Below are 60,948 nucleotides of genomic sequence, written 5' to 3' on the forward strand. Positions count from 1 at the left end.
AAAATCTTTTTTTGACTTTGGCAAAAATATAAATCTCATTTCAATCTTCCATGTTCAGTCTCTAATACAAAAAAGGCAGTATCTTTTAATTCATCAGCATTGTGCTTCATGATAGAAACAGTACACTGAAATATCATCTGGCTTTGCCTGTAAATGTTCGTCATCAAATAATTCTATCTCCATTACATAGATGTTGATTAACACAATACAGGTGTAAAAAGAAGTGCATGACATGCCTCACAAAGGTACGTTCACCAGTGTGGTGTCAACACGGAGATTTGGTGCATATTCCCCAGGATTGTCTTCCGCACACATCAGACGTACTATTATCCTTGGATGGTTCCAGTTTTCCTCTCAGAGGGAATGCCTGGTGATGACGACAAACATTTCACCTCATACAATGCTCTTATTTCTTCCGCTTTCCCGTTTTCCTCCGTGGCTTTTTGCCGCCATCGTCGTCGCCGTCACTGTCCTGACTACCGAACTCCGTCCTGCTCCTGCGGCTTGCCCGTTTCCACTCAGCCTGCAGTTGTTCCAACATCTCTTCAGAGATCAGACCTTGCTTGACCAGCTCCTTACTAAGACGACCGGACAACCCACCCAGCTTCCTTGAGAGGTCCTCTGTGCTTGACCTTCGACCTCCCAATGAGCCTGATGGCGCCCTCTTTGGTCGGCCCGTGCCATCCTCGGAAGAATCCTGAGAGCCTAACTCACCATCACTGCCACTGCCTCCTGTCATTCCACTGGACTGTTGGTCGTCAGGCCTAGAAATAGTCACATCTGTTGGGGTGAAAAAGTTACAAAAGTTACAAAATCACATCACTGCCTTGCGAAAATGTGGCATTCACTTTCATAAAGCTGTGATTTGAACAGATAAAAACCTTATCATCATTGTCAACACTTTTTCCCCTTCATTCAATCTCATGACCATGACAGTTATGTCTCTCTCAGACACAAAGGCCCGAATTCACGAAGGTGGTACAATTGAAAACCACAGTTTAAACCATGGACAATTTGTATGGAGCACTAAGTGTCGCATGGCCTATTTCGTTACGAAATGATCATTTCGTCAACAAAATGACTGATTTCGTAACGAAATAGGCCATGCGACACTTGGCACTCCATACAAATTGTCCATGGTTTAAACCGTGGTTTTCAATTGTACCACCTTCATGAATTCGGGCCTTTGTGTGCAGTCTCGGCAAGCGGTGACTCTCCGTGGGTGAACGAACTCAAAAGGGCACAAGTAGAAACACTTCAGGAGCATTCCTGTGCCCAACTTTGTGTATAAATGGAGTATTTGTCCAGACTTGAGACACAAAGACAGCACCATAGGCTGACAACGCTCTTCAAAATGTTTAGTGGAGCATTAGATGTCCCATCCCACCCATGGCATCTGCTGAATATAAACCACAGAGAAGCAGATGCAGTCATGACAAGCAGTTCTGTGTCTTCCAGCGTTCATCAACACCTTTCAGTCAGTCATTTTTCTGAGAAACAGTCAACTTTTGGAACTACCTGCCACACGCAGCTGTTTACCTATCAACCAGTGCATCTTTTAATTCTGCCCTTACTAATAAATGTGCAAATCAAACATGTCTACTCCCGCTTGCACTATAAATTGTGGTCATAGTCCTTTGCAGATCTTTCGGAAGGGATCAACGCAGGGTACTGTAAAAGCTATTATCTAAGCGTACTGATATTTTCACAAATGAGGAGGCAACAGACATTTTTCCGAGATGTGATTTTTGTGATTTTAACTTCCAGGTTATCGTAAGTGCACTAATGCCCGTCTGCTTGCTATACAGTATGTCCCCCAAAAAAATTACAATTCACTTTTCGCATTGATAATACCCAATATGATTAAACCATCTAAATGTAAATGCTCTTGGAAATGCAAATTAATGTGTGAACACAACAGACAGAACAGATAGACAGATAGAGGGAAGAGATTTCTGACATGCTCTACAAAATTCCTCATTTCTCTTTGATCACTGAAGCAAATCGAATGGGGTTTTCTGTAAGATGTGGGCAATGAGTTATAGTTTCATACCCTGAAATTGTATTTGGATTGATTCACTATTTTTAAAGCTATTGCAGAGGGTACCGTTGTAATTTTTTTTGGGACATACGGTACTTTCGCATGTTGCTAGATTATGTGGTCCATCAGTGATCAGCGAAGTTCGTTAAAATTAAACCCTGCGAAAATAACATCTTATGCTGTACTCAAGGTTCCCGTCTCACCTCCTCTCTTGCCATGCCTCTTCCTCTCCTGAATGTCTGGGTCAGGGAGGGAGGTCATCCCGTTGGATCTCGTCTCGCTGGCCCGGATCAGCCTTGTGATGTTGATCACACCCATCTGGATGATGTCGTCCAGCTCGCCTTGGATGTCTTGGATGAGGGCAGTGTCTGGAAACATGTCCATGAAGCGGTAGCTGTGGTGAAGATGGCAACGAAAGATTTGTGGTCACTCCATATATTGGTCATGGTATACACCTTTAAACTTTCCCAAAGTCTCTCTGTTCATCAAGCATTCCATTTTTTAATTTCATAGTCCAAATTCCATTATACACAAGGAACTTGATTATCCGGCCACGTCGGGATCGGCGGGCGTCCAGATTACCGATTTGGCCGGATAAGAGAGATATGCTCAAATACAGCATTTCTAGCATATCATGCTCAGGGTATACACATGTTATTACCAATTCATTATAGTATGATCATCTGCATGGCAATGTCATTTTTCATAGTACATGATACGGAAATAAAATGAAATATATGTAAAATATCTCTTTATCTATTATCTGTGTGATCGATATCGACCGACAATGAGATCAATATTGTGACGCGTTGAATACTGCTACTACATTGTACTGTAACCACTGCTGTTCACTGAGTGCCTGTGACAAGCGCAGCACCAGTCATCATTATCATCTCATGAACTGTTCCGCTGTAATGATTGGAATATGTCCCGTTGTGTATTTGCACGATACTGGTTGAACGTGTGTTTGTTTTGAATGAGATTTGGCACTGAATATACATGAAAACATTAAAAACGATGTCAGCCAGGCGACGTCTTGATATAAGAGATCCAGATAATCGAGGTCCTACTGTATATCCTTTCTCCCTTATCTTCCCTTGCTTATCATGCATTACTCTACTAGAAAATGTTTGTGTTCAAATATTTGTTCTTGTTGTCACTTTCTCAATGTCATTATGGTCATAATCATTGTTATCCATTACCTTTTTCATCACCTTTACTACATAAGTCTTCTCATATCCTTAATCAAAATAATCTTCATCATTACCATCATCACGATCATTGTTATCTTCTCTATTGTAATCAACGTCGCATTTGTTACCTTTATCGTAACGATCACCGTCATCATCATTGTCATGACTACCTTAATCACCAAAATGGTCACCATCATAACCATCATCAATATCATTGTTATAATCATAATTATCATTATCATCATCACCACCACCATTACCACCAACAGCCACTACCACCACTACCATCACCATTACCAATATCACTACCACCACCACTATCGCCACCATTGCGCACCATAATCAACATCAAAGCTACCACCACCACCATCAACACCACCACTACGATGATCACCTCAACCACAGGTAGAGATCCATCACGTCATGCACCGCCTCTAGGTGCATCAAGTCCCGGATGTTCTTTGGCACCCTGAGTGGCCAGCCGATGGAGCGACAGAACCAGTCAAAGGTGATGGGTATGTTGCGGCTGTACTGCCTGGCAAACTGTGGGAAGTGAAAGTTGAGTCACATGATTCACAAGTAAACATCTTCCTGAGTCTATTGCGGAATTACCCTGGGGCAGTACCTTTTTGTTGTTGTCGTTGTGTGTGGGGATGCAATATATCATAACAAGAGTACATACAAATGCAACTCCCTTGGATGGACTGCTGCAAGCTGTTTCCTAGGCATTCAGCAAGATCCAAGCACAGCTACATGCACTGGTGCACTGTAAAACAAAGCATCATCCATAATTGCATCATACACTCTTCTAATGGTTTCAAACTCAGTTGCATAATTTCAATTGCGTAACAGTAAACACACAAAACATACCGGTACTTCACAAAGAATCTGCTCAGTACACACTATCACATCAAAATGACGCCACCTCAGATTATAGGCCATTTGAAGAATTATTTTTGCTACTTTAGAAGGTTGCAACTTGATGAAAATTGCATCTCTTGCATATATCTTAGTACTATCATACATTGCAGGAGACTAAACACATCAACTCCTGCATCTCACCTCTGCTTGTGGGAATGAAAGCATGCTATTAAGGGACATATTCAATTGCCTCATATGAAATAAGTGGTACACAGGCCTTTTCTTTTTAAATTTTAGGGTGTCTTTCCATCTGGATAAGCGTTTCAGCGACTGAGGCCAGAGGTAAGTCATAGATTGCATGATTTTATCATATAATTGATTTTATGTAGAATTCTTATCTGAAAGTCTACAGAAATGGGACACACCACTGAATGGCCCTACATGAATTCATTCACTATTCATTGCCACAACCTTTCAGATAGAATACCTATCTCTAATCCTGGAATTTCAATTACGATTTTTTTTTCCTTGAAAAAAAAAAAATTCCTGAATGAACAAACGAACAAACACAAAATAAGATCTTTCCTGAAAATAAAATATACGTATATGAAAAATACAATATTTTACAATAAGATTCAAATGAGTACATTTTCAGCTACACAAGATGCTTCTTGGGACAGATTTTACATGTTAAGACAATAATTCAGCCGTTGAGGATGAGTTCAAAGAATACTTGGGCAAGTGTCTTTGGGTAATGCGTGTTGCAGCAAAATTAGCCGGTCCTAAACGGTTAAAAGAGAATGAAGTGGGATGTGAGTAGTAGGCCTACTAGTGCTATCTCTCCAGAGGAAATCCACACCTAGTAACCTACTATTGACCTTACCTTGAGGAACATGGTGCAGATGAAGGGTAGTTTGCGGTTGATGGGAGCGCAGCAGAAGACATAGCGAGCACGGAGATGGAGGGGAACATGCTGGATCATGTCAGCTAGGAACTTGAAGTCATCCACATTGCACACAAAATAATTCTTCTCCACTTGGGACAAGGTGATGAAAATATCCTGGATTGTGCAGAACAAGCAAGAAGTCATCATCAAACCTTCTATCATGAATGGAAATGGGTCAGTAGCTTGTATACCATCTGGGATTTTTAGATTCTTCCTAAATCATAAATAAACGCAAACAGAGGGAAACTGATCAGAAAATGAATATAATTAATTAGTGGAAAAATGTGCAAAGAACCCGAAGGAATCCCATTTTCTTTGCTCATTTTTCCACTCATAAATCATGAAAAGTTAAAACTATTCTTATTCTCATGATGAACATAAACCGTATTTATCATGATAATAACAATCGTAAACTGAAATTTACCAGTGTCTGAGAGGCAGATATCAAACCCAATTCCATACTCGAAAAGCACTCGGAGAGCGCAGACCTCTGCCAAGCAGCTGATTTCCACCCATACACACGTGCTGAAAATCACCCAATTTCCCAATATAGAAGCATTTTGAACACAACAAGCGTTTGCTGAGTGCGCAAATGCTTGCTACTAGTGCGCATCATTTTGTTACAGTTCACAAGCGTGCAAACATTTTGCTAGTTGCTTGCTTTACACGCAGTTTTAGGGGCTTCCCCTTTTCAGCGCTGGGATGTGACTGCCAAGTCAACTTCAAAGACGAGTAGAAGCTCGGTATTATTGTGCAGTTTATGCTTGCTCTACTTGATTGTAGATGATAGTAATTATATTGGATGGCATTAATTCATGGAATACCAGGGAATATTGCACTCGTTAGTGTCAATATTGCACTCGTTAGTGTCAATATTGCACTCGTTAGTGTCAATATTGCACTCATCTTTGATTCGTGCAATATTGACCCTAACTCGTGCAATATTGCCTGGAATCCCATTCATAGCCATCCAATATAATATAATTAACTCACAATCAAATTGGAGAGTGTGGCATCAGGCAAGTGGTAGGCAAAGAGTTCGATCTGCTCTGCCGTGGGATGGAGCCCGGCAGCTTCTATTGTCTCTACGGGGTGTGCCAAGATCTCCTTCAGGAGGGGCAGGTCTGTGGCGTGAAAAGTTGTCGCTTCTCCCTCCTCAAACTGAGTGCCATATCTTCCTGCCCTTCCAGCAATCTGCAAGGCCTGTGGATTTGACATCAGGATTGAGAGATAAATTACAGAACAGAAAAGAAAAGAAAAGATGCTCCTGCTGATGCAGAAATGCAACATCAAGAGGGAATTTATAGACCAAAGAAACCCCTCTACCATGAGTTATTTTCATATAACATGACATGTAACATGCTCTCAATGAGTTATGGTTTTGAAGATAATGATACTGTTCATCTTCCATGCAGATCTGTGTGTGTACGTGAGCCTGTGCATATTTTCGCACTGCAAACCCCAAGTTAGGCATATCTTAGGAATTTCAGTTAACAGTTCTTGTTTTTAATTGTTAGAATACAAACACAATCTCTGTTATGAATGTATATTGTAGAAAATTCCATTGTAATATTTGGTTTAATGATTGTTTTGTCACTGAACTATTTGAAAGATATCAATCAAAGAGTTCAGAAAAGTGAGAAAAAAATTTTAATTTGCTGTATTGTGATTTAACATGGCTGCCATGAAAAACTATGAATGCCTGTAATACCCCCATCTCACTAGACGGCGATTCCGCTACGATCATAAAAAATCGACAAAGCGTGGCGGATCGTGGCTTGATCGCTTTAAATCTTTTCCATCGTATCTTGAGTGGTTCAGAAGCGCGGAGGATCGCCACCATCGCCATGGTTGGCGACCTCGCTACGGAAGTTTTGAACATGTCCAAAACCTTAGTAGCGAGGTCGCGACCGATCGCCATGGTTTTAGAGCGTATCACCATCGCATCACGAGCGCATTAAAAGCTCCATATTCGTAGCTTTGACGGGGTACCATCGCGCAAAGCATAACTCAAGCGCATCAAAAGCGGCTCCCATCGCCCATGAAAATTACCACTTTTTACAGTATTACGTAACAGGAACCAATCATGAACGATAGAAAGTGATGCACAGACCAGGAAGGTGGACATGAAGAAAAACGTATAAAATTAATTTTTCAACGTACACTCAGTACGTATCTACTTTGTTTATTAAATTGTTTGTTTGTCATATATCATCACAAGTCAATGAAAGTAAAAATTAAGTTGTAATATTTTCAAATATATCTTCATAAAATTGTCTCATTGTAGGATACGATTTGTAGTTTGCTCATAAGCCGGTTCTTTAATATTATATACTCATTTTATCCTTTCAATTGAATGATTGACTTAACTAATAGTGCAATTTCACATCAGGTTCTAACTGGTGTGTTCTAGAATGCTAAGATATAAGGGTAAAACCATATTCTGCATATCCATGTTGGTTTGACACTGACATCTGCCTGAAGAAATTCAATCATGAAACCCATTTTATAACCCGATCGCTTGAAATCGTAGCATGAGTCCAGCGTAAACATATCATTGTCGCTCCGATCGTATCACTGTTGTAACGAGGTCTTGATAAGCGTACGAATATTGCAGCACAGTCGGATCGATCGTAGAAGCAGCGCGTCTCGTCGGCCTGGAAATGCGGCAATAACGTGGCAGAGTCGTATTATCATCGTGGCGCTATCGCCTACAGCGCAGGTTGAGCATGGAGAAACCGTAGTGTAATCGCCTCGGAGGCCAAAAAATGGAGACGGACGGCGATCGCGACACAATTTGTTAAATCTTCACAGATCGCCATGGTCGCCATGGTCACCTTCCTAGTGAGATGGGGGCCTAAGCAAACAACCAACCAATGGCTATAAGTCCCCCCCCCCAAAAAAAAAAAAAAAAAAAAAAAAAAAAGAAGAAGAAAAAAAAAAAGGGCCAGGCAATGAGAATAAAGTGCCTGGCCTAGGGTCACAAACACTGCAGCCAAGGGACTTGAATGCCAGACCTCAGATTAACAGTTCATTATCATATCCACTAAGCCACAACAGTGTAGATGGAGGAGATTTAATTGAAGATGTGTCATTTGTGGCAATAAATTGTGCTACATGGAAATGGGCTCAGCACATTGATAAAATTGAAATAAATAACTTTCCACCTAATTTTCCCATGGGCACTGGGAATTATTTTACTGGTATTGCATAGCCATTCGCTTTGAATTTGGGTATGACTACTATACCAAATTCCATTTGTATAGCAATTTATTACACAGCATTATACACTATTTTGCTTAAAATGTAAGTCCATCGACTAAAACTGCTATTCAATTTCGCAAAGGGAAACTATTCCCTCTACTAGACTCATACAACCATCATCTTCAAATTATTGAGTGAATTGGATACTGATAATAAGAACAACTTGGATGAACCAAAATCAAGATGCATCAAGAATTATGCTCATAAGTTCAGCATTAAACTCAGTCCTTCCTCTAGGCTTTGAAGTTCTACAAAGCTAGCTGTTTATCTCTTTAGTTGGATCAAAGCTAATTTGCATAGATGAAACTTACCTGAGAAGTTGTAAGTCTGTCCATTTCCTTTTCTCCTTTCTCATTGATTGTCGGACGGATGAGGGTGTTGAAAATCACCCTTTTGATGCTCCTATGTCACAGAACAATAAAATCAAGGAAATAAATGACTGTCAATCTGCACAAAGTTTCGGGCTGTATGACTACTTTTCCATTAAACCTCTGCTTCATAAGGATATAGATTTTGATAGTACCATTGCAGAGTTCTCACACATGTAACACCTTTAATGTATACAGATAAAGCATGGACTTTTTTGAGGTACAATATCTCCAATAAAATGCAATTCCTTGAGGATATGATAAGGACAAATAGCCGCAGGAGGAAGGTCTAACATTTGCAAAAATAAATCAAGATCATGAACCTTGCAAAATCTAATTCTTTTCTTTTTTAAATTCAAAAGACAGCCATAAGATTGCGCAAGGATGGAATTATTGCTTTCCCCTTTGCATCTAGCTGGTAAATCAATGACTGCGAATGACATAGCCTAGAAAAGCTTCAGAAGATCTCTGATGTGAAGATCTGAAGAGGTTTTCTTTTCTTTTTCTAGAAACTGATAAGAAAGAAATAGGAAGAGACAGAGACAAAGAAAACTACCCAGTACTTCACAGTACACAAATGTTTGTAGACAAACATTTATTGTGATTTCAATATTAAGTTGCTCCACTTAACCCTAAAGGGGCCGGGCTTTTTTGGCTATGCTCAGGCCGGGGGGGGATGGATTCCGCCCCCCCCTGAGATCTCGGCCATCGGTGGCGCGATCGCGATGAAATTTTGCATGCGTGAGACCCGCGTCATAATCTACAAGATTGTGTCATAAGATTTTTTGAAACAATCAATTTCTAATTTTAATTAATTAATTATGCAAATTAAGCTCAAGATCATATTTTTGCCTAATTAAAAGCATTGAGAGTCTAATTTTTGGTCTGTAAATCTGTTTCAGCATATTCAACGATTGTACATCACAAAAACTTCCAAAATTAATTTCAATTCTTATGTATTTTATTATTTTCAGAATTTCTTATGTATTTCCTCGTTTTTCAACTTTTGTTTTTTCTTTGTTTTTTCATTGGAAATTGTCACTGACCACTTTTCTACCATAATTACCACAAAACTAATCAATGAAAGTGATTAATTGTAAAAATAATCAGGTTTTTATGATTTTCACGACAGAGCACTGTTTTCCATAGGAAATGTACACAAAATTACAAAATTGTGCCCGTTTTGGGGCGACATTCCGTTACAAAAATGGGCGTGGCTTCGCAAAAGTACGCGCGGACGTCGCAAACTTGGTCTCAAAAGTTGCGCGAGACTTGAACAAACAAAGTCAAGAAGCCTCGCGACGAGGCCTTCTCGCGTAACAGAATTATAGCGCAAAACGTCGAGGGGGGGGCGGATTCCGCCCCCACCCCCCACCCCCCCCCCCCCCTTTTAGGGTTAAAGGTGCATGGTGCCGGTGTTTTAGTCAAATCAGTACGCGGGCGCACGGCGCAAGTTTCCTATAGAGACCTACGCTATTGACTCCTCTTCAGCGCATACGCTTTGGCCCACTTCCCCAAATCCGAAGAAGTCCGATCCACTGTAGTCAGTGGTCCGATCACAGTTCGGCTCTTGATTCGGCCAAGGGGATGACAGCTTTAGCAAACTTCTTTTGTGATGTCATAATAACAAGCACATATGCACGCACCCTGGCATTACTACAGACTGCGCGATGCGCAGAGAAGACAACGAAGGCAACGTTACTTAGCAACACCTACGCACTTTACTCTTGATGACAGCTCAACTTCAGTAATTTTCGTATCAATGCTAACGGTGATCGGCAGTATCATCAACAGCGCCCTCTACACTCCCGGGACTATGCCCCTTTAAAGGTAAAACATAGTTCTCAGAAGAGCTCAAACTTCATCTCTCACAACTTCAAAATTGCTTGTAAAACATCAAAAGGATCTACCAAGAAACTTGTCTGGCTGATGCAATTTGCCAGGATAATGAGTGGGTTTTTGAGTATTTTGACATCACAAGTGTAAAATAATTTTGATTCTTCCTGTTCAGTTGTGGGTAGGTTAAACACTACATGATGACCGATCATGCCCCAGCAGTAGCATTTCACAGCAAGTTGCATGCAATGCCCTCTTGAGCAGAACATTGATGTATATTGCTATGGCTTGATTAGTAATCGATTACCAAACATTACATAGCAGCTACAATTGCACATGCTCTGAGATTGCAATACTGTTGTTTTACCCTTTTGGCTAATCTTTCAAAATTTTCCCTTTACCCGACTAGAATTGTATTATCAGTGTCATATTTTAGAACAAAAATTGACAGTTTCTGTAGGCATGTGAGAGTTATGTATTCCCTTTAAGAAGCAGTTAGCAAATCCCTCGCGTAACACTCACAGATTCAGTCCCATGCCGATGGCATCTGTAGCAATCAAAATCTTACAGGGATCCTCAGGGTCATTGAACTTTGCTGCCTGGCTGAGTTTGGCTCCTACATAAAGAGAAAGAATACATGACATGGTATCCCATCATGCTTCAGAACAATCAGAATACACAGAGTTAAAGAATGTCATCTGTCTTCTGGTACACATGTTTACACTATTGGGCAAATAATGCTACTCATTCAGAGTTATATACGAAATTAGGTCAACACAAGTGGAAATACTAACTAACCTATCAATTCTAGAATGAATTTGAAATCCATCACAATCTATGTACACTGTTTCCATTCAGTGGCAATACCTAGAGCTATTATTTACATAAATTTTGCAAATTCTATCAAGACTAACTTAATGAGAGCTAATAAGTCTCCTGAGTGCTATTGAGTGAAAAAAGATTTTTTGCTGATGGATAGTATTATATCAGAAAGTGAGCTTGTAAGTGCAGATATTCCCCATTTTCACAATGGGTCACACACTCCTATCAACTGTCCACGAGCTGCGCGGAGAACTGTCATTCAAGTAGTGCCATGCCACAGAACACCAGAATTCACACATTTGATGAATACAGCCAAGCGCTATCAATATAGAGCCAACTGTCACTCTCCCAAATGTTGTTCCCGGACCCCCACAAGCTTCAGGGGAACACTGGGAGAAGTCCTGGTGAGCAGCCACACTGGTTTTCGAGGGGAAAGTCCTGCATGGGACCCAGTATGAATGAGTGGCAAGTAATATATTCTACTCCCAAGCATGCACTACACTGAAATACTGTGACCATCCAAACATGTACTCTACTGAAATACTATGACCATCCAAGAATGCACTTTACTGAAATACTATGAACATCCAAGCATGCACTTTACTGAAATACAGTGACCACCCACCTGGGGGCAGGGAGCCGTAGATGACAGCGCACTCTTTTCCCATTGCCTCCAGCTGTCTGCTGATGGAGTAAAGGTCATTCTTACTGAAGGCCACGATACAGTCTCCTGGTCTTACATTCTCCAGACTCCCTGGTGACGTCAGGAACAAAGAAACCAATTATTGAAATATCATCCGTGAAATCTCTGGCATAATTAGCATCATAGGCCCGAATTCACAACGGTGGTTTAAACGTAGACAATGGTACCAAGGTACCAAATTTGTACCATGGTCTAAAATTAGCGTTAATTAGGCGTACCTTTGACATTTGTGTATCAATGCACGCTTGCTACTATACGTCTGTTGGCGTACATAATCCGTCAATCGTATATACGCAGAAGAAATTTGCATAAAATTGAACAATTGTTCAATTGTACCACCTTCATGAATTTGGGTCACATAGTTCATATACTCCAGGCAACATGGTCTACTGGTTAGTACACTGTGCTTCCAAAAGGGAGGTCTTGGGTTCAAGCCCTGCCTTCTACAAATCTGTGTCCTTCAGTGTTAATACACTGTAACTAAAATGCTCCTCTACACCAGGGTGCATGAATGGGAACCCATTAAGGAAGTTGAATGCTACTGTGGCTGGATTTTAATAGCATGTGCGCATTTGAAAGTGGCAGCCTAGCTGTCCAACTCCACATGGTATGGAGTGAATACAGTGTAAACTGAAGTTTGATTCCAGTGACTAGGGTACTTTATCATGCTGTGAATCTATTACAGGGCACTTCAAACACTTTGACCACACCACAGTGGAAATGCCCTGAGCAAAAATCCCAATATTTGCAGAATTTTTATTTTCGTGGATTTTGGAATAATTTTTGGCTAGCGCGAATTGTAAAGGATAAATCCATGAAAATATCTTCACACTTTTCTATGCACATTTTGAGCATATGTGCATATGTTAGTGGCTGCCAGTACAGGCATGGTTCATTCAAATGGATTGTTTGTGTAAATGTGAAATTGTCTAGAGTCAGGCCTGATACGCACATATCTGTATGCATGTTGCGCAGTAAAGTAGTTCATTAATTATTTATGCCTGGGAATGTCAAATCAAATTCTGTATTTTTTGTGAATTGGTAGAATAGGTACGAGAAAGCAATGCAAATTTGATAATCCACGAATATGTTTTTGAGCTGCTCAGCGTAAACATTTAATCTCCTGAAAATGAAAATGTTTACAGTATCATTATCAAGTAAGAGCTGAAAACTCACTGATGTCCTGGACAGTGTTTATAATATAGACTACCTGGTATATATATGGATCTTTGTAAAGGTTCGTAACTCACATGACAGTGATAACTGGATAAGATCAGAACTTTAGAAGACAAGATCCTGACTTTTAAATCCTGCCTGGCTTTAGCACCCTTGAACAAATTTAATCCACACTTTCCCTCTTGATTTGCTTGGCAGAACTGGTGCAAGGCAAAGCTGGAGTGATAACATTCCAGAGCTCTCTGTAATAGTAGTGTTCACTTCAGAGAGGTTAGTGTAGTTAACTAAAGCTTTCTGTTATCACAAATTGAAGGGAGAGTATAGTAATTGGTTGAGGTGAGGATTTAGCCTTCAACTCTTTGCAAGGTACTTAGAGATCAGTTTATGAAATGTTAAAGAGCATACAATTCTAAGAGGAATTCAAAGTTCATTTGAGGAAAATCCTTTTTGAAATGGTAGAGATATCCACAAACAAAGTAAAACAAAGCGATCCGAATAGAAGGTGGGTCCAAACCTTTTATTAGGATTTCTTTGTTTTCAAAGCCAATTTACATCAATTAAACTTTGAATACCTCTTAGAATTATATACTCTTTCATATATGTTATAACAGGTTTCTAATTATCTCAAAAAATCATTATAAAAAAATGTCGGAAACCTCTAGCCCCATCTCAGCCAAAAGTGTAACATCCCTTTATGATCTCCCTACCCAGCGCTTCATCCAAAATCTTCAGTGGAGTGAGTCTCTTGTAGTGTCTCACTTCTAGCTCCTCCCCAGTCGAGACGGTCAGTTGCTGAATGAGGTCGATGGCCGCTGGCTCCCCGCACAGGTGAATCTCCTTTGCATTGACCCCTGGTGTTGGCATTCCATACACAGCAAACAGAATGACTCATTATACAATGTCATCATTCAAATTAGTGCAAATAGTCTTCTCTTACAAGATACTATAATCATACCAAGCATTTCACCCATGGATATGATCGACAGCAAAACATCTGTGATATCACAGAAAGAGTACTATAGGTTATAATGGCGGTGACAGCTGGACAGATTGACAGGTCATAGTATAATCTGAATTTCTTCACAACCATGCGCACAGAGAAAAAAGTAACGGCGGTTGTTTCAAACCTTTCATATACAAGAAGGCTTATGATGTACTGGACAAACATTTCATGTTTACTTACTCATTATTCAACCACACAACGATTTCACAGCTTTTCCAGTGATTCTATTATTGGGAGAATACAGGAGGCTCTCTAAATGGTGAGAATTGTGCCTCAAGTTTGGTGGGGGAAATTGTTACATATTTAATACAGATAAGAGAGGTTCATATCTTTAGTAAAAGCTCTCAAATATTGTATGGTTTCTTAAATGAGACGATAGGATTTACCAAGCAGTGCTCTAGTCCACGCCCAGCCACGAGTAGGGTCTCTCAACATTTGAATCTCATCCACCACAGCAACCTCGTCTGAGTAGGAGAAAAGTGATATACACTGTAACTCATTTCAGAATGGTTGCATGGCATCTGAGCAAGAGAAAAATTATATATCCCATTTAAGAATGGTTGCATGGCATCTGAATAGGCATGGGGAATCAAAATGATGATGGAAGCAACAGATCAATAAATGTGAAGCAGGACACTTACAAAATAACCACTACTAACATTCAACTGAGTTAAATAAATTTTTGTCTTTGGAGTCATGGGGTAAGCTGAACATGAGCAATAGAGCAAATATATAAACGAAGGAAAAAGGATCAGGTGATAGTTTCACATGTGCCTAAATCAAGTTTGGCAAGGCAGCCAATGCAAATGCAGGGAACTCTAATGTACTGTCATTAAAGTTCATTTTCAGTGAATGCCATTCCATGTGTTCACCACAATATATGAAACAGCAAACTTGCACATTTTTATTTTCATGTTAGTTTTGATTCTTGATCAATGCATTGAAAATTTCATGGCGACAAATATTAAACATTTCCATTTTGCAGAATCATATCAAATCATGAATAATAGACTAACAGTGTGATTGAAAGAATAGTGGCTGGATAATTCAATCAGGAGTAAGTGAACGATTATATGCACTATGGAATGAATAAATGAGTCAAACAATCAAGTACAGGGGAATTTTGCTGCTTAAATTATCATCTTGTCATTAGTAAATGGTTACCTCTGAATTTCACTGCATATCTTACATTGGAGAAAGATTACATGGAACTAGTTGATTTGATTAGATTTGCACAAAGATACATTTGTACAATTTGCCAATTTGACAGTGAAGCAGGAACTTAAATCTTTAAAATTGTATGCTAAATTTCAGAATAAGTTGTCAATGTAGCAAATAAGAGGTATTGCAAAATTCTGCAGCCAAAACAAACAATTAATGAATGAATAACAAAGGGAACATAATTATGAAAGGAAATATTTAACTCTACTTTGTGAAACACACACAATGAATAGTTAGAATAATTTTCAAAAATATACCACATCACACTAAAGAATGTCATCTTAAGGACTTCATTGGCTGAGGTATGATATAGAAAAGACATTGGTGTCATGGCTCACATGGTTGGGAGACACTCGTCATCTCCACAGTGCAGGCGACGTGAGAAGATGGGATGCAGTCAGGATGGGCAAACTTCCTCTCCTCCCCCGTCACTAGGTCACACATAATACCCTGAAAATAAGAACCACAAAGTCTCAACAGTACATAGGCTCTTATTTCAACAGCAACAAAACTGTACTGATATGCAGGCTAATATTCAATCTCTTGTGCTCTCGTTTTAATTATGGCTCTTTCCAAATGAAGAAATGTCACTGTGTGACAGACATATCGGATCAGAAGACTCCATTATCATTTTTATTATCATGGATAGATTACGATGATGAATATTTGTTCTTGTTTAATTCACAGGAAGTGACTATTGTTTGCAATTGTTGGGGCAGCCAAATGAAATATGGACAATGCAATTCAAAATCATAAGTAGCATGGCCTTTCTATGTCTTGAAACTAAATGTTGGCATGCAAAGATGAATTCAAAACCTATTGTAAAATGATAACAGGAACCAAAGGCAAAAATAAAACCCCCAGTGTTTGAAGTAACAATTTACACAAAAAATGAAACAAGTTTGGAACACTGTAATTGGATTGGTAGAAACCACAGTTATGCATGATTTTCACGCTTCTTTTTACACAGCATTTTTTTTCTACGCACCGGCACCTGGTTACCCAGTAAAGTTTAAAGAAAAAGAGACAACTGACGCATGGTTAAAACATATTCTGAGGCCAAATGTACTTTTTTGGTGTATGAAATGGGAAATTGCTTTTATCAAGCAGGCTGAATCAAATTTATGAAAACAAAACCTATGCCAATGAAAAACAATAACTACTTATTTTGGATGAAGAAAAATATGCTAAATATACAATGTACTGGTACGAGTGGTAGATACCTTGGCATACATCTAGATGCAGTTCTGGTCACTCTTTGTCTACCACTACCTAGCATCTCACCTGGGTCCCGTTTCATAAAACTTGTTATCAATAACAACTACCACATTTCTATGACAAATTTGCTCTCAGCCAATCAGATGCAAGGATTCCTGTAGCTTTATTTATAACAACCATCATATCTTGTCATTGATAACAAGCTTTATTGTCGATAACTCACCCTTTCATTAGTCTTTTTGTGCACCTCATTGGCTAGGAGTTTCAGGGGTCCACAGTAGACACCTGACTTGGCAGTACTGAACCTCTCCAGGGCGTGGTAGGTCTTCCCACTGTTGGTTGGCCCAGCATGGAAGACAATCTTCCTCTGAATGGCCCTGGCTTCGGGATACCTTGGGTGGAGGGTGGCACAGAAGATGGTATTACTTCTAATTTGGAAATCTTTATTATGTTGTAGAATGTGAATTTCATAACAGATCATAGTTCATAGAGACAAAATACTAACAGTCATTATACTTCAGACATGAGTTCAGTCATTTAACATACAGGTATATTAACAAGTGACAACAGGTCTGCATTTTTCTCATCCTCAGCATATAATCAGAAACAGGTTGTAAAAATGAATTATAACCTTGATTCTATTCATGGACTCACCATAGGCTCCTTGTTTTCTTTTAAAAATTTACATTAGCATAATCATCACCACCTGTACCATCATCATCATATCACGATCAATATCATAACTTCTGCAAAATATACAAGAATATAAATGATGTCACCATTTGCAAACACACACAAAATGCGAGAAATATAGAGAAGTATAGGCTGATTGTTTATCAAATTGTTTATTTGCTTGTTTTTGAATGTAAGAATCCAGATCACGTCTGATCTGTATGCCTGAAGGGAACAATAATTGTGTCACTGTTAGTAAAACTTGTCCTCTTTACCAATGAGCTGGGTCAGAGAGGTCACTGATCTTCTTCAGGTCTTCCATGCAGTCCAGGGCAGGGAAGATCTGGCGAGCATGGCGCATGAAGTAGGGAAAGATGTCGTCGATGTGCCCCGCCCCCACAAGGATGTCGCTAAGGATGATATGCAAATCAGGCTCCAGGGCCTCAGCATCCATCACATACTTTTGAAAGCTCACAAAACTCTGGTGGAACAAATTATCTGAAAGAAAAAAAATTATGTATACTCTTACTCAGCACGATCTTCATATTTGATGTGATCTGGAAGTAGAGAAACTGAATTATTTTGTTCTTTCAAAGTAATTTGCCTGGGCAGTAAAATTAGGAGAGGAAGGTTTGTGATATGATTATTATCAATTTGATGAAATATGAAACATCTAAAGAATATATCTAAAGAAAAGGCTTATTGAAAATGATCCTTAAACAAATGTCATGATATAAATATGTGCAATCATTTATGATCATGTGATTAGGTTGAAACAAACATGAGTACAAACTACACAATAAAATTCACAATAACTTGAAATCAAGTCAAAGAAAGAATACAATGTACATTATAAAAGAAAAGAAGGAAAAAAAAAGAGAGAAAAGTCCATATTGCATCAAACAGGGCTCCAGATAACTCGCTATAGGCAGCAGAGTTCAGTAAGAATGGGATGATCTCACTGTGTGTGTAGTCTTACCATCTAGACCTTGTTCAGCAGCCAGCTTCTGGATTGGCAGCCTCTTTGAGAACTTGTTCAGAATCTTCAGTAGCTCATCTAGTGGATTTGATTTGAAAACACAAAATAATACACACCTTGATATCAGTTTAGGTATCAATGATTTAAAGTTTAACTGGAATATGCATACTTTGTACTTGTGCCAGAATAGGTGCACAAACTTGAGGAATCAAAAATGCAGTTCTACATATTTTATAAGTTTTTGTGCATCATCAGTCTATCTACAGGTGATAGGATTTTTTTTTTAAAGGACAGACATACCACAAACAGCAGCCAGCACAGTCTGCTCACCATATTATATAATTTCCTTTTTAGATGTGCTTATCCTTCGTAAGATATTATAATGAAAATCTTAAAACAGATGAGAACAATGTAGAACATTACATACCATGTAAACTTAGCATTATGATCAGATAAATATTTCGTGTGACACCTTGCTCTTACTCGCACCTATACAGGGATATTTATTTGTAAGCTTATTATAACTAATATAAATGGTACAAAGCATCAAGTAAAATTCCAGTTAGAACTCTGAAATAATCTCAATTTCATATAATCTCATTTTTACCCTTATTAGATTGATAATTATTAAGGTTATATATTATTAAGATTGTATGAAAATGAATAACATTAACCAGCAAAGCAACGTTATTTTTACCCATAATATTTTTATCATTTTTTAGTCATGATTTTACCTTCGACTTCACTCATTTATCATAATACAATGCAAATTGCTCAGGATGCCAGAGGACAGTTTGTTCTAAAAAAATCATATATAATCTGCTGAATTCTTTTTAGAAGTAGAGCCATAATAGACCTAACGTTAGATCTAACGTAGTGCAAGAATAGAGAGACACCGCTGCGCCGCGCTGTTTAGCTCACCTTTCTTATTCTTCAAATCGCCACCCAACTCTTCGCCAATGTTGATGTCATCTGGATTGTTGGCGGCTTTGACAGGAACAGGAATGAACAACGCGGTCACATTTTTGTCCCCGTTTTTATCGGAGAGATTCCTGCGAATTTGCCAACATAAACGTGCCTCTTTTGACGATTTCTGACGAGGATGAAGTTGCTTTGCGGAAAGTACGGCAGCTGAGAGAGTTCGAGCGGGTTGCTCGCGTCCCGCTGGCCCGCCAGTTGCGGGCCAATTGAGTCGTGATATCGCGCTAAAAGTTGGAGACACGCGAATAGTTTCCCGGCTTGGTAGGGAAAGACAGGAAAACCTCCTTGCCAGCATATGCGATTTTCCACACGTTGTTGACATGGTAGTTGTTTAACTTCGTAAACTGTTTCAGGTAATGAGGTTCTTCATTCTATAATTTCCCTTTTCCGACCCATGCTCAGGCACAACGTAACATGCATGCAATGCGAACGCATGTAGATGTGTGCATATATGTATTACGTAATTCATAGAGGGCGACAAACTACTGAGTAACTCGTGATAGAGGGCGTTTAGGAGAAACGGTGGGGTTGTGGAATGAGCACAGTCTCAGCAGAGGACTTGTGGAAGAAATTTATTTTCCATCACTTGGACTCTTTGACCAAAAATATATTCATTTTTAGTAGTGTTATCCAGTATACTCTAAAAAGGGATTGTATAGTTTTGGTTGTGACCTGATTACATGTTTCTGACATTTTCTTTTGTGTGTGTGTGTGAGATATTGAGAAATCTCTTATGAAATCTGAAAGAACATGTCCTTCTAAGAGGAATTCAACGTTTACTTGATGAAAATTGATTTTGAAATAGCCGAGATATCCAAAAAAGAGAGATCCTAATCAAATTCGGAACCCACCTTTTATTACATTTGCTTTGTTTTACTTTGTTTTTGGATGTCTCAGCCATTTAAAATCCCATTTTCATCAAATGAATTTTGAATTCCTCTTAGAATAGTATTCTCTGTACTATTTTCATAAGTGGTTTCTTGGTACTATCTCACAAAAAAGTTAAAAGCCCAATCCTCATTTTAAAGCTATCGTACAGCTTTGGTTGAGACCCAACTTCAGGTTTCTAACATTTTTTCGGTGAGAAATGAGAAAACTCTTATGAAATATGAAAGAGCATGTAATTCTATAGGGAATTCAACGTTTATTTGATGAAAATTGGTTTTGAAGTTGCTGAGATATCCAAAAAGAGTGATTCTAATAAAGTGTGGGACCCACACTTTATTATGATCGCTTTGTTTTACGTTGTTTTTGGATGTTTCAGTAATTCCAAACCCGATTTTCATCAAATAAACTTTGAATTCCTCTTAAAATCATGTTCTGTACTATATTATCATAAGTGTTTTCTTGGTATCTCACAAATAGTTAAAAGCCCAAACCACCAATAGTGAACCATCCCTTTAACCGATATTGTCCCTTTAAAGTTTTGACATTCTTGTTTGAAATCAGGCAGTGGAAAATGAGTTTTGCTCCAAAAGGGTTCCAAATCCAGCAGTATCCAATCAGAAGCCTGTGAGCATGATTGACCGCACTTTGATCCCAGAATAAGGCCAGGCTGGCGAGCTTTCCTGCCTGTGTGGCTTTCCAAAATAACTCAGAAATTCTCTTGGAGAGATGGAGGAAACAGGAAGAGAATGTGAAGATTTTTAATTCAAAATGAGCTAAGCACTATTTTTAAATATTCCAAACTAAGTCAATCATCAGAAAAAGCAAAATTAAACCTTTCCAGTAATACCTCACTTGTGACATAACAAGGAATATTCTGAAGTTACGATTAAAGATATATTTGATATTTTGTTTTTGTTTTTAGCAGCTTCAATCACCAATATCTAAATTTAAGAAGAATGGAGTTGGCTCGTTTGGCAATGAAACTCTTCATGTGCAGAATCTACACTTAGTTGACTTAATTAAGATAGGAAGTGATATCCATTAACCCTCTGGATGCCACATTAATTTCCTGTGCATAGGGATGTGTATGAAATTTGTGCATATTTAAGTCATTGGCACAGAAAGGGTTAATAGAGATATTTTGGAATGTCATGTTTATGTCTGCTTGGTTATACATGTACCAATTTCTTGCTCAACCATCTATAGGCATGTGTTAAAATCTTACCTCAATTCAGTCATTGTTTCATCATGGAACAACTCTTATGATAAAAAAATTAACAATGAATGGACACAGACCTACTAAGTCTCTCGCCTTCTGTGAGTCTCACTCACCAGCAACCCATCTCACGCTCACCCGCCCAGCAATCATTTTCTCACCCCTCCCAGGAAACACAACCATAGCAAAACAATATGTTACATCAATATTGAACATCAGATGGAAAGCTGCTGATGCTGAGCTGAGTAAGGTTAACTTTTTTCTTCTCTTTTTATTTGCTAATATACATGTACCTACATGGCTGTATCTTACAAATGACAGCTACTAGTATAAGATTCACCATTCCAAATAAATAACCTAAACAGGTCTCTAAAAATTGTGACATTGTACAACATCATGTCAGTCGTACATTCTAGACACATTCACTCTTGTCAAAAATTTGATATTAGATAGATGAGAGTTACTGGTACAGTGGACTCCCGCTATAACAAAGTGCTCGGGACCGGCAGCTTTCTTTCGTTGTATCAAAATTTCGTTATGACCGAACAAATTAACAATAAAGAACATAGAGCTGATAACGTTGGAGCCAAATTTTTTCGTTGTCGTAACCGGAATTTCGTTATAACCATGATCGTTATAACGGGAGTGCACTGTACTCACTTCCAGCCACTTGAGAATCTTGTGACACAGTATCTTCTTTTCTTTCGCTCCTTGAAGACAATTGCTTCATGTAGCATGAATACAAGTTCACAAATGTTCAGTGAAAACAATGACAGCATCAACCTTTTCTGTAATTTCAATTTCTGGTAAATTGATCATGAAAGCTTAGCCCAATATACAACATATGCATCAAGTTTATGGAAATTCACTCGTATATTCCATATGGATAATACTTTCTCTTACTTTGCAGACACAGATTCACATACACACACAAAAACACACACACACACGCACACACACACATACACACACACACACACCAACATTCGCACAAACAAGTCCTGCAAAGTATTTGTGTAATATGTGTAATATAACACTATACATTTCACGATCAAACACCTGTGCATGATACCACTGTTTCAGAATATAAATGAAAATCAAATACATGTATACTTCATTTATCACATAATTACACTGTAACTTGTATTTATTGTTTGAACCTAGTTTTTATCCAAAAGGGAAGGGCCCACAATTGCTAAGTATCTGAAGAGGTGATTGCATATCTGAAATCAAATGACAGTGATTCTGAGAATATAATCATCAATGCCATGACCCTCAACAACATTGACTAGTCATTGCATCCTGTAATAAGACTAACATGACATCAGAACTACTAATAGGAATAACTTACAAGTACAGTGTATGTGATATCAAATGGTTGGAGACAGACCTTGGTTTTATTCTGACGAACCCTTCAATGGCGTCCAATTACAGGAAAGAATGCTCATCTCATCACATGCGTTTATAGTGAGAAAACAACAACACTGACAAGAATTGACATACAATCTGTTTGTAGACGTAATGATGTGGTTTTATGCCAAATGCTTATTTCATCCTCACTTCCTCCTACACACTAGATTGATACCACATCCTCTATGAGATAATCATTCTTGAGAAAAGAAACATCAACTGAGTGTGCCAAATTCTCACACTTCACCCAGAGGAAGGTTAGGGCAGGTAAATAAGCTTGCAGGCATGTTGCTTGCATGACATCCAATTCTGGGTCCATGATAGATTATGCACACGTGAATATGTCTTCACATCGCAAGGTCTGGAATTGTTGGATCGAAATATGTAGCAAATGTTTTTAGCGGTACTAAATTTTTCATTTACCTGCATCCACTAAGCTCCACTCCTAAAGAGACGTACACACTAAAAAAAAAAAACAATCATTCTTGCCTTTTGTGACATCATCAACAGTACAGTCAGGTGAAATAAGTTTAACAATACCTTTTGGTATGAAACTTGTCATTACCAAGTGCACCAGCTCATAACATCAAGACAGGTCTCATAAGATATATTTCCATTTCTTTTCTTGCTGTACTCTCACTCCTCAAACATTTTCCACAGAGCAGTGACCATTACAATTGCAAGGGTCGGAGGTGTTATTCTGTGAGACCTGTCTTACTATGGTGAGTTTGTGCATTTGTACAGCTGTATTTGACTTGTACAACATTAGGCACTGCGATGCTTATTTCACCTGACTTTACTGTTGATGACACCACAAAAGATAAGATTATCACTGTTTGAGGGGCAGAGCTTAGTGGGTGTAAAGGAAATGATAAAATAGAGTGATAGAACATTTGTGATACACATATTGATTTTAAAAAAATCAAGAAATTGCAGTTTGTAGCATAATCATACAAGTAGCAGTCAACATGTAATGGCTGTCAGAGGACCATAAAATAGTCCTGTTCGAGATGGGGGAGTAAGAATCAGATGTTAACTTTTTGCGAGATAATGGGAAACCTCTTATGAAACATGAAATACAATGTAGCGTACAATTCAAAGAGGAACACAAAGTTTATTTTGATGAAAATCAGTTTTGAAATGGCTGACATATCCAAAAACAAAGGAAAACAAAGTGGTCCTAATAAAAGGTGGGTCCCACCTTTCATTAAGACCTCTTTGTTTTTTGGATATCTCAACCATTTCAAAACCAATTATCATCAAATAAACTTTGAATTCCTCTTTGAATTGTATGCTATTTCATATTTCATAAGAGGTTTCCCATTATCTCACCAACAAGTTGTTTATACCAGAAGCCCCATCTAAACCAAAACTATGCCATCCCTTTAAAGGAAAGGTAAGGCCTCTTCATCACACTCATATGACCACTCACCTACTCCATTCATCTTGTTTAGAGAGAAGACATACATGTAATTAATGAAGACATGGAAAATTGATATGCACTTATAATCTTACATTCTATCTTCATTTACAATGTGCTTAAATACAAAATATGAAACTCTGTATCAAGGTGAAGCATGCTCAAGTGGTAAATTTACAAAAATTTACAAGGTGAATTATATTCTATGGAGAACAAAGAATATTGAAGTAGACTTTTCTTTACACAATTTACATATCATATGTATCATGTCCTACTGACCAATACAATGAATATGCACTGCAGTCAACCTCCAGCAAATAAGTCAACTACATGTACAATACCTTTACATGCCAGGTGAATGGTATCAACTTATATTTGGTTTGTACATGCAAGTTCAATATCATGTTAACAGTCGTCCCAATACAAACTGTATCTTCATCCCCCCCCCCCCCCCCCCCCACCGTTTGCTGGGTATGTCCTCTTGAATTTCTAAATTGTTCAACCCTACACTACACATACAGACTGTATAATATCAATGATTTTCCACATGTATCAGAGATACCTAATGCTCACCATAAATGCAGTGTAGGCTGTAAATGATCATAATACATTCCTTCCTTGGGATAAAACTTATTTCCAGGTAATGACTCTCTTAAACAGTCTTGGTAACATCACTTCCACCTTTATTATTTCCCCACAGGTTTACAACCGGTGTATCCAAAACAATTCAAATTCAACTTACTTGTTACGGACACTGAAGGTGTATCACTTTACGAATTAAAGGGATACAAACAATAAAGATGTGGATTGAGTGCATGCAACAATGTTAGTACAATATTCACACAGGTTGATTACAAGTGAATTTTGAGGAAAAGCAGACAATCCATTCAAAAAGTAGGAGTCTCAGTGTTTCTATTGCTGGATGAGAAGACTGCCACAGTTTAAGATGTCATGATAGGACAGAAATATCAGGAAATTATACTATAGAGAATTCAACATATTATAATTTTTCTAGCGCAATGAAAGAGCACTTGACTTACCTCTTTCAGGAAGCAGGGGGATGGTATTATCCTCAACATACAAGTATGCCATTAACAAGTCGAGGGAATGTGTACTTTTCATTAAAAATGAAAATTTACTATAACAATTTTAAAAGCAAAAACAGTCGACTGTTACCATGAAAAAGAAAACAAAAATATCTGAAATTTGATTTTCATCATTTGATTTTCAATCATCTCCATTAGCATTCAATGTTTCCAATAAGATTACAGGTACTGTAAATGAAAGGAAGATATTATTCAGAGGGGTGAAGGCTCAGGTTTGAGTTTCTTCAGTTAGTCTCCCTCTACAAATGAAAATTTGTTAAGATCGCAGTTGCGATCTTAACAAATTTTCATTTGCAGAGGGAGATAAACTGAAGAAACTCAAACCTGAAGATTACAGGTCATTTGAACTTAATAGCATCAGTGCTCGCATAATGTGAAACTATTTTTGAAAAAAGAATCGCATTCGTGTCTCACAAGAGTGTAATCTTGCACATATAGACAGGTTCCACCAAGAAAAATTATGATTACCATGACTTGAAAGTGAACATTGTCAAATCAAATTATTGAAATTACAGCTGTTCTGAACCTGACTACAACCTCACTTTTCTACTGGAGCATTAAACATCATTCAGAGCTCAGTGTGCTAGTGAAGAGTCAATACATAATACATTGTTCGTCAAAGAGCACAAGTGTCCTTTCCATCAGAGTGACAAGAACCGGAATAATGAATTTTGTTGTGAGGATTGCAGTACAAATCAAGCCTGCATAGATTTTTCTGCCCATAGTAATTTGAACTCTGTGTGGATTTGGGGAAAAGCTACCATGTTATGTAAAGCAGTGACAGAACATATTCACATATTATAAAAAAATTAAAACAGAAAGAGCAATTTAACATACAAAGTGTACAATCAACTCCATTTACTATTCTCATTTACCGATATGGTTCTGTCTAAAAACCCGTGTCTATGCAGTGATTGATTTGAGGTTGTAGACTGTAAATGCAGACCACTGAACACATCATATGATTCCACTAAACTGCAGAACTAATCAAGCCCAGGACTGAAATACAGTGCACTCCTGTTACAATGAACACGGTTATAACGAAATTTCGTTATAACGAAGTAAAACTTCTGGTCCCAAAATTATCACCATTAAAGTCTATGGTACAAAATTCCCTTATAACGAACACGGTTATAGTGAAATGTTCGTTATAACGAAGTCTTTTTCGAGCGCAACTGACAAAGAAAAACAAAAGAAATGTGCTCCATTATAATGAAATGCGAATTGCTTTCGAAAATACATAGCGGAACAAGTATTTATAGCGTCCGTGCATCACGCACAGTTTCTGAGGGGAACTTGCGTTTAATATTGTAATACAATAATCCCATCCCATTTCATATATCTTTCCAGTGTATGAGGAGTATTCAGCAAACAGAATATATTATATACGTGGTTTCCTTGTTTTTGTTATAATATATTGTATTTGTTCGGTTATAATGAAATTTCGTTATAACGAAAGAAAACTGCCGGTCCCGGGCATTTCGTTATAACGGGAGTGCACTGTATTGAAATCATCATTGATGCCTTTTGTGTTATTTGTATGCTTTCAAGCATACCAATATCACTGAATGTTGGATGTTCACACAATTTATCATCCACTAAAGAACGAAACACATAGAGCGGCTCTCAGAATCCTATTCCTTGGGACTCTTCCATCATTCTTTCAGCCATCTCCTGCTCTCGGACCTTGTCCTGTGCGTCCTTCTGCATCTTCTCCATCTTCTCCAGGGTCACCGACTTCAACGGCAGTAGTTTGGGCTTGCACAGGACCATTGCCGGCTGCTCCTCCTGATATACAAGGCCCTGCTTCGGAAGGACCTCCTTGAACACACCTTTGTTGTCAGGCATGGTTCTATCTCTTGCGCATGCACTTCCTACGAAGACACTACCACTACCACGAGTCTACCTGCAGGTGATGTGATATCTAGCGAGCTAGGTGCTTCAAGTCTTGTGCTTGTCTTTAATCCAGTGAAGTGCTGTGGTAGCCTGTTTTGCTGCAGCTCACGAGTACTTCAGGATTAATCCTTCTGTTCTCAGGCTCATTACATCTGAGACATACTTCACCAGGTGTGTAGGTAATCCATTAGAGCTTCGATGATTCTTCGTGTACTGTTGAGCCTAAGGGGAAAATACAGAAAAGAAAAGAAATAGAAAAAACTTGAAATCATACCTACACAGTGTACAATCAACCGTCCCCACTTAATTTGGACCTTGACAAATGGAGATACTGTACTAATGGGACAATATCACAGAAAAATTTACTGTGGCACTCCATTTCTTACCACTTGAAGAGACATTGGGTGAAATTTATAGATCTATTCTTGATGGAAGTTACTGTATAAAATAGATTTATGACTCAAATATTTCCATGGTTTAATAGCAAATAACCATTAGCAATTATGCAAGCTACAAATGTACAGGTGTATGTGTATGAAGAACTACAGTTGTATTCAACAAATGGTCTCGATTTATTGCTGAACAAAACAATTAATGATGTAGTAGTCTGCGGGGTGTGCAAGCTATGTCAATCCAGTCCAGCCTCTTGATGAAAGTTGTTGTCACACTTACAGTGTATGCACATCAATCCTTTTTGCAAGATTCTTCTTTAAGAAAAAGAAATGTTATTTATTAGTGAAATTTAGGGTTTCTGGGACGAGCACTGAACTAGGGCTTTCTATAGCTCAGTTGGTAGAGCACCGGGCTAGCGAGCATCTGGAGCTCTCGGGTTCAAATCCTGATGGAATCCTATTTTCTTTGCTCAATTTTCCACCTATAAATGATATTAATTTCTGGTCAGTTTTTCTATTTGCGTTTGTCAAAAAGAAATGTTGTCAGAAGTACATTTTATCTTAACATTTTATTCTTTTTTAAAGGGACTGTACAGTACTGGTTGAGGTGGGGATTCATGTTTTGAATATTCTTAAGTGAGATAATGAGAAATCTCCTATGAAATATGAAAGAGCATGTAATTTTAAGAAGGATTCAACATTTATTTGATGAAAATTGGTTTTCAAATGGCTGAGATATCCAAAAAAGTGATAATAATAAAAGGCGACAGGCCACAACTTTATTAGGATCTCTTTGTTTCACCTTGTTTTAGGATATCTCAGCCATTTCAAAACCGATTTTCATCAAATAAACTTTTGATATCCCTTAGAATTGCATGCTCTTTGACATCTCAGAGTCATAGAGAGGTTTCTGAATATCTTGCAAAATGTTAAAAGCTAAATCCTCACCTCGACCAGAACTGTACACACCCTTTAACTTAAGGAATGCATAGGTTTACGCATGTAGACGCATACTGGGATGGGGAGTCGGGATATGTTATTACATTCACAGTCAACACTCCATTTTAAACTTCTTACTGTTAATATTATCGGCACCCGAACCAAGGTTCGACCTTGTGCAAAAACCTGCTTTAGGAGAATTATTCAGGTTCTACATCACTACATGTAAATGTACCTACAAATGTAGCAGGTGGTCAAATTTTGCGCAGCATTGTAGTCAATAGGTCAGCTTGCGTTACCATCATTTAGTGCATGTTTAGACTTGGCAGATGGAATCTAGACTAGACTAGAGATAGAGACTGTCTATAGACATAGTCTACTGTCTGTTAGTTGTTAATGTTAGATTATAATCTTAATTAAATTTTATATTATAAGATGATCAAATGCACTTTTTTCACTGACATAAAAAGCAACTTTATTTTGACTCTGAGCTGATTAGATTTCTAACAATCTGTGTTATACAGAGTGAAATAGTCTGCTAATGTTAGTGCTATCTATAAGCATCTCACAATTCGATATGCGAGGTAATTCCACAAATTTCCATTCAGTAAGAATTATATGATAGGCTCCCCCCTTTTTTTTAGCATGTTTAGCCTTACTACTTTAGTCTTTACTTTAAGAGCTTGTTGGGCGTCTAGATTCTAAATTAATGTTTTTGTTTTTATTTAAATCATTTCCTAATCGATTAGATCTAAATCTATATGAGTTATGTTATGTACATTTGATTCACAGCCCCATTGAAAAACAGCTTTTGCTGATTAGGTTCTTTTATCCGTGGTAAACCATAAAATGAATGAAATGAAATGAAATATGATGAAATGAAATGAAATATGATGAAATGTTAGTTGTCATGAACGTTTTACCAGTACAGTAGTATATAATAGTAATACAGTAGGGGCCTACAGCCATTCAATAGCACATCTTTGAACACACAAATACATACTAATGGGACTACACAAAACATCTCCAATCCTGTTGATTGACAAAAACGCAGCCTACGTGCAAAGAATGTATTCTCAGACATCAAAATTTGAATAGGCCTACCTTGACAATTTCACCTCCTGTACTTGTAACTGCCTGTGGAAGTATGATCGTACATTAGAACTGTTACGAATTCACGTTTTACAGCTGGGGATTCGACGTCGCTATCGTCTCGTTCGCACCGCATCAGTCTCCAGGAAGAACAAACAACAAGAAGAACGATTACTACTAGTAACTATAGCTAGCTACAAAGGAATCGGCGGCCCGCTGATCGTGTACTGTATGTTACGACAGAGATGAGTGATTTCACTCGCAAAACGAGAATGCATGCATGTTTTTGCAACTGATTGACGTATTGTTTTTCATCAACGTTGTAGACAAAGTTTCCATGCTCAGTTTTGGTTGAGACGGGCCTTCAAGCGTCCAATTACTTTTTATTATGGTTTTAAGAGATAATGACATCAACTCTTGTGAAATGTGAAAGAGCATAATTCTAAGAGGAATTCAAAGTTTATTTGATGAAAATTGATTTAAATGACTGAGATCTATATCCCCCAATTAAAAAAATAATAATAATCGTTTAAATCCTGATAAAAGGTGGAACCCACCCGTTATCAGGATCGCTTTGTTTTACTTTGTTGTTGTTCTTTGTTTCTCAACTATTTCAAACCAATTTTCATCAAATGAACCTTGAATTAGAATTATATATGTGCTCTTTAACATTTCATATATATGCCTAAAGCGGTTTCTTGAAAGTATCTCGCAAAAAAGTTAAAAGCTGAATCCTCACCTCAACCAATACTATAGCACCCAATGATTTTGGGGAAAAAATCTTGGGCATCACACTCGCATTGGATTCTTAGTCGCGATCTCCTGATTTAGACTAGACCTGGCTATTGCTGAACAAGCGTCATCTTTTGTTTGGTGATTGAAGGGCAACATGTCAAACAGTTTTATATTTCTACTTCCGTGAGTGTCCCATAGCCAATCATATCGTCCTGCAGTTCAAAATAAGCTACAAATGGCACTGGGATGCCATTTTGTAGTATAAAGGGTGCAAGCATCTTTAAAAGAAACTGCTGTTTAAGAGTCAAGATAATAATAATTTCTAAGTCGTACACATAGGCAACGGCGTAGCCAGGATTTCATCTTAGGGGGGGGGGCGGTTACTGCGAGGGAGCGAAGCGACCGAGCCCGAGCGAGCGGAGCGAGCGAGGGGGGGGAGGGTGTGGGAGGGGGGTGTCCCCCCTCCCACGGTAAGAACTTTTTGCATTTTGATGTTGTAAATGGTGCAATTTGATGCATGCTTTTGCGCGTTTTATCGACGTGAAACACTCCCACTTGTTTATGGTAGCAGTTTATTTTGATGTAGATTATTATTGACCAATTTGCCTATAAAATGGTATAATTTAGATACACTTCTTGTATTAATTCTTTTCACTGAATATCATGAACGCGACTGAACCCGAGCGAGCGGAACGAGCGAGGGGGTAGGGGAGGGTGTGGGAGGGGGGTGTCCCCCCTCCCACGGTAAGAACTTTTTGCATTTTGATGTTGCAAATGGTGCAATTTGATGCATGTTTTTGCGCGTTTTATCGACGTGAAACAGTCCCATTTGTTTAAGGTATATAGCAGTATATTTAGTGTAGATTATTATTGAAGAATTTGCCTATAAAATGGTGTAATTTAAACACACTTCTTGTATTAATTCTTTTCATTGAATATCATGAAGGCAACTGAACACTAGCGAGCGGAGCGAGCGAGGGGGAGGGGAGGGTGTGGGAGGGGGGTGTCCCCCTCCCACGGTAAGAACTTTTTGCATTTTGATGTTGTAAATGGTGCAATTTGATGCATGTTTTTGCGCGTTTTATCGACGTGAAACAGTCCCATTTGTTTAAGGTAGCAGTATATTTTAGTGTAGATTATTATGGAACAATTTGCCTTTAAAATGGTGTAATCTAAATGCACTTCTTGTATTAATTCTTTTCACTGAATATCATGAACGCGACTGAACCCGAGCGAGCGGAACGAGCGAGGGGGTAGGGGGGTGTGGGAGGGGGGATGTCCCCCCTCCCACGGGAAGAACTTTTTGCATTTTGATGTTGCAATGGTGCAATTTGATGCATGTTTTTACGCGTTTTATCGACGTGAAACAGTCCCACTTGTTTAAGGTACATAGCAGTATATTTTAGTGTAGATTATTATGGAAGAATTTGCCTATAAAATGGTGTAATTTAAACACACTTCTTGTATTAATTCTTTTCACTGAATATCATGAACGCGACTGAACCTGGGCGAGCGGAGCGAGCGAGGGGGGAGGGGGTGTCCCCCCTCCCACGGTAAGAACTTGCATTTTGATATTGCAAATGGTGCATTTTGATGCATGTTTTTGCGCGTTTTATCGACGTGAAACAGTCCCACTTGTTTAAGGTAGCAGTACATTTTAGTGTAGATTATTATGGAACAATTTGCCTTTAAAATGGTGTAATCTAAATGCACTTTTTGTATTAATTCTTTTCACTGAATATCATGAACGCGACTGAACCCGAGCAAGTGGAGCGAGCGAGGGGGAGGGGAGGGTGTGGGAGGGGGGTGTCCCCCCTCCCACGGTGAGAACTTTTTGCATTTTGACGTTGCAAATGGTGCAATTTGATGCATGTTTTTGCGTGTTTTAACGAGTTGAAACAGTCCCACTTGTTTATGGTTGCAGTATATTTTAGTGTAGATTATTATTGAACAATTTGCCTATAAAATGGTATAATTTAAATACACTAGTCTTCTTGTATTAATTCTTACACTGAATATCATGAACGCTGTCTGTTCAGCAATCAAGCAGAAAAAGCATGCACACGAGGGTATAGATAGGGGCATATCCCCTGCCACACGAAGGTGATTTTGCGTTTTCAGACCTGAAATTCAGCGATCTGGTGCAAAGTTTTGGTGCAATACTTTTTTATCGAAGTGTTAAAATCACGGAATTTAGCTCTTATTCCGAATGTGCACCATCTGTGTGTATGTATAAAGTCTAGTGAGGTAGAGCTTAGGGGAAGGGGGATTCCCCCTCCCGCACGCGGAGCTTTTGCGTTTTTAGAATTGAAATAAAGCGATCTGGGTATAGCCACAGTCTACTTCTATGCATGGCGGGGGGGGGGGGGGGGGCGGGGCGGGCGAGCAGGGAGAAGGCGTTGGCGAGTGTTATCTCCACCCTTCCCTTCCGATGGAGCTTTTGCCTTTTTAAGGTTGAAATTGAGATATCTATCGTATACGCATATTTGATGGAATCAACATTTGGGAAATCACCAAAAAAAAAAAAAAAGAATGGGGGGGGGGGGGCTGAGGGAGGAAAGGGTCGATTAAAAGGGGAAATTCCCCTTATACATGAGGGAACCTTGAGTTTTCGGAATATAAGTGATAAGTCTTGTGCACTCAGAATTATTCATAATATTTTGTAAATCTAAAAAGTGTACTTAGCTAGGGAAAGAGGTACAGAGGGGGAGGGTTTGGGAGGGGGACACCCCTCCCAAGCACGAGAGATTTTTCATATTTTGAATTGAAATTCAACGATCTGGTGCACACTTTGAGTGAAATATTTAAAAAATATATATCTTATTTGATGAAAGGTTGCAAAGGAGACCCGCTTCATGTGCATACAGTATACACGCATTTTTTTTTTCCGCCTCCCAAATCCCCGGTCCAAATCTTAGGGGGGGGGGGGGGGCGACCGCCCCCATCGCCCCCCCCCCCCCTGGCTACGCCAGTGCACATAGGCCTATACGCACTTTCTCGACTATATAAGGTGACGACCAAAGCACATTAATACCTTCAAACTGATGCCCCCTTCATTATTACATGTATATTTGTCAAAATTATCTACATGTAGAAATCGCAATGTGCTTTTATGGACCTTGCGATACTGTAATCGATACTTCTCTACCAATTAAGATGCTACAATCTAGGCCTAACGAATACAATGTTCTCCACTGATAAATAACTTAATCACTTGAAACGACACCAACTTGTCTCTATATCCACGAAAAGTATTTGAGTGAGAAGCGATTACGAACAAAAGAAAAAAAAACACTGAATATATCATAGTTAAATCTTCAGAGCAAGCAGGCCTACTGTATTTGAAAAGCTTAACATTGTATATAGGTCAATCTTTTTATACAATCCATTTCATGTAGGTTAAGTGCTGATAAAGGTGTATACCATAAACTTATCAAAATCTAATGCGTGTAGTAATAAATCATATTGGAAATGGGTAATAAGAAATTTCTCCATTATGTAGGTCACCTTGTATCATGGATATTTAAATTATGATGGTATACACACGGTTTTCATTTTCAGCTTAGCCGTATGACGATTTTTGACAATGTCTCTTCTCTCTATCATAATGATCGGTGATTAATGTTCCAGGCTTATCTTGTTTTCATTGTATCTCTGTACTGTTGTTTGTTTACTTTGTTAACCGTGAAATCACAGAATCATAATACAGTCCCATATTATTGTAAAATGATGGGTTATCCTGCTCAGCTCGACCTCCACGGTCCCGCTGATCGTCCGAGCGGTCTATCAAAATGGAATTAGTTTTACATTATAAGTTATGTGCCGCTTTGACGACTGTATATACGATCCTCTGCATTCACACTCCCAATACATGCGCCATTGTTCAGTGAGATCATTTGATTCGCTTTATCCCGAGTGGTTCCCAGTTGACGTGTTCTCTCAAGTATTCTTCTTTTTTTTTTAAATCTGTACACATGTTCGGATGTACACACTGTATGTTTTATTGGCTTGGAAATAAAAAGAAATGACTGTATTCCATTTGTAATAATATATTCAATGCAGAAAATTCTCAATAAATTCATTTGAATTAGATTTTGAATTTAATACAGGGAAATCAACAAAACAACTCTAAATCAAAACGTAATAGTATATGTAATACGTCTGTTGCAACAAGTAAAACAACATCACAAGAGGCCACTACGTGCATGAATACAGAACTCTGCCCCCAGTGGACTATAACCTTGTTAAACAATGCATGTCTGTTGCTATATATACAACCAAAACAAGGCAAACGCAAACAAGAAACAAAGCAACGCAAGTCTATTTGCATTAATCACATGGATGTTCGTATTCCAGGAATTCTGCTTAATCTGTGGACCTGAACCACTCGAAGATGTCATCGTACATCGACTGTATTTAGGTTTGAATTGGGGTCTGACGCACAACTTGTAATGAAAGACACTGCTGTTGCTTTAAAAGGACGAATCGTGAAATTTGCTTGAAAAAAAAAATTGAATAGATAGGCCCTACTCTTCCAATGTGATAATTTGTGATATAAGATACAATGTAGGTCACACTATGGTGTAGGGGGCCCATCAAGTTTGAATGCATATTGGATATCATTAAAAAACGGTCTCTTAATATCGTTATTTTATTTTCTGAGTACCTCAAATCCCCAGGTATGCATCATTAATTTTTTATGCATTGAATTCATGGGACCTATGAGTAAAACGTTCTTCTTTGGAAAAGTACTTGTTAACATTTTCCTGTGTTAAAGTCAATGGCAAAATCATGGTATTAACCAGAGTTTTCAGTCTTTACATATATAGTTCTTCTCGGAAAAAAAAAATAAATGCAACAGGCATCTGGTCATTATGCACACGTATACATGACTGTGTTTGCCGTGTTGCGTTCTTGTTCCAATCTTATGCGTGGTGGCTTTTAGTGTCGAACCATGAAAACGGATGCACGTCAAGTTCATTTTCATTCGTTTTTTTCCACAATATATAACACAAACATAAATCTCACTTTCTTAAGTGACAAAATCAATGCATACAAACAGAGAAAACAACAATAATAGCAAAAAAAAAAACTAACAGTAGCGATACATTGCAATAGTTGCTAAGATAACGAAAGTGAAATAGTTTTCAATATATGCACTGTGACGAGCTCGATACGAGCTCGATACGAGCTCGATACCCACGAGTCATACAGCCCACGAGTCATACAGTTCCAGAGCCACGAGCTTATAGACGCTAAGGCCCGATTTCACGAAGGTGGTACAATTAAAGGACAAGTTCACCTTCATAGACATGTGGGTTGAGTGAATGCAGCAATATTTGTAGGACACATCAGTATAAAAGTTTTGGGGAAATCGGACAATCAGTTCAAAAGTTATGAATTTTTTAAATTTCTGCTCAGTCACGGCTGGATGAAAGACTACTATAGCGTGCGATGTCACATGAGTACAACCATAATACAAATAAAGAAAGAATAAAGAAAATTCAACATATTTCCATTTTTCTCGCATAACAAAAGAACACTCGACTTCTCTCTTTCAGAAGGCAGGGGGAATAATATCACCCTTATACGTCAGTAGCAAGTCGAAGAATTGATGTGCACTTTATTCAAAAAGTAAAGTTTTGTGAAATTCTCTTTTTATTTTCCTTATATAGTTGTACGCATGTGACATCATACACTGTCATAGTAGTCTCCTCTTCCAGCAGTGGCGGCGCAGATACTTAAAATATTTGTAACTTTTGAACGGATTGTCCAATTTTCTGTTAATATTACTGCATTCTCTCAATCCTTATGTATATGAAAGTGGACTTGTCCTTTAATGAAACCATGGTTCAAAACATGGACAAAAACCATGGTACGCCAAGTGTCGCACGGAATATTTCGTTACGAAATCAGTCATTTCGTCGATAAAAATGATTATTTTGTAACGAAATGACAACATTTTGTAACTAAATGAACATTTCGTCCAGGAAATGACGATTTCGTTAACAAAACGGTCACTTTGTCGACGGAATGACCAATTTCGTAACGAAATATTCCGTGCGACACTTGGAGCTCCATGGTTTTTGTCCATGGCTTAAACCATGGTTTCATTAACAAGTACCACCTTCGTGAATTCGATCCTAAGTGAACAAGGCCCACGAGCTGCAAGCTATAGACACTAGAGGATTACAATAAAACTATACGTACACGGGGCTTAGTGTACATAGTGTCGATTCACAGTATTTTTCTTTGTTGCAACATTGTACTGATTTTGTGTATTGAGTACTATGTGTATGTAAATATTTTGTGTTGTTGAAAAGGAATGAATGATAAATGAATGAGCTCGTGGACCTTTTTTGCTTAGTGTCGAGCTCGTGGGCCTCATTTGCCTATAGTGTCCAGCTCATGGGCCTGTTTTACTTAGTGTCTAGCTGTATGCGGGTCTGTTTTAATTGGTGTTTTTATAAGTTCATGGGCCGTCATAATATGGCTCATTTGATGACCCCATGAAAACAAGTTTTAACTTGAGGTTGAAGACCGTCCAGTACTTTTTTCTTTCGATGCTCTTAAAATGAGGCATTATCCACGCAGAGTGAAAGTAAAAGGAGGAAAAGATTACCGATAATTTCGATTTTTAGTTAGCTCCTTTCCTATACATGTACTCACTATGTAATCATATTATGACAAGTTTCCAATTATGTAGAAAACGTATAATAAGTATACGTGTTTATTTTATCTCATATACATATGAATAGTGTTCTTGTGTGTGTGTGTGTGTGTGTGTGCGTGTGCGTGTGTGTGTGTGCGCGCGCGCGTGTGTGTGTATGTCATTTTGCTTCGATCTTGCGACAACTGTATTGACTACCCAGGGAACTTGCCAGGATAATTTGGATGGAACTCGGTTGAACATACTAAAAGTCAGGGTCGGTGCTACTTTTTTTTTTTAAAGTGAGGGGCCCACTTTATGGGCACAGGGACGTCGATTTACGTATGTGGAGGGGAGACATTTTGAGATGACATGTGTCAAGCAACAACAAAAAGGGGACTAACATTTTTGGCGCCATGCACTTTCGGGGTTAATCAGCTGACAAGCAACCCCCTTTCCCCTCCCCCCCCCCCCAAAAAAAAAAGAGAAAAAGAAAAAGAAAACAAAAAGGTCTTCACACTTATGGATGCCACTCCTCTAACAACATCGGCTGCTGACAAGCTATATTTTCTCAAAAACAAAACAGGAAAAAAGAGGGGATAAGTGATAAGATCCTATATGTACAACGCAAAAAAAAAATATATATAAAATAATATGTGTGTGGGGGGGGGGGGGAGGGTGTCGGGTGGCCCTGAAAACCGTTAACTACGAAAATGCAGAATAATGTGCAAAGAACTGAATAAAGTGAATCAAGAAACCTCTTCTTTTCTTCTGAACAGGTTACAGTGATATTGTATAAGTTGGAGAATTAGAGTGATGTGGATGATCGCTGAGTAACAATATATCCGTGAGGGTCTAATTAGGGAGAAACGAGAGAATACTGTATGACAATGAAACTCCCCTAGGGCTATACACACATCACACATGACGAAGTATATATAGGCATTCCCCTCACTGCCATTGGAAAAGAAAAGCTGAAGGGTTTTAGAACCAATGCGAGAACGTTTCGCATCATTTTATTTCTTTATTTTTTGTTTTTGTTTTCTCATTCGGGTAGGATTGTTCTTTCCCATTATCTCAGCTGGTTATTGGTTTACTATACTCTTACTAAAGAAAGTAAAAAAATCGCGTATTTTCATCCTCATCGAAATAAAATTTGTGATAGGTGCAATACTCCTGTGGTGTGATACGGATGACCTTGAAAACAATTCAAACTCTTATTCAGTATTGAAAAATGGTTTGATAAAAAACTGTTTTTGTCCATCACGTGCAAAGGTGGAATGTGGACTGCCACACACATGAGAACTCTAGAAGGTGTCAATAGAATGGCTTGGGAATAGAAAGTGTTTTAATGAATGACCTTATTATCACGTATAAGGTGAAGGTTCCTGTGGCATTACTCTGTAACTGCATGGGAGAAGGTGATCTTTGCCCAGACCGAAACTGGCTGACTAAATAGCGTCGACTTCCTTGTTAACACAGCGTATATATAGCGGTTAGCAAACAAACAGACAGTGCATGCGAGGTGCTTGATGTTTGCACCGTGCATGACATGCTACTCGGGGTTGAACGGAAGGGTTTTCCCCTTTCGGGACGGGCGAAATCTTCGGTACTTTGAATACCACCGGCGATATTTCGCAAGGTGTACTTTAAAAAGATGTTGGCGCAAACTGGTCCAGTTGCCTACGGGATCGCGGCGGAAAACATGGCCCACTGCGACGTGAAAGTTTGTCTGCTTGGGGTAAGTCGATTGCTGCTCTACTCGCCAGCTGTTAGTTGCAAACGTGCCGCTTTCTCGTTTGAGTCATGGAGCTGCCAGTTTGTAGCTCCATGTTTGAGTAAAGCCTCTGTATTGATACCTATGTCATTGCAAAGTTTCAGTTCCGTTACGATCACGCGGCTATCTGTCTCTCCCACCTCTCTGATCAGCAACGTAAATGGCAAAAAGTCATGGCTTCAATTACAAGTAGTTGTAGTCTTGCTATCTATGCTGTATAATAATGTATAGGGCTCAAGTGAAAAATGCCTGTGTTAAAATGTGCAGCAGTCGTACAAGGTAGAAGACGCACAGTCAGGTTTTGATAATCAAATTTAAACTTCACACCTATATCAATATTCGATGTGTTTTCCGTACCTTATGTATAGATACGCTGCGTCAATATCATATCTCACGTGGTGACAGACACTTGCTGCTAGACTTATTTTCTCCAAGGAATTGGGGTAATAGCAAAGGTTAGGGTTGTAATATGAGGCTTAGTTTGATGTAAGGATTATGATTAGGGTTAGGGTTAAATCTTTTGGGGTAGAATTTATGTTTTGCAGATATTTCATGTGTGGAGCAACTGTCGCAGGAGCAAATGTCATACAACCACCTCAAGCATCCCTCGCTATAATATACTCCGTGATGTGGCAGGCCTTCATGGTCCCTCCATAAACCCTACCAGGGTCCATGGTCCTACTACCAGGTATATTGATACTAAGAGGTGGCAGCAACATTTGAAATTTATAGGGGAGGAACGCGGAGTTTTGGCTGCTTGACTATTAATTGGTTTCCATACCATGCTGTGCTTGGTGATAGGAGTTGTCTCAAACTCTTATCAATCTTAAAGGGACTGTACAGTACTGGTTGAGGTAGGGATTCATGTTTTGAACATTCCTAAGTGAGATAATGAAAAGCCTCTTTTGAAATATGAAAGAGCATGTAATTTTAAGAAGGATTCATTCAACGTTTATTTGATGAAAATTGGTTTTCAAATGGCTGAGATATACAAAAAAAAGTGCTAATAATAAAAGGCGACATGCCACAACTTTATTAGGATCTCTTTGTTTCACCTTGTTTTTGGATATCTCAGCCATTTCAAAACCGATTTTCGTCGAAAAAACTTTTGATGCCCCTTAGAACTGCATGCTCTTTGACATCTCATAGAGTAGTTTCTGAATATCTCGCAAAATGTTAAAAGCTAAATCTACACCTCGACCAGAACTGTACACACCCTTTAATCTGACAGAGTGTTGGTCATGAGTACCATATAGAAGTGTGCTATATAATGTCGAAAGCTGAAGTTTGGGGTATACAGGCATATGACATTGCGCACAGCATGTACGCAGCGTGTATATGCTGTGAAAGTATTAGGTTGCACTTAAATCCAGGGAAATGCAGGCTTATACTTGAAATGTGATCCGCCTATTGTAAATGATTGATGTTTGAAGACTAACCGCATCTAGTGTTATGAAAACGATCGCAGTGTAGACAGTCATGTTCTATTGTTTCCAAACTTTGAGTCAATTTCGAGTATAGTAGACGAAAGTCAACTTCGAGTATAGTATAGACGACAATCAGAATCTTGATTTATTAGCCGATTTGGCGGACATAAAAAGTTATGGTGGTCATGCATTGAACTCATGTAGTATGAGTCTGCATGACTATGTCGCTATTGCGACAGTAGGTCCTGTGTAGGACCTACTGACTGAGGCACTGTAATAGGAACGCCTATCTCCTTGGCAAGACTATACCTTATGAGAGTAAACCACGGTACAATCATGGAGCTACTTCTCTGTTAGTAGCTCCATGGTACAATCATGGAGCTAATGTTGAAGGTCCATGGTATAAGGTGTACAGTATACCGTTAAGCCTGTAACGCATTGTGATTGCCATGGCTTGTGCTCGCTTATTGTTGAATCCCTTCAGAGAGTCTATTTATTCTGCATAATGACAAGGGACAATACAATGAAATACGGGTTCAAAGTTCATCAGTTCACCTGTAATGTATAATTTCTCCTCACAGCAGTTCGTGAAGCAATTTTGTAAATCTTTACGCCCTGCCCATGTATAGAGGAACGTTATTAACGCTAGATCTCGATCGAGGACCGGTGTCTAGCGTCTATACATCCGTTCGACCTAAGAAGGGAAATACCCCTTTACGACTCTCGAAAAGAGGAATGCCCCTCCCCCCCCCCCAACTCACCCACACACACACACAGACACGTCTTTACACCCAGAAGAGGAGTGACAGTATCTCGAGGCGACGTGACACGGAGTATTATATACTGTACATGTACCTCACTGTTGTGCGAATTATGTATTAATATCAAAACGGTTTCAACAATCTGTATTTCACCTTTTTTCTAGTTTTGATTTGTTTGTTTTGTTTTGTTTTGTTTTGTTTTGCTTTGTTTTGTTTTGGTGCCTGCAGTTGTGAACGGTTATAGTAATAAACCGTGTACGTCTTTTCACGTCGATTGCAAAAACAATTGATATCATCGTGAAAGTCTTCACGTACAACTATATCTACAACGCAGTGACACATGAATGTAATTCATCGATCTACTGACTTTATTCTGCTTCCATGTATTTTCTTGTCTGTTTTCCTCCCTCTGTTTCGTCACGCTTGCCATTAGAAACACTGTGTAGGAAAGACGAGCATAACGAACCGGTTCTTGAAGGGAACTTTTGATGAGAAGTACGAGACCACAATTGGGTAAGTTTGGGGATTTTTTTTTTTTTTCGTTATCGTTTTAGGCCTACACACGAAAAGACAAGAGCACTCGCACTGTATGTGAATGGAGCAAGATTTCAGTTTGTTCCTGAGCTTCACGTAAGCATGATGCACATTATTCACGCGCATACACACACACTACTAGTATTATACACGCACATACTGAATGATCTTATACATGTAGGTGATATAAAGACACGTATACACAGGTAGCGTGTTCAGAACCACGATTTGCTAAGATGTAAACGTCTTCCCATCTGAAGAGTTGTTTGGTATTTCATCTGCAACAAAATAGGGAAACAATGAAACGTTCCCGTTTGTAAATAATGTCACGAAATCGGTCATGAATCACAGATTAAAACACGAAAACGCTCTACACTTTGATGTAATGAACAGCAAACTGCTAGTGAGTAACGTATAGACTTCAAAGGGATGGTGTAGCATTGGTGGAAATGAGGATTGGGCTTTTAACTTTTTGCGAGATACCAAGAAACCACTTGAAATGATAAAGAGCATTATCATTCTAAGAGGAATTCAAAGTTTATTGGATGAAAATTGGCTTTGGAATGTATGGCTGAGACATCCAAATACAAAGGAAAACATAGCGATCCTATATAATAAAATGGGGTCCGACCTTTCGTGTTTTGGATATCTCAGCCATATCAAAACCAATTTTCTTCAAATAAACGTCGAATCCCTCATGGAATCCCATGCTCTTTCATATTTCATAAGAGTATTCTCATTATCCAAAAAAAAAAAAAAAAAAAAATTGCTGCAAACCTGAAGTTAAGTCTCAACCAAAACTACACTGTACTTTTAGGTAATGCTAAAATGCTCTCCCACAAACATACTCTCTAAAAATGGAGTGAAAAATTAATATTCACTCTTGAAGGAGTGAATACAAAAAAAAATGAATTTAGAGTGAAATTAGAGTGAATTTTGGGTGAAAATGTTCATTTTCACTCGTTTTAGAGTGACCTCAGGGATCACTCCAAAATCTTCAAGTGATCCCTGAGGTCACTTCAAAATGAGTGAAAATGAACATTTTCACTCAGAAGATTCATTCCAATTTCACTCAAAATTCACTCTTTTTTGTACTCACTCCTTCAAGAGTGAATATTTTCACTCGCTTTTTTAGAGAGTATAGTGCGCATAAATCGTGTTATGAGTCTATACAGTGGAACTCGCTCGTATTGTTATAGGGTGTATTGTCTGCTTTTTATACGTTTAAATGGGGACGTTTGGTATAGGCATTTCTGCTGACGCATGCAGGGTATAGCTATCAAAATTTATTTTTAAATCGAGGTGACTCCGTAAAGCCATGTAAGGCCTGGCAGTACTTGAAGTACAACTCTGACCAGGCAGGGTGAATTCATTTATCACAGGCCAAAATCTAAACAAACAAACAAACAAACAAACAAACAAACAAACAAACAAACAAACAAACAAACAAACAAATTGTTTCGCCTGTTTTATACCTGATCACTTCATGTCTTGTCTTCTTGGGTTTTGTTTTTATTATAAAAATAATCGGGAAGAAAGAAGAAAATTGACTAAAAACGTCTTCAGGAATAACCTCGTATACGGAGTGTGGTTATGTACAATAATAGTGAACAACAAAAACGTGACGGATGTTTGACAGTAAACTCTTTAACAAGATTTGATATGATATTGCAGAGGCGTTGTGCACTCAAATCATGCCAGTTAGCGCACATCATGCTATGCCTTTAGTTTCGTATCAATGTTTATGTGTGAACGTATTTGACCATGCAACATGGGCTTTGAGGTTTTAAACAATCATGGTCGTTTGCTTGTTTCGTTGTTTATTTTATCTGTGCGGGTTTTTTCTTCCTCGAGAATTGTGAACAACACGTATGAAGTGAAATGACATACACGTGTATAATCTTTCTTTCATTATGTCTTGTCCGCCTTTGACTCGTCGGAATTTCGGAGCTTGGGTATTTGTTCCGTGTTCATCGTGTCAAGCAGGGACTGGTTCGAGTCCCACTGGTTCCTTTTTTCAGACATATTTGTTTGTTAATTTACAGATCAGCAGTTAATTTGTAGAGGGAGACAAACTGAAGAAACTTACACCTGACCCTTCACCCCCTCTGATGATATCTTTCTTTCATGAAATGACTAAAATATTGTGAATAAACATAATAGTAAACATTGATTATCAGAACTTATGAATCACAGTCCTCATCAGAATTCTCAGAGGCTTCATGCAAGATCACGACCGATGTATTAATATTTTCCCAACGCAGAGCAATAAAAATAAGATAGGTTGACCGTCATTATAAGAAGACCTTAAAGGGATGGTACAGTATTGGTGGAGATGAGAAGTAGACTTTTAACTTTTTGCGAGCTACCAAGAAAACACTTATGATATAGTACAGAAAATACCATTTTAAGAGGAATTCAAAGTTTATTTGATGAAAATTGGGTTCGGAATGACTGAAACATCCTAAAACAAAGTAAAACAAAGCGATCGTAATAAAGTGTGGGTCCCACACTTTATTAGAATCACTCTTTTTTGGATATCTCGGCCATTTCAAAACCAATTTTCATCAAAATAACGTTGAATTCCTCAAAGAATTGCATGCTCTTTCATATTTCAGAAGAGGTTTCTCATTATCTCACCAAAAAAATGTTAGAAACCTGAAATTAGGTCTCAACCAAAACTATACGATCCCTTTAAGGGGGGGGGGATCTTAAACAATCAGAGTATGAGGGCCTATATACATGAGAGAGTCAAATACTGACTGGCTGAATGTAAGTCTGAAAGAGTTCCTGTGGAATGATGCGATAGGTATCTATTTGCGTATGCATTCATGTGTGATTGTGATTACGATTGTGATTGTGATTGTGATTGTGATTGTGATTGTGATTGTGATTGTGATTGTGAGCGTTATAATATTATGTGCTTGTGTGTGTGAGTGTGTGTTTGTGCATGTGTTTGTATTTACGTTGACTTTGAAGAATTATCTAAATTGACATTAATGAAAGAAAATGAATGGTCGGTAAGGACAGAAACAAGTGAATAACAAGATAAAGTCGTTATAATTAATGCATGTTTGTTTTTCCCGTTCTTTCTCATATCTCAGAGCTGCTTTTACGTGCAAGTGTCTGCTTTATCACAACGTAGAGTATCGCTTTTTGCTGTGGGATACGGCGGGACAGGAAAGAGTACGTGGATTATTTTTTTCTTCTTTTTGGTCATTCTGTTTCTAAAGGACGAGAAATTACAAAATTTAATGAGTACACGTGATTAAATCTCATCTAAACCCAAAACGTGAGGATAACTGTCTAAATGAGAAACTAACTTACCACACCAAGTCTTGGCATGGACATGATATGCCTCATCTGTTTGTTCGTTTGGGTTTTTTTTTTTGCTTGTTTGTTTGTTTGTTTGTTTGCTTTTCGCTCGTAATGTTATGTTTCGAGTGAACTTTCACTTTTATAAGTGAAAGAGCAGGATTTAAAGGGAAGGATACCCAACAGAGTGACTTTGAATACATGTACTTACGATAAAAAAGTTTGAGAGAATTTTTATCATGAATGTCCTTCAATATCATATGGCATGAACAATAGATACTGAACAAAGATCACCTTTGTCGGAAGTTTACCTGTAAACTTATATAGGATCACATGACTATGACTCGTAAAACGTGACTTCTATGAACTGATTTCCATTGCAGTTTTCTATGAAGAAAAACGAATCATTTATGACTATAAGTTTAGCAAATAACTTTGAGTACATGCACTGATAATTAAAAAAAAAAGTTTGAGAGAATAAAGAATGTCCTTCAATATCATATCGCATGAACAATAGATACCGAACAACGATCACCTTTGTCGGAAGTTTACCTGCATGTAATAAATGGATCACATGACTATATAAGACTCGTAAAACGTGACTTCTATGAACTGATTTCCATTGCAGTTTTCTGCGAAGAAGAAACAATCATTTATGACCAGGTTTAGCATATAACTCAAATATCAAGTTCCTCTTACATTCTGCAATAGCCATCCGATAATGGCTATCTCTCCAAGGTGCAAAGACATAGAGACAATAACAGTTTCGGTCTATTCATGTGCAAGAAAAATGCGCAGGCCCTATCAAGGATGCTTCGGATACTGGTCAAATTACCATGATTTCCTTTTATTTACCTTGGATCGTCATTGATGCTTTAACCAATATTTTCAGGCCATATTATTAACCACATATTTATTCTGATCAAACTATGATCTATGATCATCATACTCCAATTGATTTGTTTGTTTGTTTTTTGTATTAAAGGAATTACACCGAAATAGACCAATTGAAGAAAAGAATCACATGAAATATCGAGTCTATCAGTTGTTGCAAATAAAAAGAAGATTATATTCGGTTGGAAGCTTGGTCTTTACTCTACATTGAAGATCCATTTACATCAAATCTTATTTTGCTGGATGCATCTGCTCTCCTATTTTGCTTTCATAAGAGAGAGAGAAAAAAAAGGAAAGAAAAGGCCGGAAAAAGAGATAGAGAGAGAGATAGAGCGTGTAGTTATAAGCTTTTCACCCCCCTTATTGCCCCCTTTCCCTCAGAGGTACCCACATGATACAAGCATAGTCTTTTGAGTGGGTACCTCCACTTTTCTTTTCCTCGCAGAGTGTATATAGAGTGTATGTATCTTTTTTGTACTGATCATGTATAGACATGAACATGTTGTTAATCCTGTCCGGTTATGTTATTTTATTACTCGCATGTCAAATTTATAATAATTGTTTCTTGCACATTCTGTTGGAAAAAAAAGTGAAAATAAAGTTTGAATTTGAATTTGAATTTGTGTATTATGATATTATAATTATATATTGTGTTAGTGTGTGTGCATGCTTCTATTGTAGGCGAAACGGTTATCAAAATTAATTAGGTATACTGGGCTAGCATAGGTGACTAACCACATTGATGTATAAGTAGTGAAAAGTTACTTTTGAAACTTCCAAACAGAGGGGAAAAATTGTTTTTTCGTTGTTGTTGTTTGTTTTTTTAAGGGGAGAGTCATCCCATAAAGTTGTTCTTTTTACGTTTTCGTTGACAGTTTCGCGCTCTGTCTGCACTCACGTATAAGAATGCTGCCGCTGCGGTTTTAGTATACGACATTACAGACCAGGTAAGAACGAGAATATCAATACCAAGATTTTACTGTGACAACAGGGCTATAAGCAACATTACTGAACATAAGAACCACAAGTATGTGGCAATGCAAAAACAAAGTCCTCTGTCCGCCTTATAAAAAAAAAAAAATCTGCTGTTTGTGGATGTCCATCATTCGAGACCGTAAAATGTTATAAAGATAAAACAAATTACCATATACTGTGATGCTACGATATTTTTCAAGCCTTGACTCATCTATCTAAGAAGTATGTAATTCCTTCTGCAAAAAAGGAAAAAAAATAAATAAATACATTTAATTGCACCTTTCAGATGGTTGACGACAAAACTGGTGATACACACAATGTCAAATTCATTTCTCAAGTTTCAGCAGTTTTGATTATTGCGCAATACTGCATGGAGCAATAGCGATGTGGCTCTCTTGATTGCATTCATCAGAAAGGTGCACACCTCCCTGCATTCATGAAGAGACAATAATACATGTAAGACATGAAAGTGGAGATGAGGAGGAGGAGGAGGAGGAGGAAAAAGAAGAAAATTGATATAGAAGGAGGGATAAGAATGACGCCAAAGAACATGAAAATTGGATTATATTATGATAGGTAAATGATACATGCAGAAGGAAAAGGGGAGAGGGGAAAGGGGTACTGAATGAAGAGGAGAAGAAATAAAAATCAGGAGGAAATGCATATATTGTAGAATAAGAGAGAAAAGTAGAAGAAAGCACAGAGGCAGAAAGAGAAAGAGGAGAAAGAAAAAGATAGGGAGATGATAGTGAAAAGGAAAGATTGATAGAAGGAATAACACGATGCTGATATTCTGTGGACTTAACGTTGGATTGACAGACATCTTTTGATGACGTCAGCTACTGGCTGAAGGAGCTTCGGAGACAGGGACCAGAAGAGATTCTCGTTTATATCGTCGGAAACAAGATCGACCTGGAGTCTAGCAGAGAGGTGGACCGGGACATGGCGGAGCAGTACGCCCAGAGGAACGGTGCCTTCCACCTTCAGTCTAGCGCTAAAACCGGCAGCGGCGTCATCGATATATTCTACGAAATTTGTGAGTGATATTATGAATAAGTTCCTCGAAAAAAAAAAAACACCATTACGGAGGTCTTGAGGAGGAAGAAAAATTCTGGCTCACACTCGCAACTCGATTTTCCATGTAGCATCTCATAAAATTTGCTAGAACTCGATTTTTCCACTCTCCATGAGCTGTTGATTACTATTTAGCACGGTAAAAATATCAACATTTACTTCATGCTCGGAAATAACTTCAATAAGAAAAGATATGTTTCAGTTTCATTGTGGAGGTGCTATTAATAGCACTTACGGCAAATACACAGCTTTGTTTGTGCATAATAATCTGATTACAAAAGGCGTGTATTACAAATATTGTGCAAAGACATTGATATTTACTGCGTGTTTCTAGAAACAGCTAGAAATGTTTTCAGTCCTTTATGCCGAACGAATTGTAATTAAAGTACTTCATATATATTATATCATGATTATATTTCTCCAGTATGTTCCTTCTCAATTATACCCTAGTGGGTCAGTGTTTGTGCACAACCATTTTTGTTTCGTATGCCTTTTGCAACTTCACCTTTTCACAATTTGTCCACTTACCCCTGTTGTTCAACTCGATGTGCAATTTATCTGAATAAATCCATGCTATTGGTATCATTCCATAGTTCTCATAAGCAACCGTAATTCACCTTACCATTATTATCATCGCCACCATCATCTTTACGAAATTTGTCACCGCCACCATCATTGTCACTATTTCTAATACATGTATCACCAACATGACAACACCATCACCAAAAATAAAATCATTTGAATTTGAATCAAAACCGCTATCCTCATTACCATCGCAATCCTTATCACCATCAATATTTCCATCATCACCACCACCACCACCACCACCACCATCATCACCACCACCACCACCACCATCATCATCACCATCATCACCACCACCACCACCATCATCATCATCAAAATAAAGTACCATCATCATGATCATGATCACTTCCAAAGTCAGCACCAAACCATCATCGCTACAGTTTTCACAACCTTCACAATAGTCATCATTTACGGATTGTTTTTGTATACTAAAACTAGTACCCTTTGCTTAGTTTGCTGTTACTATCATTCTGAATACTGAATTCTTCATCTACTCTTTCCTGATATTTTTGCACAATTTCTGTCGAAGCCTAACCCATGTTACCATTCTAGGACCAAAGAACTAACAACCCTGGTAGCGTATAAAGAATAGGTTCCATCAGTATTCAAATCCCAAATATGAAGAAAATCTTAATTGATTTTGGTTTTCCTTCTTTTACAATCTTCATTGTACCGTCATCTTCTTCATCTAGTTGAGTTGTGATGTTGCCAAAGAGGCAGGCCCTAAATGAGCAGCAAATGCATAAAACCTAATCTTTGTTATGGAGCGTTTAGCTACATCTCTTGATCACTTCGTTGTACTTTCAAGTGAGAACTATTTCCTAACACACCTATGTGTATACACCTGTGCTAATGCATTCCATCTACTTCTCATGTCTGATATGTGTATACAGGTGCAATGCTGACAACCTTTTCACAGATGAAGAGAGACGAGTATTTGGTCAGCCGGACACGAGGCGCTGTGGTTCTCGATGCATCAACACTTAACAGTAGTCAGGACCAGCATGACATGACTCGTAGATGTTTGTGTAGGAACACGTAGTGGAGACACATTTTGCCAAAAGCACGTTTTGTGTGAAAACCCGGATTTAGCAACCTACATAGACAACATGAAGGATGCTATAGTTACAGTACACCACGGGTACAGTACTACGACGGCAATGAACAGCAGTCTGTTTTCATGGCTTTTTTGACATGAATGTTGACAGACAGTCAACTGTCATCCTTCTTTAGCTTTCTCAATTGGAGTGTGATTATTGTGGTCGTCAACGGGGAACCGTTGACCACGTTCGAAAGACCGTTTACACACAATATGACGCTGAAGTTCGACGTGTCAGAGTCTGATGGACGTTTACAAACTTGAGGGTATATAGTGCACGACGTCGCTGATAAAGGCATAAAGGAGAATGCTGTAACAACAGAGGCCGCGAAACGGGAATGGGATGGGGTCAGCCCCCCCCCCCCCCCCCACACACACAGTAAAAAAGTTCCAGTGTCCGTATGTAATAAACACAGAGACCCCGTTTACAGTGCAGGGCCGGGCCGGGCCCGGCCTCAATTGCGGTACTCGGCCCCCCAATGTTGTCCGTTTAGGCCTACAGTGCCGGGCTTGGCCCGGGCTTTTAATTCAAACCTTTCAATATTTTGTTGTAGTGGCGCTCTGCTTGTAAACAAACGACTATTATTGGTAGTGCGCCGGTCGCAATTTGGTACCGCATTTGGTCCAGTTTGCGTTTACAGTGAGAAAAGGCCGGGCTCGGCCGCAGCTCCGAGACTACCTCCAGAGCTTGGCCAAACGCGCGGCAGATTTTGGTACCGCATTTGGCCTTTTGTGCGTTTACAGTAAAATTTAGGCTGGGCTCGGCCGCGGCCGAGCCCGGCCCTTTCACTCACTGTAAACGGGGTCTATCATTCTACAGTATATTTCGCACTCTAAATTCGTCACCGCTAGATGTTTCACCTATTGAGCACCTGTTGGTTTACCGAAAATTTGAGACCTCGTCATTGTTACTATTCGATGCTGTACATGCTTGTTATATATCGCTATCATTGTTCCCTTGTTTAAAATCACAAGATGAGTCTGTTATAATGCTTTAACACCTCGAATGTTTGATCAACCATTTCCCTTCCAATTTCAGTCTTATGGACCGGCAAAATCAGAATTAGAATGTCATGAAATCATGAAAAGTGTCAAAGACTCTTGGGACTAGTGTGATCATTGATCATCAAAGTTTTTTTTCTTGAGTAATTTTCTTGTATTTTCACATGATTTCTCTTTGAGATGATTGTGAGAAAAGGTGGAACCTTTAGATTACAAGGGACCCTATTGTCCTGGAACTACGGTGATTCGTAGAGAAATGTTACAGCTTCTCCAGTTATAAAGGTATAATGATGACGATAATAATGACAATAATGATGATGTAAATGAAGATTTTGAGTACAAAAATAGATAAACGCCATTTTCATCTTTTTAAAGTAAGATCATTATCAAACAGAGAATAATGAAATCTTTTCAATGATACCGCACTTGATCGTTACCTAACAAGAATTATTCTTGATGATATTATTAAAGTTTCACATGCATTTTGGTTGTTTTCTTTGTTTTTCAGTATTTTAAATCTCAAATAGGTCCTCTTTCGAAGTGAGTAAAATTGATATATTTGTTTTCGCATTTAAAGTCTTCAAGTATTCATTATGATAAAATAGATATGAAGTTGTAGTAATATTTCTGTCTGCGTTTGGCATATCGCTATTCGTATTATACATAATGCAAGCAACCGCTGAAGTCCTGTCAAAAGTGATGCATCATGAATTCTGGAAAGAAATGTCTAGCTCTCGAACCATTGCGAGCAGCAATGCCTGGTAAGCCTATATGGAGACAATATCCCTTCAGACCTATGAAAACGATACCCCATCAACGCCAGTACGGCCCAGAAAAAAACTCTCCTGAACGCTATCTGAACGATACCCTCTGATCACTACAGGGAAATGTTTATTTCTTTCAATCACTGTATATTCTATTTCAAGCGTCGTAAATGAAAATATGATTCGGGTCAGTCCTGAGCAGGAATTAATGGCACGTTGCCTTCATTTTAAATTCAGTTGAGTTACAAGATGTCACGTTCTTATACAACTCAGGCGTCACCAAATGACTCCATTTATTTCAGGGTACTTCCGTACATTAACTCTGTTATACATGACTACCATGGGCATTCTTCGGTTTTTTTTTCACGTTTGTACGTTGTTTTCTATCTGCCTTGTGTTCTATATTAAAAATCGAAAGAAGTTTCATCTTCAGTATTCATGTATATCTGTGCAGCAATTAAACATCAAATGGAACGTTCCTCGCATAGTCTTGCTTTTGTCGATTTCTCTGCTGAATAAAACTAGCTATCTATTTGAGACATGAACTAGATAAACGAATGAATATTAATGAATGAAACAAGTTTTTATTGAATAACATCCATCACTGTCCATTGCAGTCCGCAGGCTGAATTGCAGATATTTTACATGAATCAGTATGAGAACATTGAAATAAAAAGAAAATAAATAAACGGTACGTACAAAGAAAAAAATCCACAAAGATATCAGTCTTAAATATTACACAATGAAATTGACAATTAAAAAAAAATAAACTTACCAGCCATGTACCGCCACACATCTATATATTCGAACAACGTCCAATGTCTATACTACAATGCTTGATTACACTTCAAAAAGCATACAAAAAACAAACAAATCAAATCAAAACAAATCAGATACATAACACGTTTTGCTCATTGTATATAGTGCTCTTGCTTTGTTTTGTCTATTTCCTTATTGGTTTGTTTGTCTTTTTGTTTGTCCTGATAGTCCCTCTTTGCAACATTTTACTGCTCCTCAAAATGACCAACACACGAGATCATCATGCGCATTATTCATTATGAGACACCATAATAAGTTGATACATATCGTATATAACCACGATTCCAGTTAGATATCATTTATTCTATTCTTTTGTATTTGTGGTTTAAAGGAAACCAAAGCCTGAATATAAGTGTGGATGGAGTTGAAACCAGTAATATTAGTAGAACCCATCAGTGAAGGTGAGGAAATCGGACAATCGATTAAACAATTATGAATTTTTAAGTTTCGGTGCCGTCAAGGAGACTATAACTACCCTTTAAAACGTCATTTTTTTTACAACTATATAGAGACAATATAGGGAAAATTCCACAAAATTTAATCATATAAAAAAAGCAAATATTTGTATCATTGTATACTGTATTATTATAATGCACTATAGTATAAGTCAGACTGAAATGATTGTGTGAGGAAAAGTACACATTTAATTCACTTTTTACGTGTACTGGCATTTTTTATGTAAAGGGTATTCCCGCCGCTTTCTGAAAGAGACAAGTCTAGTGCACTTTCATTATGGTAGAAAAGTGAAAAATTGTTGAATTTGTATTATATTTTCCTGATATTGTTGTCCATGATAACGTCATAACGTGTAGTAGTCTCCTTGTCCAACGATGGCTTTAAAGGGATGGTATAGCTTTAGTGGAGATGGGACTTCAGGTTTCCAACTTTTCTTTGTGAGATACTCAGAAACCCCTTATGAAATATGAAAAAGCACAAAATTCTAAGAAGAATTCGAAGTTTATTTGATGAAAACTCCAAACAAATTGATACTAATAAAATGTGAGACCCACCTTTTATTCGGGATCGCTTTATTTCACTCTTTTTTTCTTTTTGGATATCTCAGTCATTTCAAAACCGATTTTCATCAAATAAACTAGGAATTCCTATTCAAATGGTATGCTCTTCAACATTTCATAAAGTGGTTTCTAAGTATCTCACAAAACGCTAAAAGCTGAATTCTCACCTCAACCAAATATATACTGTCCTTTTAAGTCTCTCTGTTGTGGCAATGGTAAACTGGAACTTTCTTTTTTCAAATCTCTTCCTCCTTGTGGGGACACTTTCAGTTTAATTTTTGGTCATCGTTTGTAATATTTTTTGTCAGCAGAATAAAAAGCAAGAAGAGATCACGGAAAAGGATATGATAGGGGGAAATCCAGACAAAGAACATTCCTAAATGTGCGGTCGCTGAGGTTTTTGTTTTGTTTTTATCGGAGCAATGAAGTCCTTACACAATCATTTCAGTCTGACTTATACTACAGTGCATTATAATAATACAGTATACAATGATACAAATATGAATATAATGTTATGTCCTGTTTGCTTTTTTTTTCAACTATGTGTAAGGTTTGGGCTGTGAGGAAAAAAAACACACGTATGCCACTCATTAAGATCGGTGCAGAATTTCTTTTCTTGTCTTTTCTTGTTGCAGCTGTCAGGGTTTGATTTGACAACTACACTGCATCAAACAAATAGATAAACGATCGTAAATAGATCAATTTTTTTTCCCCATCAGACAATAATGATTGCCTTCATGAATTGGTGATCACTTTTTATATTTACCCGAAAGTAAGACGACTTAAAATCATCCCAATAAAAAGTCAAGCATACTGTTTAAACAATTTTTCAGCAAACGGTAACTAAACTCAGTTTTTCAACAGAACATACAAACCTCATAAAAGTATAAAATATCACATGTGATCTCAAATGAGAAGTTATCCTAATAAAATGGAAAATTCAAGATTATTTACTTAAAATGTACTCCACCATAACTGGATTAGAAGCACTTCATCAATGTGCAGCATTATGAAACAAATTTCAACGTTAAAAGCATATTTGAGTGTTCTTTTTTATTTCGATCACTAATGCCTCTCCATCTTTTCCACCGCCTTTCCTCCTCAGAAATACCTACATTTTCTGACACTATAATAAACCTCTCACGTTTTAAATGACCATTTCTTTTTAGAGTCTTTAAAATCTTATCAATTCACCATTCCACGGATATGGCCTTCATCCAGGACAATATTCTTCGGAAAAGGCATTTTGTGACCCTTTTCACGGAATAACGAGCGTCAAGTCGTATCAATTCACCAACTTTCGTTCCGCTCACTGGTTTCTGCAGCTTATTCATCATAATGTTAATGTACAAAACTTAATATAAAACGTTTTCCGAAATCAAGAAACGCTTGATGGACCGTGTCACGTACACAGTAACTTAAACTTGTACAGTAATGTAACGATAGGTGGGATTACTTTAAATTTGCATTACAAGTTGAAAGGGTTGGAAAAAATACACGTGATGACGCAACATCCCTTAATTGTGCTATTCTTTTTAGCTAAATGGAGAACTATACTCAAAACTCTATGAAAGACAGTGAGTTGGTACTGGTGCGAGTACAAGTGCACCGTGGGGAGAGAATTAAGTGAGTTGAAGCTAGATTATTATGGTTTATTTAATACAAGTTGTCATTGGTATGTTCCGTAGTGTTTGTGCTTTACCCAAATGCTCGAATACGTATCTATCTATTCATCTATTCAGCATTATCTAAAACATGTAAAACTACGCAGGATTGTCTGGTTCAGAGCCAAGAGGCCTGATTTACAACAGAGCTCTGTGAGATCAAAATGATAGTAATGATAATGATAATAATGATAAGAATGACAATAATAATAATAATGATAATAAAAATAATAATGCTTTCTCTAATCAGGATAGCCTCTTCAGTGTTGCCACTGCTCTACCAGAGGGCTCTGCCAACATTATTACCCTAGCTAAGTACCCATTTTTGTATACCTTGGTCGACGTGGTTGATAAAAACATCTTCTCCAAGGACGTAAGCACTGGACGGGAATCGAACTCGCGTCCTCCGATTGGGAGTCGGGAGTCTTATCCACTATGCCACAGCGCATCAAAGAATAAGGCGAGGTACAACTGGAACTTGAAACCCATGCTTTCATGTTTCTTATATAGTTTTCAGTGAATTCTTCGTCTTGTCGTTTTTCTGTATACTAATTAGTACGACATCGACAACCACGAGCGGTGTCTCCTCCCACACCATGCTGATCGTTGAGGGACGAACCAAGACGAATAGTGGTACCTTTTTCCCGTTGGTCGAGATGGCCGGAGTTCTTGTCTTGTGAAACTTTTGACAGCGTTGCACCTGTCACGTTGGAAGGATATTTGTAACAGACAAAAAAAAAAAAAAAAAAAAAACTTGATTCCTAAGATCAAACATAGTTTTGCATATCGGTAATGACATCTGGAAGCCGACGGTCTCGTGAGGGGTAAATAGGGGATTGTTATGTATACATAACAATTCTTATAAGAAGTAACATCAATCATCGCAGAAATATACTACAAATAAAGAGAATATTCAAGTGTTTCGTTCAAAAGCAACCTCATTTTCTTCTATACCAGTACATAGGGCTGAAAATGGAAAATATCGCAGTAAACATTCATCATCAATGCCGAAATAATGTTTTTTCCAGTATCGAAGTCAGTGTTGTTCGAAGATATCAGGAACTTCACAATTTTAACAAATTGAGCAAATACTGGGGTTCAGATTGACGAAAATATTAATCATATCATATCGTGATATTGCGCCTTATAAGATCTAGTCAAATCACTCTTTTCATCGCCCTAATTGAAACAGCAATGCTCAACAGAAATTGAATTCAAGAAGAATTATAGACATCGATTAACACCACCTCCCAGACTTCTCTGTTTGCTTTGCTGAATAAAATCATTTCTTGTCCCAGACTGCTATTCCTATTTGAAACACCAATATTTCTCCCTTTTTGCGAATAAGCAAAGTGAGAAATCGGTCAAAATTATTCATTGGCCACTATGTACACCACGTATGTACATTGAAATAAAAATATCGGACATAACAAGTACAACTTCCTTTGCTTGAGACAGTGGTTTTGTGTGCTTTTCCAATTAAATTGATAAGACGTGCATTTCAATTAAAGGCGACGTTTCTCACAGTGCAGGGAAATATGTTATAATCAACTCTATAACCCTATGACCTTCCTAGAAATATGACAATGGCGTTTTTGCGTAAAAATGTGACAATTTAAAGCCCAGATTGATAATGACCTATGGCATTGTCCTCAAACATTTTGATGAAGTGATTCATTTCATGAGTGCTATACTGCCAATGAATACATGCACCAAAGACAATTACATATTATCAATGTGGGTTTGCAACTTTATAACGAAACAGTAATGAACTTTATTTTCCTGGCCAACTTCGTCATCTTTTCCAGATTCACTTCAGTTGTCACCAATCAATCATAGTCACGAGTTAATTTTTCATTGTTGTTATTAGGTGTCTTCTTCGTTTGAATAACAAACATTATTTGTATACACCTGATAGAAATGTAAAACGGCACATGGTACATTTTCTATATCTTTTGTCGGGTCAAAGTTCTGGAATAGTTTGCCCAAAATATTCAACAGGAAAGAACAAGATCTTCATTTCGAAGAAATCTAAAAAAATGATTTGTTAAATAAAGTTTAGTGAATAAAAGAATACGTAATGTTCAGCTTAATGTACTTATAAAGCATAGTACTTTAGAAGGACAGACCTTGCAATTTGCAGTGTAGCTGAACGTGAGAACCATTCTCGACTAGCACTTGTGCTAACTTTTGGTTCCCCCTTCGACAACATTACCTTGGGGTTTGTTTTTTTCAGAACCTTTGTCTATGCATATATGTCTATATTACATACTTATTCATTTTTTTTTTTGTCTTTTCAGTGAAAAATGTATCTTTATGAAATTAAATCAAATTACACCACATGTATTCTTTGGTAAGATAAATCAAGTATGTAAATATATATGCATGCATGTATAGCTGTAAGTACCTTGTATAATGTCATTGTATTCTCATAAAAGATTTTCATGTTTATCTTATTATATGTAATTTCATGTTATCATGTTATCATATTCACATGTATATGTACAAAAAAGTTGTTAATAAACTCAACTCAACTCATGATCTTCGGTTCATAGCTTTACATTACACCACTATACTCCCAAGATGCCCAATTCACTGAACAATAATCATGACGAACATGGCAATTTCATGAAATATTAATACTATTAAAACTGTATTAATACAGAAATGAGAAACAACGTACATATTTCCTGGAAGATTTCTGAGATGCCCTCTCCAGTTTTGGCGCTCGCTTCGAGGTGTACGGCGTCGTTTTCTCGTGCGTACTGCTCGGCCGAGCTCCGGCTCACAGCCCGCTCAGATTCTAGGTCCGACTTGTTTCCGATTACAAAGATGAGAATATCTTCTGGAGCTTTCTTCCGTAGCTCGTTCATCCAGTATTCTACATCATTAAATGATTCCTTGAAATACAATAAAATAGTCGTGAAATTTAAGAGATGAGTGTTTATTGAAGTGATCTGCTGTAGCGTACTAGTGCTATACTGAAACAAAGGTATGGTCCCTTATTGGTTTGATTTTCAAGACACTTCTTGTGAAATTATGGAGTATATGTAGTTAGCTGAATTTCCTTTGTTTGTTACTCTGTGTAAAATTCAATCGTACGACAGAATATTTAAACTTTGCAGAGTGAAACAATGAAGTGACTCCGATTACATGCTTAAAAATCTAACTAGCCATCAATAATAATACTGTATACCATTATGAGCTACTGATGTTTGCATTTTACCTTCTCTGTTATGTCGTATACTACGAGTGCGGCAGCTGCCCTCCTGTATGTTAGCGCGGCCACTGCACGAAACTATAAGTTGGCAAAGTAAATGCAAATAAACAAAAAAAAAAACAGAAGAAGAGAGATTAGGTTAGGTAAGAAAAGATTAAGTACAATGAAGAAGTGGAATAATCTTTTAATGTGTTGTGAATTCGTCATATCATTTTATTTATTCAACTTCCAAACATCGTACTGCAAATCTGTAAACGAAATAAAATCTTATCAGAAATTATCTTTATTCAACCAAGCTTTTAGCATAAAATGTTGTTCTGATGTTATACACACTTGTAGCGAAGTACACATTTTCTCTTTTTGAATAATCTGCACCAAAATCATTATTATCGTCACCTAACCTCTGACGGGATATTTCACAACCAGGGAAACTTTCATACCAAAGCGAAAGTCCGATGATACTTCCATAAGGAATACCTCCAATAGTGCAAGAAGAAAAGGATAAAGAGAAACACTTTTCACGAGGCGGGGATCCTGTATAAAACTGTCATGTAAATGCATTTTACTTACTTTTTCATCCCCACTTGTATCCCATAATGCCATGCAATACTCTCTGTTCCTGTAGCAGATGATTTTAGTTAAGAAGGCGGCTCTGAACGGAGATTTAAAAAAGAAAGAAAGATGTATTATGTAATAATGAATATGGATGTGCAGGCTTCAATTCTACTTTCACAGACTTAAATATCGAGATATTCGTCAAAGACGGCAATACATTGACGACTGGAAAACAAACAATATCGGCATAGAAAATCTCAATTGCAGCCAAAGTAAACTGTTTGTCATTGCTCAGGATGGATAGGAGTTATATTCTAGAGTCAATTCGGTTTCTTTGAATATCTATTTTGATAGAAGTCATCAACTATCAAAAACTGTGGATGATAAGAGTGGCTTGACCGGATGGGAATCCCATAAAGAGTTCGCGAAAGGTTGTAGTAAAAGTGTGAGGTTTCCCGCATCATAGTGACCGGGGGTGGGGGAGGGTATTTCATAAAGCTGTTCTTAAAGTTACTTACAACTTGAGAACGACGGGTGATCAGTTCTTACGCTGAATTATTGAAATTCAGACAAGTATAGCATATCAAAACTGATCACCAGTCGTTCTTAAGTCGTTTGTAACTTTAAGAGCAGCTTTATAAAACCGCCTGGTGATCTTAATTGTCAAGACTAGATCAAGTTGACCTGTAACTCATTTTTGCCATATGGGTCTTCCAAAAGAAGGAGAAAAGATACAAACGGGTTATGCAATGAGTCAGGGGCACTGGGAGTGCATAAAATAATTGTTCCTTAAATATACAAATATAGTGAAGCCACCTGCGGGATAGGACTGAAATAAAAATTTACATTAAGATTTTTCAAGATATGACATTTAATGCATATGTGTAGGTCTGTTGTAACACAAAACATCCTATCATAATTATGAAGTGTTCGCGATAAAGCCTAAAATGTAAGGAGATATCTGTATTTTTCTCAATAAACCGTAAATGTAGACGGTTTAATCTGGAAACATTTTTATCATAACTATTGTGTAATTTAACAATACTTTACATCGATTTTACCGATTCAAATTTTTACAGTAGTTGTTTCTATCCCTAACTCACATTTTAGAACTATTTTAAAGCACTAATGCTGCGTTTTTGTTTCATCTGCAAATGGTAAATTATGCCGTTAATGTCACATATTTTGTTAAAGAAAAAAAAAGAATTATTGCAACTTCTAGGGATCAGAACTGTAACATTTTCATTGATGCGTCAATGAATAGGCTTTGATGAAAATCCTTTCTGCTGAGTGAAAAAAAAAAGTTCCAAGGCAAACAAATTATGCACTGAATTGACCTATTAGGTATAGTGTGTCTATGAAAAGAAACAAACAAAACACATGAAATGAATTGCATGCGTAAGTCCTTCAGTAAATTTGAGTTTTCGTTTCTAAGGTCTCAAAAAATGATGAGAAAATTTGATATAAATTAATGAACAATTACATGAACGAATGAATCACCATCATAACCAATCACATCATCATCTTCACGATTATAGGAACACACAAGCACACAAACACACAAACACTGAGGTATGGAAAACAGCTTCACCCAACAGTGGCCTGATAGCTTTTCCGAAAAGTGCCCGAGATGAATCGATTTGCTATACTTGTTTTCCCTACGGCGAATTTCTGCAGGTGAAGAAAAAAAAAAGAGAATTCTGTACAAAGGCAAAGAATGAGATAAAACCTGGCGTATAAATAAGTTTAGGATACAGAAAAACGGTTCAATGACAATTGCTCCCATGAAACATCTGGTCGATAAGCCAAACATACATTCTATGCACAAATATTACCCTAAGCCTTATCCTAATCCTCATATCAAACTAAACATTAAACCTTATCAAAACCTTAACCCTGATTACATTGAGAAAAGTAAGACCGGAGCAACTGCTGAATTAGACGAATTCGAGGCGAAGTATTTTTTTTTCTTAGATGCTTGGTGTTGCTTTATTGTCGTGACTAGTAATGGATGCCTGATGAAAATAAATTGTCATTATTTATCTGCGTCTTGTTTGATAAAACGTGTGAGAGGTTAAAGAGGAGTAAAGTTTGTTCCAAGTTATATGTATTATCCTCTATCAGCGTTCTGTTAAACTACTCGTTCCAGGGTTGTTTACTGGAATGAGAGGCAATGCAAAAAGAAAAAGGAAAAGGAAAAGAAAATTACACAAATAGAAACCCCAAATTGATGAAGTACTTGTATATTAATTGAGGAATACAATATCAAGAAGGTGGCTGATAAGTTTGTAGCTCTTATGTTGGTCAGTTAGAGGGAGAGCCAAATAAGCATACGGACAAAGAAAGGGAATTTTCTGAGATGCATCTATGAGATTAAGATCAAACATGGTAGTAAAAAGTCATGATCATAAAATCATGAAGGCAGCTGCTTCATTAC

General features: G+C 37.8%; 2 protein-coding genes across 2 annotated transcripts; one reads left to right on the top strand and one right to left on the bottom strand.

Annotated features, from left to right (window-relative positions):
* Positions 1–406: 406 nt before the first annotated feature.
* On the bottom strand, positions 407–19,648 carry LOC139735243 (ATP-dependent RNA helicase SUPV3L1, mitochondrial-like). Its single transcript, XM_071645998.1, has 15 exons — positions 19,225–19,648; positions 18,304–18,381; positions 17,600–17,822; positions 16,876–17,044; positions 15,773–15,884; positions 14,600–14,677; positions 13,918–14,061; positions 11,957–12,085; positions 11,032–11,125; positions 8,617–8,707; positions 6,035–6,244; positions 4,979–5,155; positions 3,629–3,777; positions 2,245–2,435; positions 407–780 (listed from the first exon to the last, which is right to left on the bottom strand). The coding sequence occupies exons 1-15, from the start codon at positions 19,604–19,606 to the stop codon at positions 407–409; spliced, it is 2,601 nt and encodes an 866-aa protein (XP_071502099.1). The 5' UTR covers positions 19,607–19,648.
* Positions 19,649–38,665: 19,017 nt separating this feature from the next.
* LOC139735239 (ras-related protein Rab-22A-like) lies at positions 38,666–49,789 on the top strand. Its single transcript, XM_071645992.1, has 6 exons — positions 38,666–38,768; positions 41,426–41,505; positions 44,631–44,712; positions 46,611–46,682; positions 47,530–47,746; positions 49,266–49,789. Exons 1-6 carry the CDS (start codon positions 38,685–38,687, stop codon positions 49,412–49,414), a joined length of 684 nt encoding a protein of 227 aa, XP_071502093.1. The 5' UTR covers positions 38,666–38,684; the 3' UTR covers positions 49,415–49,789.
* Positions 49,790–60,948: the final 11,159 nt, after the last annotated feature.

Source organism: Diadema antillarum, unplaced genomic scaffold, assembly GCF_040938485.1.
Source record: "Diadema antillarum isolate AM-2024a unplaced genomic scaffold, OU_Dant_1.0 seq00000566_RagTag, whole genome shotgun sequence".
In the NCBI taxonomy this organism is placed as follows: domain Eukaryota; kingdom Metazoa; phylum Echinodermata; class Echinoidea; order Diadematoida; family Diadematidae; genus Diadema; species Diadema antillarum.

Excerpts from the sequence above, each read along its gene's own strand:
- LOC139735243 (XM_071645998.1), bottom strand. The coding sequence starts at position 19,606 with ATGTCAACAACGTGTGGAAAATCGCATATGCTGGCAAGGAGGTTTTCC. Across the intron at positions 14,062-14,599 it reads GTGGACTAGAGCACTGCTTG|GGGTCAATGCAAAGGAGATT; the intron begins GTAAATCCTATC and ends TGCCAACACCAG. Across the intron at positions 781-2,244 it reads GAGGCATGGCAAGAGAGGAG|ATGTGACTATTTCTAGGCCT; the intron begins GTGAGACGGGAA and ends TCACCCCAACAG.
- LOC139735239 (XM_071645992.1), top strand. The coding sequence starts at position 38,685 with ATGTTGGCGCAAACTGGTCCAGTTGCCTACGGGATCGCGGCGGAAAAC. Across the intron at positions 41,506-44,630 it reads AAGTACGAGACCACAATTGG|AGCTGCTTTTACGTGCAAGT; the intron begins GTAAGTTTGGGG and ends CTCATATCTCAG. Across the intron at positions 47,747-49,265 it reads CGATATATTCTACGAAATTT|GTGCAATGCTGACAACCTTT; the intron begins GTGAGTGATATT and ends ATGTGTATACAG.